The 72,089-nt window shown below is 34.8% G+C and overlaps 1 protein-coding gene across 1 annotated transcript; it reads right to left on the reverse strand.

The window, feature by feature from the left end:
• Positions 1-4,992: 4,992 nt before the first annotated feature.
• LOC104856297 (solute carrier organic anion transporter family member 1B3) lies at positions 4,993-60,499 on the reverse strand. The gene is made up of 15 exons (XM_010615656.3): positions 60,416-60,499; positions 59,043-59,180; positions 43,603-43,744; positions 41,122-41,254; positions 39,016-39,128; positions 37,690-37,836; positions 37,372-37,470; positions 34,482-34,721; positions 31,805-31,969; positions 27,208-27,403; positions 26,683-26,848; positions 24,192-24,376; positions 15,231-15,295; positions 12,579-12,696; positions 4,993-6,188 (listed from the first exon to the last, which is right to left on the reverse strand). The coding sequence occupies exons 2-15, from the start codon at positions 59,124-59,126 to the stop codon at positions 5,978-5,980; spliced, it is 2,064 nt and encodes a 687-aa protein (XP_010613958.1). The 5' UTR covers positions 59,127-59,180; positions 60,416-60,499; the 3' UTR covers positions 4,993-5,977.
• Positions 60,500-72,089: the final 11,590 nt, after the last annotated feature.

A 72,089-nucleotide genomic window follows, 5' to 3' on the forward strand; every position in this document is an offset into this window, starting at 1 on the left:
GACATTGGCACAGAATTTCAAATAACTTTACATAGAAAAAGATGTTGCAATGCATAAGATTCTAATAAGATTACTGACATTTAGAAATTTGAAGAAAGGAGCTAAAGGTGTAGGGAAGGTGTGATACGTAGGGGAAGAACAAAAAGGGAAAAGAAAAAAATGTGAGAGAATGAAAAGATGAAAATAAAGTGTTTGTAGATGGGGAGGGGAGGAGGGGGTGAAGGGAGGGCAGAGGTAAGGGGAAAAAATGAGAATCAAGACTTGCCATGTAAAGGTACATGATCCCAACAATGAATGTAACTGTACTGTATCCCTAAAATGTACCAATAAACTCAATAAAATTTAAAAAAAAAAGAAAAAGATGTTGCAATGTTCCTTCCAGAACTTTTATAATTTTAAATCTGTATCTATGACCATCTAGAAGCACTTCAGGAACAGTTCCTTGGTGTATAGCTTCTTAAAGTTAGCTATAACCTGGTGGGCCATAGGTTTCTATAGAGGAGTTGTATTAGGTGGGAGAAACTTGACAGGGAACCATGGGAATCCTGTGGCCAATTCTCCTTCTAAATCTTGTGGGTGAGCAGGCACATTGTCCATGATAAGGAGAACCTTCAGTGGTAAACCTTTGTTCTCCAGATATTTTTTAATTGTACAAGAGAAATCCTACTTGATCCACTCAATAAAAAGTACTCTTGTTACCCAGGCTCTTGTGTTAAATCTCCACATGACCCCTAGATTATTCTTCATGACTATGTCTTTTGAATATTCTAGGGGTCTCACAGTGATACCAAGAGAGGTTTTATCTTGAGGTCACCATTCACATTGGCACATAGCAGTAAATTGTGCCTATCCTTCATAATCTTGTGGCCTAACATTTTCTTCTCTTATTGAGTAACGTGCGTTCTCCTGGGCACTTTCTTCCAGAAAAGGCCAGTTTCGGCACAGTTGAAAACTTGATGAGAGCAAAAGCCATTTCTCTGTGTCATTCATTTGAATTGGTGTACGTAATTTTCAGCAACCCTTTTATCAGCACTGGCTGCTTCACCATGCCTAGTTACACTATGAGACCCAGTTCTTGATTTAAAATTGTGAAACCAACCCTTACTAGTATGAAATGTTTCACCATTATCACTCATTGATAGATTATCTTTTATGAGATCCGCATTTATAGCTCTAGCTTTTTCACAAATTGTAGACTCAGGCTGTATATATCCTGCCATCTGCCTTTCATTTATCCACACCAGTAATAGCCTTTCTATTTCATCTAACACTGTTGATCATGACTTACTAATTTGAGTAACACCTTTAGCACCACCAACTTCCTTGTACAAATATTTTCTCTGTAAGACTATCAAAACAGTGACTGATTTTGATGTATTGTACATATTAGAGAGATTGGTTCCATGAATTCCACTCTCATATTTCTCCACAATTTCCTTTTTATTTTCAACTGATTGTTTTTTTTTTCCTTATCGAGTTTATTGGTATATTTTAGGTATACAGTACAGTTACATTTATTATTGGGATCTTGTACCTTTACATGACAGGTCTTGGTTCTCATTTTTCCCCTTGTCCCTGCCCTCTCTGCACCCCCTCCTCCCCTCCTGATTTACAAACATTTTGTTTCCATTTTTTCATTTTCTCATATTTTTTCCTTTCCCTTATTACTTTTCCCCTACCCTTCTGATTTTGCCTGTGCCTTTAGCCCTTTTCTTCCTATTTCACATTATCAATTATCTCATTAGGATCTCATGTACTATTATTGTTTATTCACACCAGAGAAACTATTCGGTATTTACATGTGTGACTTGTTTATTTCACTTAGGAGCCTTCCCTTCACTTCTTAGTTTCTTGTCTAGTTTTGGGGAGCCATTTTGATAGCAGTGATGATAGTAATTACATAAAGCACTGACTGAAATCATGTCCACAAACATGCACATCTAGGCTCAGACTGATGCTTATGTATTCTTACATAAGCTTTTGTGGTATCATAAGTCTTTGTTTACAATTGCACAAGTGGCTGGCATTTGAGTCAAACCTCAAGATTTAGGTAATAAATTAAAATTAAACTTCCAGTCACAACCCAAGTTGTTCATAGGTGAGGCTGGTCATAATTCTATCTCTTTCAATGTCACTGGAGTCCAAGTCATAATTCACAGAAACTTCTAATGATGAAATTTGGTATAACGAGTGCTATGATGGAGCCCGGTTAGCAGTGTGAGGAATGAATGTGGAGTAGTGGTCAGGAGTGCTCTGTTTTTGCTAAAATCACATCACGTGTAGCATCATCTTAGCATCAGGTTGAGTGCTGGTTTCCATGTAGTAGCAAAGTCTTTTCAGAAGTAATAGAAGGACCACAAGAGTAAAATGACAATGACCCCTGCCAGATTTCTTATCATTATTGATCATTTTATTTTGGTAAATCTCCAAAAGTACACACATTAAATTTGAAACAGATTACCATGGTCCCTCTGAATGAAACATCAACAGTTTTATTTTATTATAACATTCACATGTCTAGCCCTCCACTTTACTTGTGAGCTCGCGAAACAGGAAAACTTTGTTTTCTAAATGTTTTTATCCCCTGTACTTAGCGAGGTCACAGACTGAGCAGAAAGATCCTCTTAATGTGGGCAGGTACCATCTAATTGTCTAGAGCCCTAAGTCCTGGGTCCTGGACAGAACAACAACAACAACAAAAGCAGAGGAAAGGAAGTTTTTCTCTATCTCTTTTGTCATGGAGCTGGGATACCCTTCTTTTCCTGCCCTGGAACATGACTCCTGGACTTTTAGCTGAGAACTTCCAGCCTTCTCAGACTTTAATCCTTTAAATGAGAGGCACACCATCTGCTTCTATGGGTTTGAGGACTTTGAGCAGAGATTCAGCTATGCCACTGGCCTCCCTGGGTCTCCAGCTGGCAGATGGCCTGCGATCTCTCAGCCTTCATGAGTACTTGAAATTATTCCCTAAATTAACACTCTCTTAGCCCCCCTTAATCAGTAATGTCTATTTATATCCAATGTGTAAAACAATTCAATTTCTATTTTCCTGCAGTTTATGACTACTGAGAGTCTTTAGTTATATAATAATCATAAATAAATATCTAATTATCATTTGACCATATTATCATTTGGTAAGTGCTATGCTGCTATGGATATTTACTTTCAACAAGCAATGATATTAGAAAATTTTAGGGAAGGGTGATCTGAACACTGAAAAATAGATAAATGGAGAAAACAAAGACTATTTTAGCAAAAAGAAAGAGCATGGTAAAAGGTTTATTGCACAAAAACAGAGGTGGGGAGATAGGGTGCAAATGGAGACTGGTCTACATGTTTATCATATTCATAGGAGGAAGTCATTCTTCCATTGTGTCTTTGACTAATGCTTTTACTCTTATTGCATTTCTTTCTCATCAGTTTCAACCTTTTTAAAGGTTAATGCTTCAGGTTTCCTTCTAAGACCTTCTTTCACAAATTCCCTCTATCATTTTCTTCCACATTGTTAGTACTGAGAATTTAAATTTAATGCCATCAATGATTTGCTATTTTCAGTTATTGTCTCTTTTAACCTTATTCAATGTACATTTTAAATGTATGCTTATCTTAATTCCTTGAAAATTTGCCTTGCCATATTCATCTCTTTATTGAATTTATTGTCAATTTTCTCCTGAAACTTTTATTTCTGTTTCATAAATGTTACTGGATTAATGATTAGCATTTTTATGGATTCTGAGATTCTTCAGTCAGTCAAGTAAATTGAGGTTTATTTTATAATAACGTTCCTCTTTCACTGAATATTTGTAAGTTATTTTAATTTATAATATTACATATTTAGTTTTAAATGTCCATCTCCCCCTTTAAAGAGTATGCTAAAAAAGGAGTGTCATTTGTGTCTTTACTTCTTCTCATCCAATTCTGTTGGACAAATAACTGGCATTTAATGATAATTCAATAACATTTAAGATATTGTTTATTTTCTTAATAAGATTTTTAAAAACAGTCCCACAATATTTCTATTTATTTTTAATGAGCCATATTATAACATATCTTCCAAGTAGCATAATTTTTTATTTGACACCCAATAACCTAGTATGTATGGGTTTTGTCCCAAATTTCTGCTAGATTAATAAATTTTTTCTCAAATCTACAGCCTGAAAATAGGTTAATAAGTATGACTTCAGGGACAATTTTTAGCTTCAAGCCAGCATTCATGAAATTGTTCTACTCACACATATATCGTCTCTTAACCTGTACTTTGTTTTCAACCATTACAAACAGAAATTTTTATATGCTGTGTGCAGACAGCATTATCGATGTTTTAAATCTAAGTGGTTGGACACTATGGAAATCAATATGGAGATACCTCAAAGAGCTTGTACTAGAGGTTCTATTTGACCCAGCCATCCCTCTGCTGGGTATCTTTCCAAAAGAACTAAAAGAATCATATCACAGAGAAGTATGCATACCCATGTTTATAGCGGCACAGTTTGTAATAGCTAAAATTTGGAAACAGCCAATTTGCCCATCCGTTGGAGACTGGATAAAGAAGATGTGGTTTTTCTATAAAATGGAATACTACTCAGCCATAAAGAATGAGAAAATAGATTCATTCATAGGAAAATGGATACATATTGAAGATATACTCCTAAGTGAAATAAATAAGGCACACATGTGTAAATACCAAATAGTTTCTCTGGTGTGAATAATCTGCAATAATACAGAAGATCCTAATAAGATTACTGACATTAAGATAAAAAGGGAAAAGAAAAAAATGTGAGATAATGAAAAGATGGAAATAAAGTGATTGTAGATGGGGAGGGGAGGAGGGGGTGAAGGGAGGGCAGGAACAAGGGGGAAAAAATGAGAATCAAGACTTGTCATGTAGAGGTACAAGATCCCAACAATGAATGTAACTGTACTGTATCCCTAAAATGTACCAATAAACTCAATTAAAGCTGAAAAAAAATCTAAGTGGTTGGAGTCAAATATTATTGTATATTTTTTAACTTCACAGGTGATCCTAATACAAACAAAGCATAAAATATTTTCAAACAATGAGAATGGAAAAATGTACAACCTCTAGGTTTCATTATGAGTCAGTGTCACTAGAGAATACACCATTCAAATATTTGTTCTCATTCACTCTACTTCTTGTTCTCCTGATAGAAATATAAAAATATGGGGTTTTTCACACCATATTTTTTTCAAACAAAAAATGACTGAAGAAATTTTTAAAAACACATGTCTGCCAGAGAGAAGACAGGTAAAATTAATACATATCTATTAAATAATATTTGCTTTTTGCAGTTAAAGTCAGCTAGTCTTAATCCATTTCTATGTCTGCAATAGAAATTTACATTCTTTAATATGTTTTCTGATAATCAGAGCTTGTAAATTTTTTAGTATCTCAATTTCTTCAGCAATATTTCACTTGAAGATGTGCCTTGTTCATTAGACACAATTTCAAATTTTCAATTAATGATGTCTGTGAAATGTGTGACTTATATGAATAAAATGTATCAAGATTTCATGAACCCTCCATCAGGCTAGACTTCAGGCTAGAATAACATTATCCACTCTCTTTTCTAAGATACCAGCCTTTTTTTTTTTTTTTGGCCTTATTTAGGCTACAAATTGCTCTCCTTTTTTTTTTTTAATCTCTACCTACTTTCTAGTTACTGATTTTATTAAGAGTTACAATTATCTTTTTTTCTTTTAAACATTAACCAGGCCTCTCATTTTAGATTTTCATGAATCATATATTGCAATGTTAACCACAGGTGCATAGCAGTACCCAAACGATAACTATTCCTATTTCTTTTTCTTTATTGTTTTATTCATAATAACCCTTTTCAGTTTCTATCAGTGTACATTATGGGAATACTCAGTGAAATGACCAGGAATTGAAAAATAGCATTTTACTGCATCAATATACTATTTTCTGGAAACAGGGAAAGAAGGATCTTTTCTTCCCTTAAATATGTGTTTCTTTGACAGTTGCAGAAGGTTCAAAATATTTGTTGTTATTTGAGGATTCTAAGTTTGCTTCATTCATGACTTTTCCTCCATTTTCCAATGTCTTGCTTTCTTTTACTTCATATTTTTTCTTCAGAAAATGAAGGAATGAAAAATGAAAAATAAATGATACAAATCTTAAGGATGAAGTCAAACTCAAAAATGACTTTCTATAAAAAAGAGAAAGAGTAGATTAGCATTTCAAATTGTGTGCAATAACTTACTATTTCTGTAGTATGCAAATCTCATTGAGAAATTTTTTAATTATATATAAAAACATGAAGACAACAATTCCAGTAATTCTTTTCATCAAGATACAGGAGTTTTGCATAACTTTTAAAGGATCACAAAGACACTGATACTCAACTCCAGCTGAGGAAGATAGACAAATCCAAGACTGTCAAATAATTTTGTCCCACCTAAGGGAGTAGGGAAGTACTAAGAGTCATGATTAATGCTCAGCAAACAAAGTTAGAGGCAAAATAAAAAACTGAGACTCACAGGACTATAGAATGCTAATACTCTTCCTACAATTTATACCACATTCCTAAGGAATTAGTCTTTTTCTGGGATGGATTTAAGCATCAGCTTCTGGTCCACCACACAATTATAAAAGTAAGAGATTCATACTTGACAATGCACTATGTTGCTAGCATTTTCTTTTTGATACTGTGTTTAGTGATTTCACTTCCACCATGTCTACAAAAAGCTCATTTGTGTATACTCCATGTATTTCTTGCTTGCACGGTTTCTTAGTGAAGTGTAATATTCCAGTAAGGTAATTTTTGTTCTGAGTTCTTTCAGGAGCCTGTCTTAATTTTGATTTTCTATGGTTTGTACTTAGGGTTATGATTGCTGCAGTTCTTCTGTCTATATACCTGAGATTCCACATTTCATTACAAAATATGATTGGCATTAGCTGATTCTGCTCAACTGAAGGGTAACATAAGTGTACTAATCATGTTAAAGGCAAATTCTTCTAAGATGTCATGTTTAGTGGGTTAGGTAAGGTGCATTAAATGCAAATTAAACTTATAGTTTGTTCAATTTACAATGAGATTTTTTAGATATGACACCATTTTAAGTTGAGAAGCAGCTGTAGCTTAGAAACAAGGCTATATTTATAAGGATATATATATATATATATGAATACATATTTATAAGAATATATAGGGGATATATAAGGATATATATATATATTTACATATACAGAGAAGGCTGCAGAGATGAAATAACAAAGTAAAAGAAAAAGAAAAATTTATTTTTCTTATTCTTTGTTGATCTAACAGATAAATATATGTTCAATATAATTGCAATATATTTGATTATATATAATATATATGTCTATACAGTGCTTATAAATGCTTATATGTAAGGCAAATGAATGAGAGCAGTGAGAAAATAGATGGAAAAGAAGAATTAGGTAATTTTTATATTATCAATAAATTATGTAGTATTATTTGAAGGTAAACTAAGATTAGATATAAATGTGTATTGCAAACTTTAAGACAAGCAATAAAAATTTTTTGAAGATTCATAACTTATACTCTAAGAAAGAGAGGTGCAATTATAAAAAATTCTTAAGTGAAACCACAACATACAGAAAAAGACACAAATAGGAACTAAAAATAAAGTTCTGTTATGTAACTATTCCAACTTCACATATGGAATATAAACATTATATATTGCAAACACATACTAACAAAGTTTCCAATTCAGAAAACTGGAATTGTAAAAGCAAATTAAAACTTAAATAAACAGAATGAAATACATAATAAAAATTAGAACAGATAACAATAAAATTGAAAGCAAGACATCCATGCAAAAAAAACTAACAAAAAAAAGCTCCTTCTAAAAACAGATTAATAAAATCTATAAGATTCTGACCAGGATAAGAAGAAAAAAATAAGTGGGAAAGATGGGGAAAGGAAATAAAGGACAAGAAAAAATATGAGAAAAGGAAAAAATGCAAACAAAGTCTTTGTAAATAGGGGATGGTGGAGCGGCTGAATGGAGGGCAGGGGTATTGGGAAAAAATGAGAACCAAGACCTGTCATGTAAAGGTACAAGATCCTAATGCTGAGCTGGGCATGGTGGCTCAAGCCTGTAATCCCAGCACTCAGGAAGCTGAGGCAGGAGGATTGCTGTGAGTTCAAGACCAGCCAGGGCTACACAGTGAGTTCCAGGTCAGTCTCAACTACATAGTGAGACCCTGTCTCAAAAAACAAAAAACAAAAAAACAAAACAAAACAAGATCCTAATGATGAATGTAACTGTACTGTATACCTAAAAAGTACCAATAAACACAATGGGAAAAAAAAGAAGAAAAAAAGACACAAATTACTAATATCAAAATTGAAAAAGGATACAATGCTATAGTGTCTAGGGGCATTAAAAAATAATAATGTACTATGGAAAGAATTATGCTTACAATTTTAATAACCTAGATAAAAATGAATGGATTTTTTTAAGGACACAATCTACCCAAACTCCCCAGAGAAGAAATAGGCACTCTTAATAGGACTATATATAACAAAATTGAATCGATAACAATGAATAACCCTTTAAAGCACAAGGTCCAGATGAAATCACAGGTGATTTATACCAAAAGTTATACAAATTTTCTACAATCTGTCTTCCTGTTTCATTCTATTAGGCCAAAATTATCTTCATCCTCAAACTAGACCAGGATATTACAAGGTAAAACAAAGAACAGATTATTAACTCTCATGAATATAGATGCCAAAATTTTCAACAAAGCAGCAAATCAATTTGAGCAATTTACTTAAAATATACACCATGAAAAAGTGTGATGTATTCAGACATGACAGGCTTCTTTGACACTCTAAAATCCATAATTGCAAGGATCTTCCACCCTAGTATCAAACTAGTTTCAGTTCATGGCCTGTTAGGAACCAGGTTGCACAGCACAAGCTTAGTGAGGTGAGCAAGTGAAGCTTCATTTGCATTTACAGACATTCCCTACTACACCTGAGCTCCTGTCACATCAGCAGTACAGGCATTAGATCCTCGTATGACTACAAACCCTACCTGCAAATTGCAAATTTGAGTGATAAACCTGTGCTTTCTCCTAAAGAGAATCTAATGCCTGATGATGTGAGGTGAAGCTGAAGCCATGATGCTAGCTCTGGAGAGAGGTTGCAAATATACGTTAAAATGAGCAGAAGGTTCGACTACACAGAGACATTATGAATCTACTGCTTGCAGACTCATATCAAAATCCTATGAGTCAGTGGAAGTGACAGTTACACTCCAACAGGTGATGAGCTTTATATTAGCAAATCAGTGGATGTACTTCAATTGTACAGCTGCACCTGTGGAAGGCTTTAAATCAGAATCCAAAACTTTTAGTCCATGCATGACCCACACCTTATTTATCACTTCCATGTGCACATCATTCCCACACTCTGCACTTATCTCTGTAATAGTTTTGGTAAATCCACAAGCTATGCCTAGCCAAAATGTGTGAAAAGCAAATGTCACTGAAGAGGGAACAAGGGGGAAAGACTCTGTGAGGCAATAACAGAAGACCTCAAAACTTACCAGATAAAGAAGTCTGATATTAAAGAAAATATCAAGTCCTATGTAAATTCAATTCATTGTAACAGGTAATTCACATTCTCCAAGCCCGTTTTTATGTAATATGTGGTTACTGGCTATCCAAGCAAGCCAGGAAACTTTCAAACTTGCTTTGCCACATGAAGATCAAGAACTCTGAATGTTTTTTTTAAAAAATTCTTTGGAGTTTAATATAAAAAATGTGAATATGGAAAACAGAAGCTTCTTGGAGGTCACTACTTCATCAAAAGTGTTTGTACTGAGAGAATCATTGTAGTGCCTAACCACATTTTTAATGCTAAAGAATCCTTTTGTATTAGTGAAGAGTTAATCCTGCCTACTTCTCAAGATATTTGTCATGAACTTTTAGAAGAGGGCAGAATTTGAAAGGTGGCACAGGTTGCTGTTCCAGCCAACACGATGACTAGATAAATTCATGAAACTGAGGTTCCATTATTAGAGAAGATTAATGAGACAATGTGGGATGCAACACGAGTAGATGAGTCTACCAATGTTGACAAGGCAACCATACATACTTTTTGTAATAAACATCTTGAAGCTAATGTACACTACTTTGAGCACCTCCTGTAACTGTAGAGGCCAAAGGTAACTTATTAATCTCATAACATCTCAATAAATTTAGTATTGAAATGTTTATACAAATTTTTGTTTTTTCTGAAATATATATACATTTTTATGGACTCATATACTCATATATACTTTATGTTTGTATATACATTATATAAATACAAATTTCATACATATATATTTTATGTTATGTCATATTTTATATATATACGTTTTTATATATTTTATACATATTTTAAATATAAAAGGCATACATACATAAAGCTATATCTACATTTATATCTATATCTGCATCTATAGAGAGAGAAGAGAGGATTTCATATATGTATAAAGCCAGGTGTGGTGGCGCACTCCTGTAATCCTAGCACTCGGGAGGCTGAGGCAAGAGGATTGCCGTGAGTTCAAGACCAGCCTGAGCTACATAGTGAGTTCCAGGTCAATCTCAACTCAACTACATAGTGAGACCCTCTCTCAAAAAAAACCAAAAAAAAATAGTATTTTCATATGAGGAGAACTTTAGGAAACAAAAGAATTGAATCCAAGCTCTTTTTCTTTCAGCTAGGTGAATTTAGACGTTAGTTATTATTCTCTAATCTAATTTGCATATTCAAGAAAAAAGGATTTTAAAAAATCACCACACTACAACACTCAGGTACTTGAGTTCCAACACTATCCTTAACACAAAACCTAATCCTAACCCTAAGCCAAACACTAACACTAATCATAATTCCCACATGCCAATAGTAAGGTACTTTAACATCAACACTGAATCTAAAACTACTCCTATACCAACCCTAGCCCTAACCATAATACCCATACTCCAATATCAGGCACTTAAAATTCAACTTTATGCCTAACACTATGAAAAATTTTAACTCAAATCCTGACACTAGAACTAATACCCACACCGAAATTCTCAAGTGATTAAATTCAAACTACCTAAACTAAACCTAAACATAATCTTAAATTTAACACATACCATAATTCCCACAATCCAATACTCAGGTAAATCGTTTCTAACAATATTCCTAACCCTTAACCTAATGCAAATACTAACCCTAACCCTGACATTAACAATAACACTAAACATAATACCAACACACCAATACTCAGGTACTTGAATTACAATATTATCCCTAACCATAAGCCAAACATTAACAATAATACCCACACTCCAATACTCAAGTACTTGAATTTCAACACTATCCCTAACTCTAACCCAATCCCTAACCATGATACCCAAACACTGAAACTCAGATACTTGAATTCTAGGACTGTCATTAACCCTACACCTAAGCATAAACCTGACACTAATGCTAACATCAATGACAATACCCATACTCCAACATTCAGAGACTTAAAATACAACACTATTATTAAACCTAACCCTAATCTGTACACTCACACCAACATGAACCATAATAACCACACTCTAATACTCGGTACTTGAATTCTAACACTGTCCCTAACACGAACCCTAACCCTAATATGTATTTCAATTTCAGCAGTATACCTAAACATTAACTTAACCATAACCATAACATAAACCTAACCCTAACCTTAACAATAATGCCAATTCTCCAATACTCAGCTACTTTTATTCCAAAACTTTTCTTAACCCTAACTATAACCATAATACCCACACTCCAAAGTCCGGTACTTGAATTCAAATACTGTACTTAACCGTAACTTAACCTTAATCCCAACTCTAACCCTAAAAATACCCACACTCCAATATGCAGGTACATGAATTTCAAAACTATTCCTAAACCTAACACTAACCCTTACCATAAGACTAACTCAAGCCATAATACCAACACTCCAAAGCTCAGACACTGAAATTCCAGCATTATACCTAACCATAGCCCTAATAATAACACTAACCATAATAAATATCACCATAGGAATACCCGCTCTGCAATAAGCCGATACATGAATTCCAAAACAATCCCTAGCCTAACACTAACATTAGCCCTAACAATAATACCCACAGTCCAGTACTGTTACACGAATTCTAAAACTATACCTAAGCCTAATCATAACCCTAACAGTAATACCCAGATTCCAATCCTCAGTTTCTTGAATTCCAACACTATTCCTGACACTATCCCGAGCCCTCACCCTATAATAAACACTAACCTTAATACCCACACTCCAATACTCAGGCACTTGAATTCCAACACTTGAATTCCTAACCCTAACACTAACAATAGTTATTAGAAGTATCAAGATGAATTTCCTCACTGTCTAATATATTACTGATTACCAACTAAGGATTCATTAAGTGGTGACTTTCATTATTAATATATTACTATATTCAAAATGATATACTTTTGGAATTAACATACTCAAAGGAAAAAATCAACGAATGAAATACATATATGGCAACTCACCCAAATAATATTGAATTATACATCCTACAGGCACCTTTTGATCCACAAGTGGGGGCAGACCACCTTATACATGTTGTATCAATCATGGCCCCAAAATATATTGGAGATAGTATTCCTCCTGGAACATGGAATGAAAAGCCATCAATCCACAGAATATTTCAAGTGAAACAGGGTAGCATGCTAAATTGATCCATTTTACAGTGAGAAAAGGTGAAAAGTTTGGAAGACTCATCATGTTGGCCTAATTATATGCAAAAATCAAGAATATAGGGACCTACAAAGACCCACATCATACACAGTAACACCTCAGCTCATGAACTCTTCTGTCTATGAACAATTCATTTTGGAAACAGAAGTGTTCTGCAAAATTTTGCTTCTGCATTGGGAAAGGAACATGACTGAGGCCACCTTACCTACACAAACATGAACACAGCCATCTTCCCCAGAATCTTGGAACAAATTATGTTCATGAACCTATGTACCACTTAGTAATCTTACACAATTTTTTTTTTGAGACAGGGTCTCACTATGTAGTTCAGGCTAACCTTGAACTCACTATGTAGCCCAGGCTGGCCTTGAACTCACAGCAATCCTCCTGCCTCAGCCTCTCGAGTGCTGGGATGACAGCCATGGGCCATTACACCCAGCTCACACACATCTTTTATCTACACTAAACTTCCCAGTGCATATAAGGAAGAAGGAGCATTATATGTATATAAGCTCATTTCTTTTTAATCTTCTTTTTTTTGGTACTGGGGATTGAACTCGGGTCCTTGCGCTTGCAAGGCAGGCCGCCGAACCACTGAGCTAATCTTTTCTTTTTCTGATGAACTATATAGCCTTTTACAATTCATAACTATATTTTATTCAAGACAATTTTTTGTGAATTACAAATTTGGTCTTCAGTTTGTATTTTGCCATGGAAGCATTTGTATTTCACTGAGCCTGGTATAGGACACATCAATCATAATTACAATGGCAAATTACATTTGAATGGCAAAATTTCTTTTAAAAAATGTTATGTTGTTGGGCTGAGGCTGTAGCTCCACAGCATGGCACTTCCCTGGGACATATGAGGTCCTGGGTTCAATTCTCCAGCAGAGCAAAAAAATAAAATAAATTAATAAAAATAAAATTCTAACTTGTTGGTAGAATTTCTTTAATTCTCATGGTCTTGTGTCAATATATGAGAAGGAGTACTAACCACTCAGATTCTATGGTAAGCTTCTGTGTTACTAGGAGGGAGGCAGCTCCACAGGGTTGGGGGGTAGGAAAATGCTGTCAGGTACAGAGGCTGCCTGATATAGATGCACAGAAGAAAATATTGCAGAAAGAATTGGTGTGGAAACTCATGGCACCTCCATCATCTCCTCCCTGTCATTCCCTACAGTTCTTTCCACCTTTGAGGATCTGTGACATTTTCTTCAAATGTACTTCCTGTCAAGGTTTCCACTGTAATTTGACTGAAATCTTATGTTTCTTTCCTTGGCTTCCAGAGGACCCAGGGATTTGCTCCTCCTACTTCCTTAAGTTTTCCCGCCAGTGGTTGCCTCTGACCCCTGATGCGTCCTCTGCCCAATACCCAGATGAAGGGTGAGCATAAAATAGTTCGAAATCTTACAAAATATTATGCACAAGGGATAGGTTAGAAGCAGTTAAAATAACAGTAGGCATCTGGGAATGAAAATGGCAAGTGGCAACTAGGTAAAGAAGATGATTTCCTAAATCTCTGACAAATCACCTCATCTGAATAGTTAAAAATAAGCCCTTATCCTCTAGAGCTTATGGTCCTACTCTTTGCTAGTAAATTTCACAATATTCCAAGCTCTGTTTATTTTAAAATTTTCTCTTAATCAGATGCTTAATTCGAGTCCAGGTTGTCATCCCCTTTTCAGTTTGAACTTCTGCTAACAGTCAGCTATCCAGCCTTACAAGACTTAATAGTGGGAAGGGTAGGGGAAGGTAATAAGAGAAAATAAAAAATATGAGAAAATGAAAAAATGGAAATAAAGTGTTTGTAAATGGGGAAGGCAGGAGTATGGGGAAAAAATGAGAACCAAGACCTCTCATGTAAAGGTACAAGATCCCAATGATGAATGCAACTGTACTGTATACCTAAAATGTATCAATAAACTCAATGAGAGAAAATAGATAAATAAAAAAATAAAAGGATTCTGAAAAAGAAAAGACTTAACAGTAAAAAGCTGTGCGAGCAATCTCAGTTTTTTATTACTTTGCACAATCTCAGCTGGATCAAATTCTCAGGACTCCCAAGCTGCTTACCTACATAGTGACTCCTTTTAGAAAAAAGGCCCTCCACTCTGCCTACCTGAAGGAAATATTCCTCAGTAGAAAATTCTTAGGGACTGCATATCTTTGTCTTAAAGCATGCAATACAAATATACATATAATATAAAGCATGTAACACAAATATGATGATTCTTTTGTCTTAATAGGTTGATCTTAGAATTACCAATCAAATTCTCTTTAAGGTCATACAGTCTTCCTGTCTTCTGTTTATTATCTTACCATTAAAAAAATGCTTCTCTTTTACACTTTTTTTAAACTTTCATATGATCAGGAATTAAAAACATTCAGTTTTTGTGCTTTGACATGAATATTTATCTTCTGAACTTAATATATTTCTCATACCTAGTGTTCGTATAATCAGTGAATGGAAACCCATTGCAAGAGATTTCAATTCAGGTTGAACAATTCTGAAATAAGACAAAAACAGATAAACATTAAACATCTTTAAAATACCAAACATACTTCAATATTAAAATATTCTTGTGTCATTTTTATTTGTGTTGACTGAAAACCCTCACATCATATAGTTATTATCTTCAGTTTTAAAAAGTACACACTCCAGTGATAATAATTATTACATTATGTGTTTGTTGTTTTATGCTTTCGAGATAAATTCATAAGAATTTTCACATTTCATCCTTAGGAAAATCCCATGAGAACATGACTATAACAGACTTTGTGATGCCTATGAAAACACTGTCCATACAGTGTCTGTTCAGTGGACACAGTGCTTTACCTAGGCGTAGGTCTCAGCACACCTTTTTACCACCCTTATTTCTGTCACTCACGTAACAGAAAGCTTTTCTATCCTATTTAATGAATTACATAACACAGCCAGAATAGTAGAAAATGTTGTCTGTATTCTACTATCTAGGGTCACTATTATTTTAACTATGCAAGCACATTTCAATACACAGTTAGAAAAATCACTCACTGTTACATTTAGAAAATTATTCCCACAATTCTATCTTGCTGTTTTCAGGAAGCTGATGGCACCACTAGCCCTGTGATAAGCTAATACATATCCAGCAAAATAAAATTATCTGACAGTAATGGAAATGGTGGCCTCACTTTAGGAGAGAGATTGCAACTCAAAATAAAATTCATTTTTACTGAAATATTGAACTGGGTGATACAGTTCTGTTTTTCTTTTCCTCTTACTATTTTCTTAGCATTCAACAAACATTTACTAAGTGCCTCCTGGAAGATGTCATACTAGCTTTTGTTTTTGAAAATAAGAGAAAAAGATGATTCATATTATGTGACTTGAAAAAAGATATAAAACCTCTCTTAGCCTTATTTCCTTCACCTGCTAAGGGGACATAACAATTCTCATCTCATATGTTGTGAGAGTCCAATGCTATGAGCAAACACATTATACCTCAACTTTATTCACAGGAATTTGTTCAGTAATTCTTTCAGGAGAACTAGGAGTTGTTGAGGCTCACAAAAGTATTGGAGAAAGCTAGGGGTTGTGGCATACTCTTGTAGTCCCAACTCTTTGGGAGGCTGAGGCAGGAGGATCACTTAAGCTCTTGAGTTTAAGACAAGACTGGACAATAATGAAAGCTTGTCTCAAAAAACAAACAACAACAACAACAAAACAGAGAAAGAATGAAAAAGGATTTGAGAGCTTACAAAACTGCATAGTGCAAAACTAAATTAAACACAGTAATAAAAATTAAACATAGGACTTCTGGGAAGAAGGTGGAGGGGTGAGCAGCATCAAATAAGGCTCTCTGAAGATTTGAATCCAGCTGTGGGAACATAGCAACATGGAAAAGATAGGAAAGAGAAAAGTGGGTCCCTGGGACAAAGGATCTGATGTGAGAATTGAAGCCCAGGTAAAGAACAAAGAGAGATATGGCAATTGGTGCTTTCATCCTGAATCCCAGCTCACACTGTGGAAGAGGCACTTCGAATCTACTGAGGAATCCATGGAGGAAAGAATCAGTGGAAAGAAGCAGTAGACACTGTGGGCTAAAGCGGCTTGTGAGTGATTTCGGTTCACATGTCCCCAGGAGAAGGTGAGTTACTCATCACCATTTTGTAAATGGACAAGCTGAGCATAGTACTCAGAGCAACTGTGAGTTGCCTCTAACTGGGAGCTACCAGTGTCGTGGTGAGGCACACCATGGAAGACACTGAGGGTCAGGGAGGTAAGTTCAAGCTGGCAAGAGGCACCTAAAATGTTGTGTGCTGAACAAGTCAGGTCCCAGTCTCACAGCCAGAAACCAAGGTTAGCCTTAAATTCAGTGGACTTGAAAGTAAAGGCTTGCTGGGATTATCTATCCCTCCACACGCTGTAATTATACTATACACTTTTCTGGGGTCAACCAATATGGATCTGGGCTCTGTCTGCCCCTTTATCTACCAATGACAACAGACACATGCCCTGAAGTAGGCATTTTTCATTGCCTTTCTTTGCTTTTATTTTTCTTGTTTCTTCTTGTTTTTATGTGTGTGAATATTATTTCTAGTTTATTATTGTTGCTTTGCTCTGTTCTTTTTTCTGTTTCTTCCTTCTTTCCTTCCCTCCTGTCTTTTTCATCAGTTTCCCAAAGCTTTTGTAACCTTTCTTCATCTTTTATGCTTGCTTCTAATCTCTTTATCTGATTCTATTTCTCTATTTTTTCCTCTTATTCCTTTCAAAATTTCTCTTTTAATGGTAAAATCACTTTTAAGGGGTATTTACTGTATACAACTTTCTGATTTGTTTTAAATTTTGTTATATAACAACAAATCTTGTCCACGTGGTTAAAAGTTTCAAATTAATAGTTACCATACTTTATCATTTTCTAGGCTGTGCTTGATGATACTGTTATATTGATTGTACTACTTTTCCAGAGGTGCCATAGTTGTTCTAATCAATTTTTCTTTCTTTTATGCCAAGATCCAGATTGCCTGATGGTCATAAACAATATTGTAGGCAAGTACCAAAGAACCAGAGGCTAGGCCAAATAGAATGCAAGTTCTTTTTTTTTTTTTCATTAATTTTATTGGTACATTTTAAGTATACAATATAATAACATTCATTATTGGGAATTTGTACATTTACATAATATATCTTGATTCTTATTTTTCCTCATTCCCCTGCCCTCCCTTCAACACCTCCACCCCTCTCTATTTACAAAATCTTTGTTTCCATTTTTTCATTTTCTCATGTTAATTCCATTCCCTTCTTTCCTTTCCCTTTTCCCTCCCACTTCCCCTTTATACATTTTCTTCCTATTTCACATTATCTATTACATGTTTTGATCCTTATTTACACTTTCAGTTCCTCATACCAAAGGCACTATTTGGTATTTACACATGTGTGTCCTATTTGTTTCACTTGAGTATGGCCTAAATGTGCACCCATTTAGCTATAAATGTCTAGTTTCTCATTCTTTCTTTTCCCCCATTGTTTATTGGTACATTTAAAGAAAACAATACAGTTACATTTAATATTGGGATCTTGTACCTCACATGATATGTCTTGGTTCTTATTTTTTTTCCAATACCCCTGCCCTCCTTTCAACCCCTTCACCCTTCTAGTTTCTCATTCTTTATAGTGGAGTAGTACTCCATTTTATGTTTTTAAAATTCCTTTATCCAGTCTCCAGTTGATGGGCAATTGGGCTGTTTCCAAGTTTTAGCTATTATAAACTGTGCAGCTACGAACATGGGTGATGTGATTCTTTAAATTCTTTTGGGAAGATACCCAGCAGGGGAATAGCAGGGTCAGATAGAACCTCTAATCCTAATTTTTTAGTTATCTCCACACTGATTTTCCTAGTGGTTGCATCAGTCTACACTCCCACCAACAGTGCAGAAGAGCCAGAAAAATTTTATTTCCAATAAGTTGAAGAGGTGGGATCTTGCAGCTGACTCAAAAGCCAAGAGCCAGATACATCTAGAATACTTTGTTGAAAAGTAACCATTTCTTAAGGAGTTCTCAGTGCAAACAATAAATCTATGTAACACAAGCAATTTACAACTATCAATGCAAAAAATAAGTTTAAAAAATGTAAAATGAGAAGACATGGAAGCAAAATGCAATCCCAGACTTCCAGCTTGCCTAAAGAAAACCCAAGGGGCAGTGAGGTGGAACAATTAAAAAACCATCCATCTGAACTCTCTGAAATGGTTCCAGTGAAAGTAACAAAGCAGGTGAAGGAGGCTCTCGAAAAAAATCTAATTAGAAATAATTTTGCAGATTTTTAAAGAGATGATGACCAGAGTAAAGTACTTTGTTAGTGAATGTAGAGTAGATACAGATTAAAAAAAAAAAAGAATAGCGTAGGAAAATTATGAAAATCATGAAAGTTCAATATAAGAAGGAAATGAAATACAGGACACAGATTCAAATAGATTTCCAAGAGATTAAAATTTAAAGTATATGCAGCAGAATGAATCAGTGTGAGGACAGATCTAGAAGACAAGTCTGTGGTTAGCAATCATGAAAGAATTTTTAAAAATAGCAAGGGACAGCAAAATATCAGTCCAACAGCTGCTATATGATGCAAAGAAAAATAACAAGTTTGATCAAAGTCAATGAAGATCAATGGAGCTAGAACAAATGACATAAAAAACTTATTCACAGAAGTAGTGGCAGAAAATTCCCAAGCATGGGAAAAGAATTTGATATGCACATAAGTGAGAACTTGAATTAACTATGATCAAATAAAATCTACACCAAGGCACATAATAGTCAAGATTCCAGCAATTTAGCACAACAGCAGAATATAAAAGCTGGTAGAGAAAAAGAAAAAAATTACCTATAAAGGAAAGCACATCAGCAGACTTTTCAACTTAAACTCTTAAGCCAAAAAGAGCTTAGAATAAAACATTTCAAGCCACAAAAGAAAATAATCTCCTACCCAAATTGATGTACCCCACCAAACTCTCTTTGAAAACTGATGCAGAAATAAGATTTCCACAACAAAGAACATCTGAAGAAATCCATGACTACCAAACTAGAATTCCAAAATGTTCTGAGGCATAATGAAGACTACAATGCCATGAACCCCAACGGCATGAATTTATCAGGCTAGCCATCCAATTAGATGGAGGTCAAAGAAAGGAAACCAATAATGGAAAAATTATAAGGATAAGTCAATACATATCACTTATAACCATCAAAGCAAATGGTCTCAATACAACAATCAAAAGAAACAGATTGCCAGAATGGAGTAGGAAGCAAGATAGAAGAATATGCTTCCTACAAGAAACACATTTAACTCAAAAAGAAATTCATAGACTGAAAGTCAAAGGATGGAAAAAAAAATACTCCATGTGACAGGGACCTGGAATACCTTACTGTCACAGAGAGATCAACTAGAAAAATAATCAACAAAATATCAGAATTGAATCAAACCTTTGAACAAATGGACTTAGTAGGTGTCTGTAGAGTGTTTCACCCCACAACATCAGAGTACACATTCTTCTCAGATGTATATCTCCAAAATACACCAAACACTAGCTTATGGAACCTGCTTAAGTAAATGCAAAGGAGTTGAAATTATCTCATGCATATTATCACACTGCAGTGAAATTGGAAATCAATAGCAAAAGAAACTAAAACTCCTATGTAAAATCATAGAAATTAAATAACACCCTCTTCAAAATAAGAAGAAAATGGCTAAAGGGGAAGTGGGAAGGGGAGGGGAAAAGAGATAAGGGAAAAGAGAAAATGTGAAAAAAGAAAAAATGGAAACAACATCTTTGTAAATAAGGAAGAGTAAAGGGTGTGAAGGGAGGGCAGGGGTATGGGGAGAAAACAAGAACCAAGATATAACATATAAAGGTAGAGGATCCCAATAATCAATGTAACTGTATTGTTTGCTTTAAACGTACAAATAAACTTAATGAAATAAATAAATAACACCCTCCTCAGCAAGCAATGGGTCACAGAAGAAACCTCAGTAGAATGGGAACTAACACAAAGAATCAACAACTGGGATCTCTTATTAAACAGCTTCTACATAGCAAGAGAAACCACCAGCAGCGTGAAGAGACAACAACAAAGTGGGAAAAAAAATTTACCAGCTGTTTCTCAGACAAATTGTCTACTATCTAGAATATATAAAGAACTTTAAAAATCAGACCTTCCAAATTTAAAGATCCAATCCAAAAATGGGTATCTGAAATGAGCAGACATTTCTCAAACAAAGAAGTAGAAATACCAAATAAACATGAAAAAATGCTCAACATTACTGGTCATTCAAGAGATGCAGATGAAAACAATGCTGAGATTCCACCTCATCCCAGAAAGAATGGCTGCTATCATGAAATCAACCAAGAATAAATGCTGGTGGGGCTGTGGAGAAAAAAGGAACCCTTCTCTACTGTTGGTGGGAGTGCAGATTGGTGCAACCACTGTGGAAATCAGTAGAGATACCTCAAAGAACTAGGATTAGAGGTTCCATTTGACCCAACTATTCCCCTATTGGGTATCTTCCCAAAAGAATTAAAAGAATCACAACACAGTGATGTGAGAAATTAGAGACATTTGTCGCTAAGTGGATGCACATTGAGGCTATACTTCTAAGTGAAATAAATAGGACACACGTGTAAATAATGAATAGTTTCTCTGGTATGAGAAACTGAAAGTATAAATAAGGATCAAAAGATAGTAATAGATAATGTGGAATAGGAAGAAAAGGTGCAAAGGGGAAGGGGAAGTGGAAGAGGCAGGGGAAAGGAAAGAAGGAAATGGAATTAACATGAGAAAATGGACACATAGTCTTCATAAATAGGCTGGGGTGGAGGGGTTGAAGGGAGGGTGGGGAAATGGGGAAAAAATAAGAGCCAAGATATACCTTGCAAAGGTACAAACTCCCAATGATGAATGTCATTATATTGTATACCTCAAATGTACCAATAAAATTAATTTTTTAAATCACCTTTTTCAGTCTTGCCCCTTCTTGTGGACAATAACTAGAGCCCCCTCTTTTCTCTGATTCTATCCTTGCCATACCGCAATTGATGGTTGACATTTCAGCTAGAGTAATAGAAGAATAGAAGAATTAGGTAAGTTAGCAGTACAACCTTAGTGCTCAGTCTCTCTCTGGGCCTCCCAAGATACTCAGAATGAACTCCAAAGTCTTGACTATGTCCCACATGATCTGAACTATGCTAGCTCTCTCGCTGTGCTTCTCGGTTTTTTCTTCCTCAAACCTTTCCTGACCTCATACAAATGCAGTATTCTCTGTCTTAGGGTCTTCTGCTGTAAGCTTGCCTGGATTGCTTTTTCCTGTCACTATGTTAGTATGGTTTGGACTCTCCCAATTCATCTCGTAATCCAGATCTCTTAATCTTAATCTCTTATCATGCTTTTCAATGTACAGTATCTGAACTAGTATTGCTCACCTGCCTCTTTACCTTTTCTTTCGTACTGTGATTTATTTTTCTTTCTAATGTGTAACATTTACCTTATTTATTATGCTTATTTGCTTACTACTGTTTTTCTCCTATATGCAACAACCACACAAAGACACACACATACACACACCAAAAAAGTGGAAGCTAAATCAAGCTTTTGGTGACAGACATTTCATAACCACATAGATCTATGCCTGACACATGAAATAAATGGATATCGAATGAGTACATATCACCATTCCCGTTCAACCTCACTTTAGCAATAGCCATGTGACGAGAACACTGAAGAATCATTAATGGACTCAAGTGTATATTTTTATTCTATACTCAGTTTCATGAAAGTTTTTTCAATGAAATATTGGTAAGAGGTTAATGTTTTTCAAAATGTGTAATGTTGGTTTAACCACATTTCAAACAAAATCATAGATAACTATCATTAATCATAAAACAGTATCTTCTAAAACTCTAGTGACAGCTTAAATTAAGAAATAGATTCAAGCTTGTATGACTGAGGTGATATTCTGTAAGTTAATGAATCTGTAATTTGGCTATAAGCAAAGTTTCTCTATTAGAGGAGGAAATTTATATTAATGTGTTATATAGCTCTATCTGTGAAATAATTTAGTATAAGTAATTTAGGAAGATTAGGAGTCAGAGTAGAATTAAAATATCTGTAGTCTCCCCAGTACCAAAACAAAACAAAACAAAATTCCTGTAGTCTCACTTTACAAGTCTATACTCATTTTAACAACATTTATGAACTTTTGTTCCCTTTCCTGTTGGCTGATGGTAAAATTATAGTCAACTATGTAGGCTTTAAAGACATAATTCGATATTTACCAGGTTGCCATACTTATATGCATATATAATTCAAGATTTACATCTACTGTTTTCAGTGGAGCTAATCTGTTCCACGTCCCTCTCAGTGTGTTCCAACCAACACTTATTTTCATTCCTCAAAAATTCTAGTCCCTACCTGCCTGAGGACATGGGCACCTGGACCTCCCTAAATAGCCCTTCACTTGGCTACTTGATCTTTTCATTTCTGAATCACACGTCACACTTTTTTAGTTTCTCCCTCACATTGTCTCTCTCCCACCCCAAAGTAGTATTCTGTTTGTTTCATTTAATAACAATCTTTTTTCCTGATTATTATAAAGAACATTCTCCATGTGTATTTTCAAGCTTATTTGTCTCTTGCCAATATTTTCTGTTATATTCAGCCTAACATGAGTCACAACAGGCACCTTATTTACTTTATACACCACAGAATATTCTTCATTAAGTATAGTATCTTTTTAAAATATTTAACTATTAAGGAAAAATTTTGTTTTCTTCACATTTTTTTCCTTTGTCTACACCAGTATTATGAGAGACTAGGTGAAACCACATTCTGTAAGTAGGTGAAAAGCTTAGGATTAATATTATTGACTGAGGATTAAATTAGGTCTGATGGGGCCGGGGATTTAGCTCAGTGGTTCGGTGGCCTGCCTTGCAAGCACAAGGACCCAAGTTCAATCCCCAGTACCAAAAAAAAAAAAAAAAAGAAAAAATAGGTCTGATGCACAAGTGTTTTCTTTCAATGCAGCTAGTAAATGATTCTCCTTGACAGGCTTATGAGGATGGAAGACAACTCATAATAAAGTATTGTTCTGGAGTCACAGTGACTCTCTGACAATTGGGGCAACTGTCAATCTATGTCTTAGGATTCTTTGAAAAAGGAGAAAGCATGGAATCAAGATTCCACAGTTGAAGAATGAAAGACAAAATATTATCATTTATTCCATCTAAGTATCACAATAATTTTAAGAAGAAATATTATTAATTAAAATGTACAGACATGAATTTGGATCCCAAATATTATATGAAAAACATATACATCATTAAATATGCTCACACTCTAATATAACATGAAAATATTTTTAAAGTCATACTTACCTCACAATAAGGATGATATGTGAAACACTTCCCATTGCTCCAAAAACAGCAAGCAAAAATTGTACACTTACATAAATATAATAGTTCGTTTTACAAATCTCATGTATTGGGCATTCACCTAAATGGGCTGTAAAATTTGTGCTGGGAAATCCAGATGCTTCTATACAACTACAGTTATAAAACACCTAAAAAAAACAGTTTTTGAAATTTTACACAATGAATTTGCAAACCTTGGTGGAACTATAAATATATTTCGTTATATTTAAGTAAATCTCATCTATTTAAACTAAAAAATTACAGTTTTTTAAAAAAGTCTAAAAATATCTTGCTGAATAGCTGAAAGGCAAAATAGTTTCCTGGATCCCTTTGCAGATAAGAAAACATAATTCACTTTTAATATTAAAATCATTTCTAATTTTAAATTAAGAAAGAATTGAATGTTAGTGTGTAAAACTGTGTATTACTTTTAGTTCATACAAGTTCTTTTCTATGCTTCTCTTCTACTCTCTTTTCATTTGTCTAATATACTTGAGTTTTCTTTTTAACAGTCTCAAGTAAGTGTTAAGCATTGGAAAAAGGCCTTGGAGAGGGATTACTCAGAGAAGGCCTTAACATAATTATTTGCAAGGGGCAGAATCTGCAACTAGAGCTGCCCATCACAATGGGATGCTGCTATGGGAAAATAAAGCCAGGTAAGGGTGCTGTAATTCTATTCTGGAAAGCAAAAATAATATCCAAGGACATATTTACAGGTAATAAAATAGATGATATTAGTATTATTAGAGAAATTCAACATAACAGACTTGCAAAACCAACAAAGCACAAGAAGAGAAAATTTAAGCACATTTGATATAGAGGTTTAATCAGGCAAGTGCCTTTAGTAAATTTTGTTCTGACTGTAGTCTACACTAATGTTTCATGGAAGTTCACCTTGAATCTATTAATGCTAAAGCCCAGGCACTGGAGGGGGGATTAAGGAAAATTCCATACTTATATGCTTTTTCAAATCTTCACTTTCTTACTTTTTTTCAACTAGGAATAGTGTGGCAGAATCGTTTACTGAACAAGCATATCAACCAACAAAACCAAACTTCAGTACAAAAAACCTTCTATGCGAATAGGCAGTTTATTACTAAGAATTTCTTAGAAGGTCTTTGCAGTAGCCCCAAATTATTCAGAAAATGATGTGCCTGCAGTAGACAGAACTCTGTGGATGATTCTGATATCATGTCTCTTCCAGGCCTCCACCAGTGGCTGGAGTGAGAACATGAATTAAACGACAGTTTCAGTAAAGTCAGTACAGCCATGAATGTTAGGGATGAACTTTTAAGGACACCTTTAGGCCATATTTGTGGAGGTATATTAAAGGTCTGGCCTGCTTTCACAGAATGTAGAATTATTTGTTCTTCAAAGTTGATCATGCCTTTTCAAAGTACCATTTTTAGGCTCAGAGGAAAGGAAGTGATGAAAACTGTTGTAAAATCAAACACAGAAGGCTGTGCAGAGACCAATGCTCATAGCTGGTTGCATTTTTAATGTTGGTAACAGGATAGAGTCCAGGATATGGTTACCCAAACTTGGGAGGTTCTAAGTAGACTGATGGTATGGGCAACACCATAAAGGGAGAACCCACAGTTCACATTGAAATCAATATTTTGATGGAGAAGAAAACGGCATTTTATGGTATATGTTGGCAATGTGTGAGGAAAATACTAAATTATCCTAGCACAAGTGCCAGCTTTGAGAAAATAAATATCAGAAGACAAGAATTAGGCAAAGTAGCCAGGAAGACACACTGATTACTCTTGGAAAGACAAAAGGGTGGTGTGGACAGAGTTAAACTCATCAGAATCTATATTCAAAATTATATGGAGATTGTTTTGTATATACCTTTGTATATAGGTGTATTCATGCCTAGTTATGACAGTCAACTGACTCAGGACTTTCCCCTGACTTCTGAAAGGCAAAGTAATTCCACCTCAGTGTAAATCATATACTTCAGTAAAATGAGATGCTCTACAGAGACTTTAAGTACATTCATATTTCAAAAGGTCATATACTTACAATCTCAAGGAAACAATAATGAGGTAATCTCAAATTAAAATTTGAGCAACAGAGAAACCTGATTGAGTTCCACAGCAGGATTTTTTGTTGCTGTTGTTTTTTTGAAACAGGGCCTCACTATGTAGTTGAGACTGACCTGGAACTCACTATGTAGCCCAGGCTGGTCTCAAACTCAGCGATCCTCCTGCCTCAGTCTCCCGAGTGCTGGGATTACAGGTGTGCGCCACCACGCCCGGTGCACAGCAGGATTTTAAATTAAGACTTGTGTACACAACGTCACAGCCGTCACAATGACAGAAAATATTGCAATCTTTTCCTTCTATCATTTTGCTGGGGACATTAATTATAGGAAGATTTGACAAGTGATTGTTAAATGTCACCTATGGCCTTGATTACGGAGAAGAGCAAAAGTAAAACTAATACTTACGGCAGACTTTTTATTGCCACTGCTAGATTTGCATCCTGCCAGACAAGGTGACAAGTAAGTTACTCCATTGTCCCCACAGACTGGTTCCCATTGACTCTCATCACAATTGCAGTCTGAGTTGCAATAAGACAGGGGTACATTTGCATGAGATGACACTGGACTAAGTCTGGAAATGTATGAGAGAGGAATATAAAAATAAAGAAGAGGAAGAAGCAGAGGAATAGAAGATAGAGGAGTGAAGAATAGGAAGGAGAAAGAAGTAACCACTTCCATAAGTGATAGTTATTATTGTTACAGGCAACTCTACCCTTGATCTTAGCACCAAGAAGTGATTTTTACAGGTGTCTCTAAAGAAATAAAAATCAATGTTTAAGGTCTGAAGAAATGTTCATTTGGCAAATTTATAAATAGAAATTCTTTCAATTAAAAGAAAGTTTAGTTAGACTTATTTTCTTCCCTTATTTCCCAAGTCTTTTCTTTAGCTAGTTAACACATTGTGAAATTGATACAGTTTTACATACAAACCCATCATAAGTCAAAGTTAATCCAGCAACTGATTTGCTTTCACAGAGTAGAATAAAATATAGTAAGTGCAACAAAAAGGTAATGGATGAAGTAAGTAATCCAAACTTGGCAATTCCAACGATGGTTAATTTCAGTTTTTTAAAGAGATAGCCTCCTAAAAACATTCCACCTGCCATACTAGGTAGAATTATGACTCCTAGAAATAAAAAGAGAAAATTTGCAATTATATATTGTAAGTTTATGACTATAGCTTTTCTGATATGATTATATATGTATAAAAACAATATATTTCATATAACACAGTATATATCAACATCATCCACTCATATTTCTTTGTAAGCAGAATGGTAGAAGTTCAAAATGGAGAAGAGAAACAGTGTCATAAAGACAAAAATAATTTCTTCCTCCCAAAAATTATTTAGTTATTTTTAATTACAAAGGCAATAATCAGATAATATTTTTGTCTAAACATAATTTCTATAAGGGACATTTTTTATCCTGGAAAACAATAGCAAAAATATACAATCTTTATGCTTAGGGTATTTGTTCCCATCATCTAAAATCCTTTACGTATTCAAGATGAAGAGTGCCAGCATTGGGTATCTTTCCAAAAGAATTAAAAGAATCATACCACAGTGATAGATGTGTACCCATGTTTACAGTGGCACAGTTTGTAAAAGCTAAAAATTGGAAACAGCCCAATTGCCCATTAGTTGGAGACTGGATAAAGAAGATGTGGTTTTTCTATAAAATGGAGTACTACTCAGCCATAAAGAATAAGAAACTAGAGTCATTCATAGGAAAACGGATGTATATTGAGGCCATACGCTTAAGTGAAATAAATAAGATACACGTGTAAATACCAAATAGTTTCTCTGGTGTGAAAAACTAAAAGTGTAAATAAGATTCAAATTGTGTAACTGACAATGTAAAATAGGAAGAAAGGGGCTAAAGGTGTAGGGGAAGTGGGAAGGGTAGGGGAAAGGAAATAAGGGAAAAGAAAAAATATGAGAAAAGGAAAAAATGGAAACAAAGTCTTTGTAAATAGGGGAGGTTGAAGCGGGTGAAGGGAGGACAGAGGTACAGGGAAAAAATGAGAACCAGGATCTGTCATGCAAAGGTACAAGATCCCAATGATAAATGTAACTGTACCATAAGCTTAAAAAGTACCAATAAACTCAATGAAAAAAAAAAAGAGTCCCAGCATTCAAATACCCACTCCAGTTTGCCCCATGGGTGGGTAAGTGTTCTCATATAGTTGAATAATTAAATTAATATCTATTCCATGTTCATATATATATAGATGACTGAATAGGTTTGTATACTGCATTTAAAATGTTTGATTCCTCATAACTTTTTTATTTTATTTACCTATATAGTTATTATAGAAACTCCTGTAACACAAAAATTCTGGTTGGGTTATAAGAAGTCAAAACTTAACCTCGACAATTAAACTTTATCTTAAATTCAAACAGAATCACAGAATCCTGGTGCAGAAATTTAGGAAAATCATTTACAACTTACTATGATCTAGTTATGTAACACTTGATAAATATTTAATTCATTAAAAATGTAGTCAGCTCCTTTCTTCCCATTTCTCAATGTCAGTAATCTTATTAGGATCTTCTGTATTATTGCAGATTATTCACACCAGAGAAACTATTCAGTATTTACACATGTGTGCCTTATTTATTTCACTTACGAGTATATCTTCAATATGTATCCATTTTCCTATGAATGAATCTATTTTCTCATTCTTTATGGCTGAGTAATATTCCATTTTATAGAAAAATCACATCTTCTTTATCCAGTTTCCAACTGATGGGCAAATAAGGAGCTAAAGGTGTAGGGAAGGTGGGATGGGTAGGGGAAAGGTAAAAAGGGAAAAGAAAAAATGTGAGATAATGAAAAGATGGAAATAAAGTGGTTGTAGATGGGAAGGGGAGGAGAGGGTGAAGGGAGGGCAGGCACAAGGGGAAAATATGAGAACCAAGACTTATCATGTAGAGGTACAAGATCCCAACAATGAATGTAACTGTACTGTATCCCTAAAATGTACCAATAAACTCAATTAAAGCTGAAAAAAATCTAACTAGGCATTTTCAAACTGCCTATTCCAAAATGGAGCTGGTAAATAGGATTATATTGGTGTGGGTTTGAAACAGAGTTCAAGAACTCCACTACAATGGTTCCTCAATAAACTAAAAAATAGAAGAAAAACAATGTAGTCAGTATCTACAGTATTTCCACAATAATGGAGTTATGGCAAGAATATAAAAATGTTTTCTTTAACTAGAAGGTTTCAATGTGCCACTGTAAACAGATATTGCACCATAAAATTCAAAATATTGTATTTGTTTTTAATTCTGCATATTTTGATGGTGTTTTTAAAACTGTTTCATCTTTTGTGGTGGCTTGTGTTTAGTTGTCTTCTCAAAAACTCATGAAGTCATGGGTGGGCTTTTTTGGAGATAGCTGGATGTAGAGTTCATGGGATTGATTCATGATGCAGTGCTAGGCTCAAGGGCACTAGGATTAAGGGTGTGAGCACTACCCACCCTGAGTAATCTGGACAGGATAAAAGGAGAAGAAAGATGCTGTTAAGATCCCTTGTTGCTTTTTCTGTCTTCCAATTTCACTGTTGCCCCTCTGCCATGTGCCACCCTGCCTTGCAGCCAGCCAGATTATGGAATGAAACCTCTACAAACTGTGAGTCAAATAAACCTCTCCTCCCTTAACCTGTAGGTGTAGAGTATTTTGTCTCAGCAGTGAGAGAAAAGTAGCTAAGACATTTTTGGAAACATCAATGCCCTATTTTTTTATTTCAAAGTCCATGAATTATAAAATTATATTGACCACGTTTTGAAACAACTTTAGTATCTCAACACTAAATTACTAAACCTAATCATACAGATACACTATAAATGTCCCATTAAACATGCAACTTTTCCTTTAGGAACTCCTATAGCATAAATTGCAACTTCAAGGCCAGAATAATGATGGACAAATTCAGTAAAGTTTAAGAAAGCATATGGGAATTATTTACTGAAATATAAAATCATATTCACAGATATAAATTGTCATTTATATATCTTCTGTATTATTGCAGATTATTCACACCAGAGAAACTATTCAGTATTTACACATGTGTGCCTTATTTATTTCACTTACGAGTATATCTTCAATATGTATCCATTTTCCTATGAATGAATCTATTTTCTCATTCTTTATGGCTGAGTAATATTCCATTTTATAGAAAAATCACATCTTCTTTATCCAGTTTCCAACTGATGGGCAAATAAGGAGCTAAAGGTGTAGGGAAGGTGGGATGGGTAGGGGAAAGGTAAAAAGGGAAAAGAAAAAATGTGAGATAATGAAAAGATGGAAATAAAGTGGTTGTAGATGGGAAGGGGAGGAGAGGGTGAAGGGAGGGCAGGCACAAGGGGAAAATATGAGAACCAAGACTTATCATGTAGAGGTACAAGATCCCAACAATGAATGTAACTGTACTGTATCCCTAAAATGTACCAATAAACTCAATTAAAGCTGAAAAAAATCTAACTAGGCATTTTCAAACTGCCTATTCCAAAATGGAGCTGGTAAATAGGATTATATTGGTGTGGGTTTGAAACAGAGTTCAAGAACTCCACTACAATGGTTCCTCAATAAACTAAAAAATAGAAGAAAAACAATGTAGTCAGTATCTACAGTATTTCCACAATAATGGAGTTATGGCAAGAATATAAAAATGTTTTCTTTAACTAGAAGGTTTCAATGTGCCACTGTAAACAGATATTGCACCATAAAATTCAAAATATTGTATTTGTTTTTAATTCTGCATATTTTGATGGTGTTTTTAAAACTGTTTCATCTTTTGTGGTGGCTTGTGTTTAGTTGTCTTCTCAAAAACTCATGAAGTCATGGGTGGGCTTTTTTGGAGATAGCTGGATGTAGAGTTCATGGGATTGATTCATGATGCAGTGCTAGGCTCAAGGGCACTAGGATTAAGGGTGTGAGCACTACCCACCCTGAGTAATCTGGACAGGATAAAAGGAGAAGAAAGATGCTGTTAAGATCCCTTGTTGCTTTTTCTGTCTTCCAATTTCACTGTTGCCCCTCTGCCATGTGCCACCCTGCCTTGCAGCCAGCCAGATTATGGAATGAAACCTCTACAAACTGTGAGTCAAATAAACCTCTCCTCCCTTAACCTGTAGGTGTAGAGTATTTTGTCTCAGCAGTGAGAGAAAAGTAGCTAAGACATTTTTGGAAACATCAATGCCCTATTTTTTTATTTCAAAGTCCATGAATTATAAAATTATATTGACCACGTTTTGAAACAACTTTAGTATCTCAACACTAAATTACTAAACCTAATCATACAGATACACTATAAATGTCCCATTAAACATGCAACTTTTCCTTTAGGAACTCCTATAGCATAAATTGCAACTTCAAGGCCAGAATAATGATGGACAAATTCAGTAAAGTTTAAGAAAGCATATGGGAATTATTTACTGAAATATAAAATCATATTCACAGATATAAATTGTCATTTATATCTCACTTATCAAGGAAACAGGTAAAACATATGTCTTACCCAAACGAAAGGTAGCCTGAGAGGCTGTCTGACCAAATTGTTGTTCGATGAACTTGAAAAGGTAAGTAAATGAACCAATATAACTGCTGCTAGCAATCAATGTATAAAGCGCATACAAAACATATAGGTGATTGATAAGGAGGCATTTCACGGACTTTAAAAAACCTGAAGATGATAAACATAAAAATACTATTAGTATAAAGCAACTTAAATACATATTAATATAATAACCATTAATGTTGTAGAAAATCTGAAATTACATAAATACATATCAAATTTAGAGTACCTTAAAATCCTACTGCTAAATTTTTAAAACATATTCTTTCATTATTTTTATTCATATATTGATATTTATTTGTTCAGTTCATTGTACCTTATTTAAGTTCTATGTAAGTACTGTTTTGTAATGTGCCTTGTGCTTGTAATGTTTGGTTATTCTTGGCATTTTACCATAAGCTGCATATATATTAATTTATGTATTTGTTCATTCAGCAAAGATTTGGCATTCATACCAGGCAATATGATAACTGTCTAAGGAATAAGTTAATCCATTATGCAATGTGTTTTCTAATTATCAGGATCTAATTATGTTAATAATTATTAAATAGAAATTTAAATTATAAGCACAATCCAATATTCACAGAAATAAGAATACTGAGGTTTAAAAATCTTAAAGTCCAATATTAACAAAGAAATAGTGTCATCTGCATATAATAAAAAGAAAGGAGCATTATTGATTAAATGAGAAATGGTTAAAAAGGGCAATGGTTAAAAATAGGGCAATAGTTAAAAAGAGAAAGAAAAAGTAAGGACATTTACAACAGGAGCAAATCTTTAAGATTATTGGGCCAAAATATTAAAGTTATCTCCATAGGATTCGCCAATCAGAAAGGCCCATCACTAATTTGTGAGGCATTCTAAATAAGTATGACATTTGATTAACAGAATAAAGCATAGAAATTTATGGCATCATGGAATTTTTGAGGTGAATGAGAATGTCCACATAATCATGATTCATGATGTAGCCCTAATACATAGATTGGTAAGTAATTTAAGCAATTTCTCTCTTTTGGACAGTTCTTATTGTTTACATACTGTTTTTGTGATGAACTGAAATCTTTCTTTGCTTCTCTTGAACCATTTAGTTTTCCTTGAGAGCATGTAAAATAAATTCAGTATATTTCCTTCTATGTGTTCCTAGTTATGTCATCCATTCCTAATAGGCATAAAACTAAGGTCGTCTTTATTTTTTATGTCACTATCCTACAAACACATTGATAATCTATCTTATATTTATAATTGTCTTATTTTTGCTTCTTCAATTTCTTATTTTTTTTAAGAGTCAAACCTAATTCTTAAAGTTTTAGGCAATCCCCTAGTGTTTATGGATTTGATATGGCAAAGTAGAAACCACATATATAAAACTGAAAATTACCTATTATATTAATGTGTATGGTAAATTTCAAAAACTACTAACTCCATAGTGTCCCGGTAAATATGTAACAAATGATTCTTGGGGAAACAAGTCCCTCTTTGTAGTATTTCCCAATTTCTACAATAATACATAGTGTTAAATTTTTCTGCCATGGCTAATTTCAAGCTCCTAATACAGTTGGAAGTGTAATGATTTCCTTTGTGAACCGATACAGACAGTCTCTAACACAACATTATTCTAGGCTTAAAGTTATAGAGAGAAGAAGAAAGGGAATAAATCGAAGACCTGCTAAGATGGCAAACTTGGGCAGTAACTGAGAATATGTGTAATACCATGAGATGTCAACTTCAGAAGGATGCCCAGGGTTTAGGCAGGGGATTGCTCTGGCATTTAACATTTTACCCATTTTCCAAAATCTCAGAACTGCTGATGACATCTCATTACTTCAACCGTTTTTGTCTGGCTGTGGAGGATCATTGCTTCTCAGCAGTTCTTCACTACTCCCTAGGCCTTATATTTGAAAGAGCAGGCACTAGCAATGATTGATTCACATTAATGATGCCAAGTATTTCAGCGACTACTGTGCTTCTGTTTCAGTTTTGAATATTTTGGGAAACAGTATTTTTCAGGACAGTTACCGAGAAAAAATAATTTTATTCTAATTACCTAGAGTTTGAGAAAACTCTCCTGAGTTTGCCCTAATTCCTAAGTCTATGAGAGTAGTTAAGTTTAACTTGACCACACAGTCCTTAAGGTAATTTGCTGCCATTGTCTCCGTATTTATATTTCTCACCAGCAAGCAGCTTTTTGGGAAAAAAAAATTCTTGGAAATTCTTAGTAAATTCTTGGAAAACAGAGTAATTTTCTGTCACTGAGGCACAATAAAATACCTCATATAATCTGTCCCTTAAGTGAATTAATGAACTATTACAGCTCATTTGACTCTCACTAATGTTCTACATAACATAATTTTGAAATGAATGTACTCTGATTTCTACATGACAGGTTTTCTAGCCTTTGGTTGTTTTTTCCAAGATAAAGGCCATAAACCTAATTCTATTCAGTTTGTTAGATGCTCAGGAAGTACATACTAACATTAATAGGAATTTCAGGAATATAATCAGCTAAATTTAGTTCACAGAAAGTTAACTCCAAAGTACTTAATGTGATATTATTTTGAAATACTCTTCCTTCCCATTGGCACTAACATTTCAATGTAGACTATGAATGTAAAATTCGTACCAGTCAGAGTAACATCTTGACGTTTATTGGTCAAATTAGCTGTTTGGTTTTCTTCTTCATCTGCTTTGAGTCCACACGAAGTTGCTGAAATCTTCCTTTTTTGTTTCTGTGGTTTATTTGGATTTCGAGGCAGAAAAAAGAACGGTATGGAAGAAATGATGGACAGTAGTCCAGACATAAGGAATCCAAGCCACCAAGCACCAACCCAGCGAGCATCCTGAGGAGTTATTCTGATGCTGCCTAGAGTAAATAAGTAGAAAAGCCAGTCAAAAGTCAGTTTGAAATAGAGTAAGTGCTGGGCAACATTGATAATGACTTTTTTTTCCCAATAGAAGAGCAAAGTAAACTATATCGAATCAATTCTAAGGTGCTATTTTCTTCACTTCATATTTTGTCACTTCAAAAATTGGAAGAAGTCTAACATCTGATGGCATTTAACAATTGCTCTGTCCAGGAATCGGTCGTGATGATGTCATGGTAGCCTGAGTTTGTGTAAATAAACTCCACATCCTTTCTGAAGACATCACTGAAGAACTACAGCTTTGCATATTTACTCCAGAAAATGACTTTAAAATACTCATATATGACTTCTCATGGTCATCTGTAAATATCTATCAGCACCATCTGCTGAGGTAAAGAAAGTACCAGCAGTGAAACTTAAAGCAGTTTGCAGGAAAAGTCTTAGAGCCACTAGAAGGGCTTTGCCCCACCCTAGAAACCTGCAGTTACAGCTCTGTTGTCAGCACAAAGCATGAGACAGGTAAAAAAAAAAAAACACAATGAAAGTATGGGTTTAAAAGCAACTTAGAAAAGCTAGGCTCTAAATGTAATGTATATTTAACCATTTTATTTTTGCTACATTTTCCTTAAAGCACACAAGAAGATAATATGTTACTGCTATATATCATCATGTGTAGATGAGTACTTCCATAAGTATAAAGTAGTCTAAGTATTATGAGAGGACACACGAGGCAGTAGCACAGTGGCAGAATAGGAAGCCACATACTATCCTTCCACCAACAAATAAACTGGATAGCAACACACAGTCCGTGGTCAGCTCCCTTACTGCTGAGCTTGTGGTGAAGCTGAATTTCACAGCAAAAGGGCCTGGTGAAGCAAAGCTGCTCACCTTATGGTGGTAAGGAAGAAAAGGAAGAAAGCCAGAGACGTGCAGTCTGAGATTAAGATATTGTGCCCCAGGCCACTTGCTTATGACCTAGTGCCTTCAGCCAGGCTCTACCTCCTGGTCTTCCATCACCTTCCAACAATGCCATGGAATTAGGAACCCATGAATGGACTGATCCACTCACAGAGTCCGAGCCACTAGGATCCAATGGCTTTCCCAGATCTCCACCACTGAACTCATGAGCCTTTGGCCAGGACCTGTTAGATCCACGCAATCATACTCCATGAACTTTTCAGTGTGCTTTTCAGTTGTTATCTTGCAGACCACAGGAAGTGCTGCAAGAATAATTCTATCAACCAAGAATCCTATAGCCCTCAAACCTGTTTACAGACAATGGAGAGGCAATCATTTCCCAAACAAAATCTGAGGAGGTTTAATCCATAATTAAATTAAGGAAAAGATACTCATCAAGAGGTTGAATATATGGAATTAAGTATGTTTGTGGCTAAGACAATAAGCCTGGATTTGACTTGTGGAGTTTTAGGTGCTTATAACACATGTAAGAAAAAAATAAGAGAGTACTGAAAATATCAATTTAGGAAGCTGAAATAAAAATATCCATTACAAGTAAATTAGTAGAAATTGATTTTATTTCATGAGTGACAGAAGCTAGATATATTATAGTTGAGAGGTAAATGGGAGGTAAGAAAGGAAACCTTTAAGTTTTATTTTTTTTCAAAGTGTTTGGCTATGAGGAGAAAGGGAAAAACAGAAAATCAGCCAGGAAGCTGTTTGTGGATATTAAAAAAAATCACATAATCATTTTATTTATATATACAAATTTAAATCATATTTATTTTATGTTTATATATTAAAACAGAATAATGATTAATAGATAGATAGACAGACTGACAGACAGATAGGAAGGAGAGACATAAAATGTTTTTCCTAAGGACAAAGAGAGGCTGCAAATGGAGAATTGAAGACACTGGATGGATCAGGAAATGTGTTTTTGAAACTCAATCTTGGAAGAGGTGAGAAGGGAGACTCTAAGACACATTTGGATGTATTAACATCAGCTGAAGACAGATGCCTTTTCCACTGGGCTGGGAAAAAACATGAAAAGGGATGTGGTGCAGGTAGATCTGTTGGAAAGAGAGGTTAAATTAGAGTATCTACATGATGGGTACTGTTTCTGGGTTTACTAGGGGAAGTGCTCTGAGGTGGAGAAGGTGATGACGTTCACTTACGTGAACACTCCTACACTGGTTTACTCCACAACACATGTGGAATGTTTCCATATGCAAAGGCCTTTGCCAGGTCTAGAATCAGTGATCAAAAGCCAAAGTGCACAGTGCAGCCCTCAGTACAGTCCAGCTATCAGTCAGCCCTTCAACCTCATATCAGCTTTAGCAAAGCAAACTCTAAACTCTGCATTTCAAGGTCCAATCCGCCATCAACTGGATTTCTATATTTACTTGACTACATAGCCAGTTCTGTGGGAAAAACATTTTAAATTTGTTTGTTTTGGATCAAGTAATGTAAACAAGATTATTAAAATTTCTCATTTTATACTTAGTTGTAACAGTATGTAGAGCAGGAGCTGAATTTCATTTTTATTATGATTATGAATGCTTTTTCCAACTTGTAAATTTAAAAATTAGTAAGCAAAGGAATATTGAAAGAGTGAATTTGATTACATGGTACAATGGTGTTAGGTACCTGAAAGATTTGATCATGCTAACTTGTTCTGCTTGTACTTACTCATATCTACATATCCAATGTCCACAAACATTGAAGCAAACAGCGAACCCATTAGAAAGGCTAGTATTGGGCCAATCATTGTTACTGCATTCAAAGCACCTGAAATATTATAAAACAAATATATCAGATGTAAAATATTATAAAACAAATATATCAGATGTAAAGAATTCATGATTCTTATCCAACATGTTTTTGGAAGTAGTATTAGACATTTGTCCAAATCATTTTTTCCAGGCAAAAAGAATAGTAATCATGATAAAAGTAGCAGAGGGTAGATCAGGGGAAGACCTCATTCAATGTAACACTTCTGTGCATTACCTAAATAAACAGAGGATTGTCCTTCTTTAGCAAAGTCATCAAGGTAAGAAATTCCCAGGGGCGCTATAGGGGTCTCCCCTATTCCACGAAGCATGTTACCCATTAGCACATAGATCCACATGTAGGACTCGGATTGCTTCTCACAACCTAGGGAGACAAGAGAGTGCTTTATTTTAAACAGTAATTTCAGCATTCCTATCATGAATTCCTGTCATGAATTAGACCACTGATTCCTTCTGGCTTTTTTCTAATTTTAAGTGATTCATAGTCACTTAGTAGAATTTGATAATACAGAAAAGCACAAAGAACAAAAGAAAATAAGTAAAATTATCTGAGATTTCACTACACAGAAAAAATCTAATGTTTGTTACATATCTTCAACATATTGGTACACATAAAATTATACATAATATTCATTGTATATATTACAGTTCCTATTAAAATCTTTTACAACTTAACACTGTATTCTAACAAGTTCACCATGCCTTTTTCCTGCAGGTTGTCTTTTATACAAGAATTTTAATGAGTGCATAGTACTATATTAAAAAATTTTCTATTAATCAAACATATATATATATATTTTTTTTTGTACCCAGGATCAAACTCAGGACCTTTCGCTTTTAAGTCAGGCACAGTGCCACTGGTCTAAATCCCTGGCTTAATCTTATATTTTTAAAAAGCAAAATATTTCTAATTTTAAATTCTGTTGAAAAAGGATGACTTTATAATAAGTATAAATCTGAGTGTACAGTTTTTTACAATCTTAATTATTACCAGAAGATTAGTCAGTAATAATAATTAGATTAGGGGAAATATTTTTGTCCTTTAATATATATTGAAAATTAATCTCCAGAAAGTTACAAATGTGCTCCCTTCCAACAATACTAAAAATTTAAAATATTTTTCCTTCTATTCTTTTTCCCTTGTTTCTCTTAATCATAATAAGTAGAAAACACTTTAGTATTATAGTTTATAATTATAGTTTATGATTTCTGTTATAATAAATTGAAATATTTAAGTGGTATAGTAGTATACATTTTTCTCAAAAGACATGTTTCTATATGTAGTTAGACAAATTCCTGCTCTTTAATTTCAAGTGCACGTTTTGTTGCCAATTCCCTACTTAAATCTCATTTTTTTATTTACTTATGAAAATTCTTTATGTGCAGTATATATTTACACTATGATGTTGTCTGTACATAAAGGTCAAATGTTTTCCTATTTTCTTTCATCAGTTTTTGTTAATAAATACCACATAAATCATTTTATGAATGTAATTAAAGTTTTAAATTTTAGAATATTTTTACAATTTCTATCAATTCTTACCTTTTCTCATTACTTCAAGTGGTGTTTCAGTGAATGATGAAGTCTGATCACTTAAACAAGTCAAAAATGAATTATCTGATGTATTATCATGGGTTTCTGAAGAATACCTGTAACTGAAAACATCACTAGATTTAAACTCTTCCTTATTTTCTTATAACAAATTTTTATTGTCCCAGAAAACCTGAGGAATATTTTTTTCTTTCTTTGAACTTTCCCCCTCTGCAGCTCACTTGGCTCCTCTAAACCAGTTATGTAGCCTGTGTTTCAGGAGAGAAGCTGGACGCACAGGAAATGGGAGTATCTACTAGGAAAGCCCCCAGGCAGGGTGAATTGCTGCCCTGTTCTCCTTCTAGGACTTGTTATATGCTGGTCAAGATACAAAATAGCTTCTTGGTTCTTGTTCCTCTGAATTATTTGCCTAGGTGACCACAATCTAAGCTCTATCATAATTTATGATAATGTTTCTTTGAAAACTTTACAGCAGTGTTCTTCAATCTATAATGTGTGCCAGTTTATTTACATTTGCATCATCCACCTGATTTGCTTTTGTTGGTGGAATATTCAGTATTCAACTTTGCAAAACTTAGAAAAAAATCTAATAGACTTCAACTTGATGAGGGAGAATTTAATAAGATTAGCAAAAATGGAGTTAGACTAGGGACAAAAAGCCAAAAACGCTGAAGTTCCCTATCTCTCAAACAGCACCAGAACTGCACACCAGGCATCGTGAAGCACTTCAAAAAACTTGAAATAAATACATAATTTTTGTAGTTAGGGGATGTCAAATTATCTAAGATAAATATACATGATAAAAGATGTATGTTTAATGTTCAAGGCTCTGAATTGTCATGAAATAAAAAATGATCAGTTTTGTTGAAGGTAGAGAGTAGGGTAGACTCAAATTTCATGTGAGAATGACATTTGAGATGAATCCTAGTGATGGATGTTTCAAAGGCATAACATGAAGGAAAAGTATTCAAGCCTGCAAAATCAGTAATACAAAAGCATGGCATGACAGTATTACTGAAGCCTTCAAATCTGGTCTCCAGTCATGCAGAGCAGTGAAGATGAAAGTAGGTTTAAAAATTAGAAGTAGTAGTATCACAGAGAAAAACTCTTAATAAAAGTCAAATTTAGAAATAGTCACTATAGAAATATTAAAGTTAATATGAGTAAAAGGTGTGATTGTTGGTATGGTGGTAAACACTTGTCTGGGGCAGAAATGGCTGCTTCTCGATATTCAGAATTGTCTACTTCAATAGGAATTGAAGTTGATTTTTAGGTGCAAACATAGCAGACCAAAATGTCTTTTCTCTGTGTGTAAAATGGAATGAACATGTGGGCACTGTGAAGTCGGTGCAAGAGTTATGCTTCTGAAATAGCTCCTAGGCTTCACCCTGTGTGTGTTCTTTGCTGCTGCTGCTTTTTCTTCTCTTCCTAGCTCCTGTCGCCTGGACCAACACTGGCATGAGGGTTGTGAGGCCAAGACCATGTGCGGCCGAACAAGATGATAAAAAGCAATATCATGCCAACCTGCAACTGCTTTTCACATCAACTTTGAGGTAAAAAATAAGCTTCAGTCTTACAAGAGCAGTTGCTACTTTAAGTTCTTTCTCATGAGCAGCTGATTCTTATCCCAGATACTCTGGGACATTCGGAAGAACAGCCTCAGTGGACCGGGTGTGGGAAAACCGTTGTGGTGAGGTCTTACTGAACATAATGTCTTTTTTTTTTTACCAGGGATCAAACTCAGGCCCACCGGCTTGCGAGGCACGTAGTGGAACCACTAAGCCAAATCCCCAGCCCTATAACTTAAGTCTTACATACAAAGACACGGGGCTACATTTATCATACCAAAAAAGCCATAAAGATTTTATTCCTTATCAGACTACGTACTTTTTTCGTGCTATGCAAATCTCAACCTATGAAACCCATGATGAATAAAACAGTCGGTTAATCGTTACATACAAAATACACACATTCCTATAAATATTTTGAGTACTCTTCTTTAAATAAAGAACTGCCAATTAAAATAATAAGAGTAAAATTCTACTACTAATTCACATGACAATGACCATCAACAGTGCACAGCAGTGCAACGCTTACTATCCCATGAAGAAATGTGGTAAAGCAGTCAGAATACTTCCAGCGCCCATAATGGCACAACCTATTCCAATTATCTTCGGTCTGTGTAGCTTGGATCCAAAGTAACTTACAAACAAGATCACAAACAAGTTTCCTAGAAAGAGAAAAAAAATTATATTGGCATGGTCCATTCCACCAAGTATTGACTGAGCCTAGTTTTGTGGCCAAAAACATCAAAGACCCAAGTGGAAGCAAAGAGAGCACAAATGTAGTACCTTTCATCAAAGATTAGATCATTCAATTGAGGTAAAATTCAACCTTTAATAAACCAGTCATTGCAAAGGTGTAGAGAACCACCAATAAGTAAAGCATATTTTTAATAAATAGTATAAACACCATGTATGTTATTGGGTTTTTTAATAGAGTAGGTTTTAGATACTAAAGAAGCCACTTGAAACATTGGCAATATTTGTGAAGCAGAATTTTAGTGAAAAATTGGAATTGACTAGATTATTTTTAAAAGGGGAGAAAAATCTTCTTGACCTGAGGGAAATGTATCCATTAATGCACTTAATCATGCATTTCCAGCATTCTTTAAACTATTATTATGTACTTGCCATGGTGTCCAGAGCCAGAAATATAAAAATGAATAAATAAATAAATAAACAAATAAATGTATTATAGTGCCAATCCTTAAGAATTTTTACATACTAGTGATAAAAGTTGCCAGTTGGACAGAAGCACTATTGGACCAAAAATGAAGAGTAATTAGAAAATGTAGGGAATTCAGGAATGTTTCCAGGAGGCCACTTGACATTTACTGGTAAATTATTTAGATTAAAAAAGAGAAACAGAAAATTAAAAAAAAAAGGAAATAGAATATTCTAAGTGGAGGGTGTCACCGACAATTCTGTTCCATCAGGAGTTACATGTATAACAATGAAAAGATAGAAACCAAGTAATTACTGAACACCTGATAGGAAAAAAGAACTTTGAAGGAAAAACACAAAAATAATCCAACAGATAATTGGTCATGGTTAAATAAGAATCAATCTTTTAAAAAAGAGAAACTGAACTATCTAGTTATTATCTTTAGAAGTATAACAGCATGTTGCATCCATAAAATTAGAACTAGAAAACTAAAAATAAAGTAATAATTAAGATGAGTTTAAAAATTATAGAAAATATTACAAGTTAGAACTTCATATGAGAAAATGGTAGACAGCAGCTGAGGTGATTGCTGGAACATTTAAAATGGTAGAAATTTAGAAAGAAGAAAATGTTTAATAATTAATAAAATTTAGTATTTATTTTATAGCTGTTTCCAAAGTAAATAAATGAAATAGAGATGACAAAAAAGAAACAAAATAAATTTCCTCAGCTAAGCCAAGATGTAAGCCTTCAGTGAATCATTTTTCCATATCTAGCAGGAATAAAATAAAAATGACCCTCACAGACATGGGGGCAAAGTTTCTGAGATTCAAGTACATAAAGGAAATGTTTATCAGTATAGGAGAAAATAATTTTCTAACATTCAATATTGAATGTTATAAAACAGCACATGAAAGTTGTAAATATTCTAATAAAAATATTTTTTATTCCATGCCCAAATTATTGCTTCGATGTGTGATGAAAAAATAAACATATTTCTAACAAGCAGGGAGTTTGACATTATGCCATGCATTCGATTTTTTCTGGAAAAAAAATTACGACTTGAAAATATACTCCAGTAAAACTAAAGACGAGACTTGAAGTCACAATATTCAAAATTCAGAAGTACACAAAGAAATCATAATGCTATACAAATAATTGGTATTAAACAGTAACAAAGTTTGACAAAAATATTAAAAATAAATGCCTCAATAAAAGACACATAGAATAAACTAAATTTTAATGCTAAAACTCTAATTTTAAAATTCTAAATGATTTTGTTAAACCCACTTGTGGAAGAGTGAAGGAAACAAAGTAATAAGATTTATGACTATAGAAGATACTAAAATTAAAATGAAAAGAGCAAAGCAATATTTTCAGTATTGTAAAAAAAAAAGTCCTAACCTCAAACATTTAAGAACAGTAGGAATTGAATGTAGTTTTGTTCCAAAGCTCTTTCTCCCTCCCCAAATAGTAGAATCAACCTTCATTTTCACTTGGGCATTTTGAGAGGCAAGGCAAAGCTTCACAAGCTGTTAATATGAAAGCAATGCATTGGTGTGAGATCAAAATTTTTCAACATCTTAACTGCTTGCATTTGGCACTGGGTAATTTTTGTTGTTGGGTGTTGCTCTGTGCCTTGTAGGATTCTTAGCAGAATCCATGGCTTCTATTTCTAGGTGCCAGTTGCACACACAGCCCCAGAAGTGATACAACCAAAAATATCTGCAGATATTGGAAAATTGGCCTTGAAGGACCTATTTGCCCTTGTTGAGAACCAAAAGTATAGAGCATATATGAATAGGATTTTGCCTCTGCAAGTCTGATTATTAAAATAGAAATAAAAGTTACCAATTTCAAAGCCTCCATCAATTAAACCAGCAACAGAAGAGGATATGTCAAATCTCCTTTCTATTTGAGTGATGGAAGTTTTCATAATCACTCCACCCAGTGCTCTGCAAATGTAGCTAAATGACAGAGCTACAAAGAACATCTAAGAAAAAGCACAAGGAAAGGAGAAAATTGTTAAGCAGAAGACCAGATTACGGATATATGCACATTTTAGAAATTTTCCTTTTTACTTTGAAATATTGTTTTTAATATAAGAGCATACCTATCTTTCCCTTTTAATGTTACCATTACTGTATAGTTAAAACGTCACTTTCTTTTTTTCTTTTATAAAATAATAAAACAAAATTTCATGAAAATAACAATAGTTAATACACTGTGTATTATTGTCGTCAAGGTACCAAACATCAACAAAAAGGATCTGTCTTACAAAGAAGAAGAAAACAGATATTAGCACAAAACTTTCTTTTCAATGGACTAACAAACTAATAATATAAATGAAACAAATTAACATATATATTAAAGCATTGTTGAAATAATAGAATAGGTAATTTGTAGAATCATCTGAATTTCTCCCCACTTCCTACTTATCTTTTATTTCATTCTTGAATATATATATATATATATATATATATATAATTTGAGTTTCTCATATAGAAGAAACCTGTATGATGAGATATTTCACCTTGTGTCTCTGACTTAATTCACTTAACATTATGTTCTCAAATTGGATTCATTTTTAGAAATTCCTCAAGTTGTTCTTGCTTTGTGTCAAGTAGTACTCCATCATGCATAAATACATTTTCCTTACCCATTCATCCATTGATGGACATACACATTGCTTCCAAAATTTAGCTATTATACATTGTGCTGCTATAAATATGGGTATGCATGTATCCCTGTAATATGATAGTTTTACCTCTTTCTGGAAGATACATAGCAGGGGGATAGCTGGATGAAATTTCTATTTCTATTTTTAGCGATTTCTTGTTATAATATCAGATTAGTAAGCATATCAATGCAGTTAAGACTGGGGTTTTTTGGGGGGATTTTTGGTGTGTGTGTTTTTTTTTTTTTTTGGTACCGGGGATTGAACTTGGGGTCCTTGCACTTGCAAGGCAGGCCACCGAACCGCTAAGCTAAATCCCCGGCCCTAGGATTGTTGTTTTTAATTACTGTCATTAACTGACTTATAATAAGCAAAACAATATTCTCAGTTGTCCATGACGGACACCAGATGGACACCAGAGCCCAAATAAAGGTGACAGCAGAACATTCTCAAAGGCAGCATTTCCAGGAAGCCAGATGAAAAATGGGTTCAAAGTGGCCAGGGTTTATTTTACAAAGAACACACATGACTGATAGCCTATAAAGGCAAGGGTTATAGGTGTCTTAATTTTTACTTTAACAAAATTTATTGCTCGATGCTTTCTCTTTCTGCCCATGCATCCACATCCAAAAGCAAATTCCTTTTGCTGTATTATTAAAGCTGAACCATATCATAAAAAGCAGGTTTGTGTATTTCCAGTGCCACATGTTGAAATTCTAATACTGTGGGTGACAGTGTCTGGAGCTCAGACCTTTGGGAAGTTATTAGATGATGGCAGGGTTAGTTCTGCCATAGTAACAGAACTGTCACATGAGCACACAGCATAGAGATAGCCACTGCACTTTGGGAAGAAGGCTCTCACCAGAGCTCAACAATGCTGTTGCCTTGTCCTCAGACTTTAAGGCTTCAGAAATGTGAGAAATACACTTCTGCTGTTAGGTCACTTGCTCTGCGGTGCTCTCTTGTCTGAACAAGATAGACACCTTCTCACTACCTCCTGTGCTACCAGCAGCCTGCACATTATGTCTACCCCGCTTATTATAACAGCTCCCGATGCTCCTTTCAACTTACGCTCCTGTACACCTACATTGTTCTTGATTTGGTAGCTAGAGAAATACTTTAAAAAAGAAAGTTAAGTCATGCTGCTCCTCCATACCATTTAATCTAATTCATAGTATCTAGTCTTTTCTAGGGATTTTAAACAGTGCTTAAATGATCCGTCCTGTCTCCTAAGTCTCTTCCTTAACAGGGAAATTTCTTCTTTATAGTCACCTACAGCTCACTGAATTCCTTTCATCCTTGATGTTTTGCTCAAAATTTTACTTTCACAATAAGATATTCCTGTCCAATCTATTTAAAAGTCCACCAATTCTCATTCACACTATTCTTTATTTTTTTTGTGTCCATTGTGTCTTGCTTGCACTAGCATGTAAATATATCAGGGCAGTGGGTGTTCCATTTTGCTCATTATTAGGGCCAGGGATTTAGCTCAGTGGTGCCTTGCCTTCCTGGCAAGAACAGGGTCTTGAGTTCAATTGCTGGTATTTCCCTCAAAAAAAAATTTTTTTTTGTTCACTATTTTATCTACAATGCTTAGAACAATTCCTGGTGCAAAGTACTGGAACCTACTGTGTCTTATATTTGGCCATGCTTGGGAGTTATGGACTTAAAGCCCAACAAAACTCTTCCACCACTGGCAAGATATGTTTTTGGGTGCATAAGAAACTGTCAACTTCTATACGCTCTCAATGAAGAAAAAATTTGAAAAGAGCTGTTATGTCATACAACTTATGAGATAACTAAAATTTTTACGTGAAATATAGGAAGTCACCTAAAAATGAAACACAAAAAGTGAAAAGGTGTCAAAACTAGTTTTCTTGAGTTAATGGTGGGGAGAACAAGACGCACGGGAGAAAGATATTAACTGATGAAAGGAAGTTGAAAAAATAATTTGAAAGATTTTCTTTAAGGAGAATAATTTCTGACATCTTGTAGTAATATATATATATATATACATATATATATAATCTTTATAACTTATAACAGTTAATGAAAATTGTTTAGGACGTAATCATTTAAACAAATAATTTTATTAGCCCCAGAAATTGAAAAACAAAAACAAAAAACATGGTGGGAGAGAGAGTGACATCAACACTGGCAGAACGGGAAGCCCTAGATCTTGTGTGCCTACAAGATACAGAGTTAAATGGATTAAACTCATATATAATCTTTATAACTTATAACAGTTAATGAAAATTGTTTAGGACGTAATCATTTAAACAAATAATTTTATTAGCCCCAGAAATTGAAAAACAAAAACAAAAAACATGGTGGGAGAGAGAGTGACATCAACACTGGCAGAACGGGAAGCCCTAGATCTTGTGTGCCTACAAGATACAGAGTTAAATGGATTAAACTCCCCTGCGAGAACATCAGAAACAAGTTATATCAGAAACAAGCTTCATGCACGCCAGGCTGGTACAAATGCAAACACATGGAAACCTTCAAGGAGAATTCACGATTCACCCCACTCACCAAAACACCTCTCACTTCATTCTGCACAGTGAAGTTGGAAGAAAGAATCCAAATCCTCTACATTGAGTGGTTTCACTTTTAAGGGAGCTGCTCATGAGCTTGTTTAACTCGTGCTTGTATTCGTAAACGGATAGAAACAGGTACCAGTTTGAGGTAGTGTGGGATCTCAGAATAATGACGAGTAAATGTGCATCATTTTGCAGTAACAAAAATAGACAATAGGTGGTGCTTCAATAACACAATTTGCTACATCACTAACGAGCCAGAGGTCTGCAGACAGGTATGGGAGGAGGGAGCTGCATAGAAAACAACAAGCCTTTTCAAACAAAGAGGTTCTATATGAGCCCCCAAAGGGCAGAAAGGAATGGATTTTAAAAACTTTAGATGAATCTGGAGTCTCTTGTGAGAATAAATGAAGAAAATTCTCTGTACAGAAAAACATTGCAAAGTCTGGGAGAGTTGGTTGATGCTTCAAATGCAGAAATCCCAACAAAAACAAAATACAAAGCATCCAATAAGCAGGGAATCTGGACACGCTGAGAAAAACAAATGAAATCTACTGGACCAAAAAAAAAAAGTAAGCATTTCCAGAAAAAGAATTAAAATGTTTTGCAAGATATGCTTAATAAATCAAAAGAGAGCATAGATAACTGAATGAAATTAGAGACATCCTATGTAAACAAAATGAAAATATCCATAAAGATACTGAAACTATGCATGACCAAATTCCTAACAGAAAAGCAGTAACTGAATTAAGGTATTTACCAAAAGAGACTCAACCAACACCTGACTTGATCAGGCAAAAGAATCAGTGCATTTTAAAAAGGACTTTCAAAATTACTGAGGCAGAGGATCCAAAAAGAAAAACTATAAAGAACAATGAAGAGCACACAGGAATCATGGACCACTATCAAGTAGATCACCATTGATCTACTGCGTGAATAGCAGAGAAGAGGGAAGTACAAAGAACCTAAGTGAACAAATAATGACCGCAAATTTCCTAAATCCTAGGAAGGAAATAGACATAAAATTCAAGAAGCTCAAAAGCATTCTCACTATAATAAACCTAAGGAGACCTAGTCTGTGACACAATTTAATCAAATCAAAATTCAGAGCAAAGAGACAAATAATTTTGAAAGTAGAAAAGCTACTCAAAAGTAAAATGATGCTATTATAAGACGAGAAACAGGTTTCTCAGCAGAAACCTTGGAGGCTAGAATGGACTGAGATGATAGACTCAACGGGGTAAAAGAAAATAATTGCTAATCCAGAGCACTATATTCAACAAAACTGACATTCAAAAATGATGGAGCTATCAGGAGTTTCCTCATATTACCATTATCTGTTGAGCTCACCACAAGACCCACCCTATAAGAAATGAGGAAGGGAGAAGATAGGTTTATAAATTGCAGCAAAAGGATGATAACCAGAAACACACAAAAGTTTGAAAATATAAAAATCCCCTGGCAAAGATAAATATGTAGACAAATATAGAATCTTGCATTATTGTAATATAACCATGTATAAATTTTGTATAGATTTTTTAAAAGCATAGAAATTATACATCTCCATTAACGGATATGCAAAAATAAGTAATTTGCACCATCAATAATAGAGTGGGAAGGAACATAAGTAGTAGAGTTGTGGCACGTAATTGAATTTGTTATCAATTTAAGAGACTGTTATAACTAGGATACTGTATGTAACTATGACAACAATAAAGAAAACAGAATGTACATAAACAGAAACATGAATGAAATAAAACCATGTTCCAACAAAAATTAAGAAAATCCAAAAAAGATAGGAAGGAAAGAAAAGTGAGACAAAATGCTCCAACAGAAAAAAATTATTTTTAAATGACAATAGTAAGTCCAATCCTATATCTATTTACTTTAAATATACTATTATTCAGCCATGTTGGTAGAGAAGAACATACCCGAGTATGACAAAAGCTATTTCTGAGAAACCATTAGCCAGCATCATATTAAATGGGAAAAAACTCAAAGCATCCACCTAAAATCAAGAACAAGACACTATCAGCTCTTCTATTCAACACAGTACTTGAAAAAAATTAACCAGAGAAATTATGCAAGGTAATGAAATAAAAGGGATACACATAGAAAAAGAAAAACTCAAAATATAATTATTATTCACAAATGACATGATACTCTAGATAGAAGACCCAAAGAACTCCACCAAAAAAAATCTTAGCATTAATAACAAACCAGCAAAGTAGCAGGATATAAGACAACACACAAAAATCATTAGCACTTGTGTATACCAATAAGTAACGAGATGAAAAATATATTAAAACAATACCATTTACAACAGCTTCAAGAAAAATGAGAGCATTGCTAGCAGATCCCAAGGAGCAGGGTGTGGACCAGAGCAGGTGACACTGCAGGCATATCCCAGCCAGGGCTCTGCCCAAACCCAAGAGAATCGGGCACACCAGCAAAAGCCAAAGGCCCACCAAGAAAAGAACTGCACAGGCACACAAGCTTCAGCCAGAGGCATTGGTAAGTGTGCGCATATCCCAGGGAGCAGAGGTGTGGACCAGAGTGGGTGCCACTGCAGGCAGATCCTAGCCAGGGCCCTGCCCTGACCCCAGTGGCATGGGCACACAGGCCAAAGACAAAGGCCCACCTGGAAAAGAGCAGCACAGGTGCAACAAGCAAGAGCCAGAGGCTCACCCCAAAACCATTGGTAAGAGCATGAGACCCTAGCTAGATGCTTGCTCAGACAACAGGAACTGGGGTGCATAGCCCTCAGCCAAAGTCCCTCCCAGAAAAGAGCTGCATAGGAGCCCTAGCTAGAGATACACCTAGATACCATCCCAAGTGTGCACAGGCCCCAGCTAGAAGCCCACGCAGACAACAGGTCACATCAGGGATCCAGAAGGCCACTATTCTGAACCCAGGAATTGGTGTACTGGAGAGTAGCAGAGAAAAGGCCACTCAGTGGCTTGCTGAGAATTGAAGGCCACTGGGGGAGCAAAAAGTTGCCTCAACAGAGGCACAAAAGGCTGCATCTGTTGAAATGAAAAAACACGTAAACAAGTTTCAAAACCAGACTTCCAGATCACCTAAGGCAACCCCAATGAAATGAGATGGAACAATCTGATACTCAACCAACTGGACTCCCTGAACTGGCAATGAAAGAAGATCTGAAAAAAATAAAATCAGAAATAATTTCTCAGATAACAACAGAGATTGTACCTATAGTGCAAGACATGATTAATAAATCTAGAGCAGACACAGATTTAAAAAAAAAATAGAGGACCTGAGAAACATGACAGAATCCCAACATAGGAAACAAATGGAATCCATAAAACAGATGCAAACAGATTTCCAGGAGATTAAAAACTCCATTGATGAGCCGGAGTTTGGCTTAGTGGTGTCACTGCCTGCCTTGCAAGCACAAGGGCCCAAGTCTGATCCCCAGTACCAAAAACATCACCATTGAAAGTTTACACAGCGGAATGAGCCAATGTGAGGACAGAATTTCAGATATAGAAGATAGGATTGCAGAAAAGAAAAAATTCTTAAAAATAGTAAGGGACCATGAGATAATCCAGCAGCTCGTAGATGATGCAAAGAAGAATAACATAAGACTGATTGGAGTCAATGAACAGGAGAGAGTGCCAAGGACATAAAAATACTGTCCACAGCAGTAATGGCAGAAAACTTCCCAAATAGGAGAAAAGAACTTGACATACAGATAAGTGAGGCATATAGGACTCCAACTAGCCATGATAAAAAAAAAAATCTAAACATAGGCATATAATACTTAAGATTCCAGAAACACAACAAAGGAACAAATTTCTACAAACAGAAATAAGAAACAAATCACATACAAAGGAAAGCCCATCAGAATCACAGCAGGCTTCTCAACAAAAACACTTGAGGCAAGAAGGGCTTGGAGTGACATATTTCAAGCTCTAAAGGAAAACAGCCTCCAACCCCGACAGATGTACCCTGCAAAACTATCTTTGAAAATTGATGGAGAAAAAAGATAGTTCCATAACAAAAAGCACATGAGGAACTTCATGAATACCAAACCAGCACTCTAATTTTTTTAACATTCTAGGAAAAGACAATGAGGATCACAACCCCAGGAAGCCCAGCAGAATGAATTCATCAGGCATGATAAGAAATTAAATGCAAAAGGAGAGAATCCAACAAAAAGAAAAAGTTATGACAAGGATAAGTCAATACATATCAGTTATAACCATCAATGTTAATGGTCTCAATTCACCAATCAAAAGAAATAGACCAGCAAGCAGAAGGGGTCAGAAAGCAAGATACAGCAATATGTTACATACAAGAAACACACTTAATTCAAAAATGAACTCATAGACTGAAAGTTGGTGGAAAACAATATTCAATGCAACAGGAAGCTGATAAAAAACAGGAGTAGTTATCCTACTTGCAGATCAAGTGGATTTAAAATGAACACAAGTTAAGAGAGACAAAAAGGACATGACACATTTGTAAAAGGAACAATACATGAGGAAGAGATGACAATCATAAATATATATGGACCAAACACTAGTGCCCAACTATATAAAACATACTAATGAATGTGAAAAAATCAAATAAGCACTAATACAATAGTAGTGGGGGACCTGAATACCCCACTGTGACAAATAGATAGACCCACTAGACAGAAAATAACAAAATAGTAGAACCACAAACTCCCTTATAGAATGTGTTTAAGTAAGTGCAAAGAAGTTGAAGTTATCCCCTGTATATTATCAGACCACAGTGAGATGAAACTGGAGATCAACAGTAAAAGAAACTGAAAGAATTTCATAAACACATGGAAATTGAACAACACACTTCTGAATAACCAATGGATTACAGAGGAAATTAAAGACAAAATGAGACAATTCTTACAATTAAATGAAAATGACAGTAAAACATATCAGAATCTACAGGACACAATGAAAGCAGTCTTATGATGGAAATTCATAGCAGTGAATACCCATATTAGGAAAACAGAGTGAGCTCAATTAAACAAGCTGATGCTGTACCTCAAGCCTCTAGTAAAAGAAAAGCAGGAGAAACCCAAGGGAAGAAATTATAATGATCAGAGCACAAATCAATGAAATGGAGACTAAAAAAGAAGGATATAAAAAAAAATCAATGAACAAGGAGTTGGTTCTTCAAAAGAATAAACAATATTGACAAACCCTTAGCCAACCTTATCCAAAAAAAGGAAAGAAAAGGCCCAAATTCATGCAATTAGGAATGAAAAAGGTGAAATTACAATGGACCCAGCAGAAGCCCAGAGGATCATCAATACCTACTTGGAGAACCTATATACCAATAAGATGGAAAATACAGAAGAAATGGAAAGATTCCTAGATACGTATGAATTACTAAACTTGAATGAAGATGACCTAAATATTCTAAACAGCCCAATATCAATCAGCAAAATTAAAAACATAATTAAAATCTTACCAACCAAGAAAAGCCCAGGTCCTGATGGTTTCATTGCTGAATACCATAAGATATTTAGAGAGGAACTATTGCCACTACTGTTTAAACTCTTCAATGAATTTGCAAGGGAAGTAACACTCTGAAATTAATTCCTAGATGTAAGCATCACGTGGATCCCCAAAGCAGACAAAGGCCCAATCAAATAAGAGAACTATAGGCAATCTCACTGATGAACATATAGGCAAAAATCCTTAATGAGATACGAGAAAAAAGAATGCAGAAGACTATCAAGAAGATCATACACCCTGGCCCAGTGGGATTCATCCCAGAGTTCAGGGATGGTTCAACATACACAAATCAATACATGTAATGCACTATATTAATAGAGCCAAGGACAAAAACCATATGATTATCTCAATAGATGCAGAAAAAACATTCGACAAAATCTAACACACATTTATGGTAAAACCCTCCAAAAAATTGGAATAGACAATCTCTGCCTCAATCTGATAAAAGCCATCTATGAAAAACCAACAACCAATACCATACGAAATGGTCAAAAACTGAAATCCTTCACACTAAAGTCAGGAATAAGACAAGGATGTCCACTCTCAACACTCCTCTTCAATATAATTCTGCAAGCATTAGCCACAGCAATTAGACAAGACAAAGAAATAAAAGGAATAAAGATAGGAAATGAAGAAGGCAAATTGTCAGTATTTGCAGAAGACATGATACTCTATATAGAAGACCCTAAGAACACCACCAAAAATCTTCTAGAATTAATAATCAAATTTAGTAGCATAGCTGGATATAAGGTCAACACACAAATATCAATAGCTTTCCTCTACACAAAAATGACTCACTGAAAGAGGCACTGGAGAAACAACTCTCTTCACAATACTGTCCAAAAAATAAAATCAAATACCTAGGAATCATCCTAATGAAAGATATCAAAGAACTCTACTTTGAAAACTATAGCACTCTGAAAAAAGAGATTGAAAAGGATATCAGAAAATGGGAAGACGTCCCTTGCTTCTGGGTAGGATGAACCAACATAGTAAAAATGGCCATACTTCCAAAACTGCTATACAGATTCAGTGCAATCCCAATTGAAATTTCACCAGCGTACTTCATGGACCCTGAGAAAACAATTCAAAAACTCATTTGGAACAAGAAGAAACCTAGAATAGTAAAAGCAACTCTGGGCAACAAATACATAACAGGGGTATCACAGTCTCCATCTTGAAATTATACTACAAAGCTACTGTGATAAAAACAGCATGGTATTGGCAAAGAAATGGGCCTGAGGATCAGTGGAACACATTAGAAGATGCAAAAACAACTCCAGACACACTCAGCCACCTCATCTTTGACAAAGGAGCCAAACACCCTCACTGAAGTAAAGATAGCCTCTTTATTATTTTTTTTATTGAGTTCATTGGTACATTTTAGGTATGCAGTACAATTACATTCATTATTGGGATCTTGTACCTTTATATGACAGGTCTTGGTTCTCATTTTTTTCCCTTGTCCCTGCCCTCTGTTCACCCCCTCCTCCCCTGCCCATTTACAAACACTTTATTTCCATTTTTTTCATTTTCTCCTATTTTTTTCTTTTCCCTTATTACCAAGATGTCTGACACATAAACACTGCTCATCATTTCATTTATTTAGATATGTTTTCAGCAATATTTTGTGGTTTTAAGTGTACATATTTCGTCTCATTTAAACTTATTCCTAGATATTTCTTTTTTTAGAACTGTCATTCAGAAGATCATTTAGATCTTCCAGTTACTTGTTTGAATGTTCATTGGTGGTGTGTAGTAATGCTACTGATGTGATTTTGTGCAATATTGCTCAGTTCACTTATTAGGTCTAGTAGATTGATTATTTGAGATCTTTGTATATAGGATCATTTTATCTGAAAATAGTTTATATGACTAGTCAGTTATGTCTGGTAAGTTTTCCATAGTTCCTTTGAAAGGTTAACAAATAAAAGATATTCATATAATTTTAAAATTATCTTTCTATTAACACTTTCTAATGCTTATAATTATTATATTTTGTTGAAACTAGATATAGTATGTATATTTTAATGGCATTTCTAACACTACTAATGAACATCGGACAACTTAATTAAACAGGAAGAAATCATTTAAATACTAAAAAATTGCCTACTATTTGGAACTAAATCTAACAAAATATGTGTAAGATCTTTATAAGGAAAATTTTAAAACTTATTTGAGAGATGAAATAAAGAATTATATCATATTCATGGACAGTGGGCTTAATATTTAAAAGCTTTGTAACAGCCCTAAAGCAATCTACAAATATTTCAGTCAAAAATCTCTAGGAGGTATTTCATAAAACTTAACAGGTTTTTTTTTAAATAATCCTGTACAAAATTTTTTTTAATGACCAAAAATATTGCAGTCATGTCTGAGTAAGAGTAAAAATATATCACCTAGTCTAAAAATTGTAACACATAATATGAAGCTCCAGACAGTTTCTAGTCCTAATATAGGGATAAATTAATAAATAAATCCAAAACAGACCCAGAGATGACTCATATGTATACAGTACTTTAAATAGCATGGAAGGGTCATAGGAAAATGGGAAAGAGAAACCAACCAATAAACAGAGCTGGGGATAATAGTTACATATATGAGAAAGAGTAGAAATAAATTTTCTACTATGCATCTTACATAAAATTTAGTGTTAGGTAGGGTAAGGTTTTACTGCAGACATGAAGCTTACTCATATTAGAATAACAAGGTAATTCACAAATAAAACTGACAATAGGGAAAGTGGGAAGGGTAGGAGAAAGGTAATAAGGGAAAGAAAAAAATAGGAGAAAATGAAAAAATGGAAATAAAATGTTTGTAAATGGGGAGGGGAGGAGAGGGTGACGCGAGGGCAGGGACAAGGAGAAAAAATGAGAACCAAGACCTGTCATGTAAAAGTACAAGATCCCAATGATGAATGTAACTGTACTGTATACCTAGAATGTACCAATAAATTCAATGAGAAAACAAACAAAAAAACAAATAAAACTGAAAAGTTCCCAGTTATAAAATCACTTGATGAGCTCAAATGTATCAAGTTAAGAATACCTGATCTTCAAAAACTTCACTAGGAAAATTAAAAATTAGTTAAAGGCTACAATCTTCTAAAGTATAATAAAATATAATAATAAATTAACACTCAAATATTATGTTTATATAAATAACTCAAGAAAAGTAGTGATAGGTAAATGATCCGACATAGAAATACATAAAATATATGAATGGGATTTTACAAAAGAGAATGTAGGGCTAATAACATGTAAAGCAATGTTAATCTCAGTAGTTGTCAAAGAATGCAAACCAAGACCAAAATTAGATACTGTTTTGTTCTCATATAAATTTCAAAACATAAGGATTCTGATGATACCGAGTGTGACAGAGAATGCATACCAACTGTTCACTTATGGATTGCCAGTTGGTATTCAATTAGTACAGTTCCTTTAATAAAATAATTTAACATCATCTTGTAAAGCTGAACATTAACAAATTCCATGTTCTACCTCTTCTAAGTATTATCAAGAAACATGACTGGGAATATTTATACCAACATTATTTATAATAGAAAACCCCTGAGGATAATTTTAAAATGTGGTGATAGTAAAGAAACAAATCAAGGTATATTAATGTCATGGAAGTTTTATATAACACTCAAAATACCCAAATTACCACTATATGAAATAATATGGATTATTTTACATCATAATACTGAGTTAAAATTCTATAAACACCAAAATAATTGTTTATATGTCTAAGACAATTAATATACTATTCAAAGGAATGTGTATAGATATATTCAAATCATATTACAGAACCATAAGGTTGTTAACCAGGGACCATCAAATAGAGAGATGAACCTGTCTTATTCTGGTGAAACCAAAGTAATAACAAGGGTTCTTAAAATGTGGACGAGTCAGTGTGAGAAGGACTTAACCAACATCACTATATTTGAATGTAAAAGGAGCCAGTGAAGACCAGGCAGTTAGCTCAGTGGCTGGATGCCTGCCTTGCAAGCTCAATGTCCTGAGTTTGATCCTGGTACCTAAAAAAATTAAAAATAAATTTTAAAAAGGAATCAATGAGCCAACTGGGGCAGCCTCTAGAATCTGGAGGAAGGAAAGAAGGTTTTCCCAAGAACTTCCACGATGGAGCCTAGTCTTACCACCACCCTGAGTCTAGCTTCCTGGTACTATTTTGCTGAAGTGAAAGGTTATTTATTTTGTTATAAGACATTAAACACTCATATCTACATACACACACATACACACACACACATAACTACAGACATGTGTGTCTGGGCGTCATTGTCACACAGTGATAGATGATACGAAAAAAAGTGAGTTAAAGAGTAATAGACGGGTCTATTTACATGGGTTAGTCAGAGCAGACAAAATGTTTATAGAAATCTGAACGAGACCAAGGCACATGATTTATACAAGAACACTTCAGAAAACAAATGGCAAATACAAAGTTCTCATAGATGCATGTGAACTTCACATGTTGAAAGTCCAGAAAAAGGGCAATGTGACTGCAGGAAAGCCAGCTAGAAGGAAAACTAGAAGGGTTTATCTTTGGGTTGTTTATGCAGAAAAGGAGTGGGGCCATCAGCAGAAAGGGAGAATATTTGCTTTTGTCTTATTGTGTATGTTTTGGGTTGATAGCACATTACTTTTGTTCTGTCAAAGAATTTGTATAACAATAGAGAGGTACAAGCAATCTTAAGAGGAGCGATGACAGTGTTACAAGTGAACTACATGCGGAAGGTTCACTGGATCCCAACTGGTTAAATATTAAAATTGAGAGAAAGGTGCCAGAAAGAATCAAAGCATGTCATTCAAATAGGTTCACTCTTCCTTTTCCCTTTTGTATTCCTCTAACTGCTGAGTCTGTACACAAAAGTCAGTAACGTGTGGATTTGTATGTGCACCTGCAAAACAACGGTAAGAATCCCACAGTTGCTTCACACTGAATAATTTCATCTGAAGTTGAACTTCTAAAAGTACGCAGTGAATAAGATCACTAAATAGTTATTTTACAAGTTCTTATTTATCATAATGTTAAAGATGCTAGCGTTCTAAAAATCCATAGCTACTTTAGTAGCACAGAATAGAGTTGAAAGCATGAGATTTGGGATCAGACTTTCTCAGCTCAGACCTGACTCACTACCTAGGAGCTTTGAACCCTGTGGGAAATCATTTACACTGTTCAAACCTGTTTTTTTCATCCATCAAAAGGAAACAATGAAATCTGGTTGACAGAGTTATAGAGAATAAATCTACTGACAGAAATGTAACATCAGAGCGATGCATGGCATAATTGTAAGTACTTAATAAGTCCCAGCTGCTATTATTATTGATTCTCTTCTCTTCTTTATTGGGCTGCAGGTAAAGTGTTTCACAGACACTGTTAATTCCCAGTTCCCAGCCTTTTACTCCAAATATGCTATCAGAGGTATCTATGAAAATCATACTTGCTTCAGCAAATTTGTTGTAATATTTCTATACACTTTAATGTGAAATCACTGTAACATTCAGTATATAACCTTAGAAAATAGGATAGAATTCAGTTCAATGAACCAATGTCTTTTACTGTGACTGTCATTCAGCTTAAAATTATTCAAATGTTTCTTCAGAACAGACCTTATCAGGAATCTCTGAAAACAGATTTTGAGATCCCTGGACAAATTTAAAAGGAAATTTATACATAACATAACTGCAGTTATCATTTCTGTGGTCTTTATTCAGCTGGGCAAAACTCCAATTTCAAATGAGTGAAAAACCTGAAATATTACTAAAAAACGGCTCTTATTCATTTTTTCGATTTCTTTGAGATTTTCTCTTTAGGGTTGAAAGAGTGCATCCTGGGTTTAAGGGTTTTCAAATTACAAGGTAGAGTACTTCAGGCGAATTTTTCTTCTTTCCTAAGTCTTGGTTTCTTCTGCTCGGTGCTCACCAAGTACTTTCCAATTTACGAAAGTGCCAATATCACATAAGTTTTATGACAAAAGGAAAGTGCAAATTAGTTTTGCCAATTTGCAGATGAAAAATTAAAGAGATGATAAGTCATTGATTAAGTCTCTAGGCCAGATCTTTTGATAATTGTATTTTAATTACCAGTATGTACTTTCTATATATATTGCTTAAATTTTCAGAATAAAAAATGTTCCTCTCTAGAAAATTAATAAACAGGTCAAGATTGACAAGATATTAACCTTCTAAGCTTACTGGTTTACCTAAAAGTATTTTTAAGTTAAACATTACATTTTAAGTTAAATCTCCTCTTATTCAGATGTATCTCTTGGTCAAGAAGCAAAGTGAAGATATTAAAACATTTCTAATATTTCCATAGTAATGAAAAGTTGGACATCAAAAATATCATCAAAGAGAGATATCAATCATATTTAAAGATTTAAATAAATATATAGATCATTTTGTTAATAGCTCAATGAATGTTTCAATTAAAAAATTCTAATTTGAAAAATCATGTTTTTTTAAACAATTGGTTGCCCTTTCTAGATATAAAAATTTCCACTTCCCTTGTTTTAGTTTGGATCCATGACACTCATCCCACCTTAAATGCATCACAGCATCTAGTTTTCCTTTTCCCTGAAGAATCTGTATTTGTTGTTTCATTCACATGTTCAAATTGGTCCATGTTTAAACCACAGATATGTTCAATTGTTGCTGATGGTTGATTTGAAATGACCACCTACACAGGGTTAAGAAGGATAATTTATTTCATTGTAATAATATGTAATTTAAAAATAATAAAACCCATAAGGTCAACATGAACCAATCAGTCAATCACTAACATATATTGAGTTTACTGTATTTCTGCTATTGGACTGAATAAATGCTGGGCACAAAACAGGAAAAGAAAAACCACACAAATTCTAGCTTTAAGGAGTTTATAATTTAGGCAGATAAACTTGTGGAGAGAAATTTGAAATGACAAGTAGATAATATAGAATTAGGTTACATGAACAAAAAATTTAAATACAAAAATTAAACTTTTATATTGCTTTTGCCTCATTTTTAAATGTAATAATATCAGTATAGGTTGACTACATACAACACTTTCTACTTTGCCATTGCATTTTAAGTATAATTTGGAGGTATTTAATCTAGTTTTCTCTGAACATATTTTTAGAGTTCAAATGACACACAGAAATGCATATTTGGTACACAGCATGCAAAACAAGGCCCTAGGTATTGGGATGTACCCTGGCAATTCTTCCCTGAAGAAAAGAGACCAATCTGTCCCTGGGAAGTATGGGGGATTCAGAATCTCAGCAACCTCTACTTCATGGGTCCAGCTTTCACTATTTCAGGGGTCACAGAAAAGCAGTGCTCCTAAGTGACCCATTGTTAGCCTTGGCCTATGGAGCTGTATTGATCTGATTTGTTTTCACTTAATTGGAGTAAAATTTTTCCGAAAAATAGTTCTCTTTCCCCTTAAACTCAGTCAAACTTGGGGTGAAAAAAGGAAAGTAGAGGTACTTTGGGACACATTCTAATTTTTTACATTTACCAACTAACTTCCACCCTCCACCATCAAGTCAAGATGAAACAAAAGAAATATGGAGCCTACTCTAATAATTCTATGCATGAAGCTGGTGAAAATAACTGTCTAGTAGTACATTTCAAGAAGGTAACTACAGGTATACTTTCTAAGACTAGTCTAGAAAACAACAGAAAAATGATTTAAAGCTTTATTTTTATAGTATATCAATATTATTTCTTATTTTACATTAAATAAACCCAAGGCACGTCTGTCTGCAGAACAAATACTTAATATATCCTGAAGGCTTAGAAAATAGGTGTAAAGACACAAAGCATAAAATTTGTAATATGGATCATGACCACTAAACATATTTTCTTGACAGCCTGAGAAATTCTTATATAGAAGAAATGTTGAAATTAGAGAATCTAAAAGATTCTTACCTGAACTAAGAATCCTACAGCAACCTCAATAAGTTTAACCTTTATCCTTATGAAAGTCCCTTGTTAAATAGTTGCTTTTTTAAAAAAATGGGATCAACGATGATTAACCATCTAGTTAGGTCAAAGTTCTAGACAAGCAAAATTGACTTATTTCTGATTCAGAACATACTCAAGTAGGCAAAAGATTATAATAAAATTACTCAGAGTTTATACATTTTTATGTAAATGCTATCTTTGAAAGCTTTATTTCCAAGGATGATTTGCATCTGTTTATTCAATTAAGTTGGTGATTTTTCTTTAGATATAAAATGATAATGTATTTTCCAAAGTATTTAAAATTCTTACAAATAGAAAAGGAATTCAAGGAAATATTTAAATTTTGCCCATAGGTATATTAACATTTCAAAGAGAAGACAAAACAGACACTTTCTTCTTGGTAACTGGCTAGGGTTTCAGTATAATGTGGAAGATACTGCATATCCCACATGGACTAATAAGTGCACATCAGTTACAAGCTAGGTCTCCTAAATGACTGCACACACTTTGCACAATAGCTTTCTTTTATCAAACCTGAAGGAAGAACAACTAGAATTTCCTTTAGTCACATAGCAAATAAGTTTTAGAAATGTAAGAGTTTTGGCCTAGTTTCAAGTTGTTCTATTTTTAAATAGAAACTAAGTTTAGTCCAATAATTAAAACATTTTAAACTATTTAGTATACTTCTTACATGGAACTTTGTTTTGCAAGTATAATGATCAATGTCTGGGTGTGTGTGTGTATGTACTTTCGCACTGATGCAGGACAAATACAGCACAGTTGTGACAAGTGTATATTCATTTTCTGTATTTAGATGAGTTCTACTCATTGTTAGTTCTTGAAAGTGTATGGATTATTGAAGAATCAAATGCTTTGGAGTAAAAGATAGATTAAGAATTGCAGAGGGCTGGGAATTATACACATGGAGCTAGGAAAATTGGGGCAAAATGATCTTTTCAGAATCAGAATGTCCCGGGGACATCTTTATCAAAATAGTGAACTAACCACACACTCTGAAGATTCTGATTCAGTAGACACACTTTATAATAAGCACCTCAATAATTTTTATGTATCACATGATTTTGAGAACTTCATAGTAGAAACACAAAACATTTTCCACCAATTTTATGGGCTTTCATTCAGTGTGGGAAGACTATGTGGGTGTCTCATGCTAGGTATCTCTGCAAGTATTCATTCCATCTAGGGCACATCTACTTGTTTTAGATACATAAGTTTACAGCAAAAAGCTAAAACAGTATAAACTGACTGAGAGCTTTTATAATCCCTCAAGTTGTTAGTAGTGATTATAAATTCTAAGTTTTCAAAATCAAAGAGCATATCCCTCATATTGCTTTCTGTTTAAATAATTAAACTGCTCTTTCTGTGTGACTTGTGGAAAATTAAGAGTGGTCCAAGAAAAGACATTGCAACAGGTATTGAAGACCAGTGTTATGCTAATATTTGCGGATAAACTGAATTGCAAAATTTGCTTTAAAGTCTATTAACATTTACTTCAGATACAGCTATCACAGTTCTGATGAAATACCAGCTTTTGAAGTCTTGTTAGCTTTGATGCCAATTAATCTCTGCTATCTGATAGCAGTATGAACTTGGTGATTTAACCCTATGGAACTTCAGCATCCACATTTATAAAGTTAGACCTCAATATGTAAGGGAAGGAAGTACATGGCTTATTTAAACTGCCTTACATAGTACCTGGCACATTATATATTCAATACATAATTATATTTATTGTATGACACTTGTGTATTATAATACACAGTTAACGCATTTTAAATGGGTAAAAATAAGACTTCTGATCATGTGCTCAGCAGTTTTTCTGCACAGTGCTCTGTTCTGGAGTTCTCAAGTGGGTACCACTGGCATGTCTAAGGTGCTGACCTTCAGGGTCATAGAAACCCTGCCACTGACTGCCCACCATGCCTCACTTAGCCAGGGTGGAGAGGAGCTCCAGAAAGCTACATGCTCCTGGAAAGAATCTCTATATTCTATATCTCCCTCTTCAGGGCTTCCATCACTACGGCTAAGCTTACTTTGGTAATTATCTGTGCTAGTCACACCAAAAGGTAGTGAATTCCTGGTCATTAATAATGGATCTGGGTACTTTCAGTTTTGTCTCTCCTTTCTAATATGTAAAATTCACTTTATCTTTACCCTTGCTCCAGATTTTTGGCTTCCTCTTCTTGCTCTGACTTAACCAGACTGTATACCCTGCATGAACTGCCTGTTTTGCAGCTGTGATAAATGTAAGCTGCCTTACCCTTCTTTACTGCACTAAGACTGGAAGTTTGTTTGTTTTTTTTTCATTTTGCCTCACTTGCTTCTTCCTTTTTCATTTTCACAGTCTTTCCTCTGAGAATCCCATGTTGAATCTCATAATGACATTCATTCCATCACTTATCCATCTTTTCCTGCAATGATCTAGCAACTCATCGGCCCATCTCAATTACTTACTGATAATTTTAACTATTGGTTTGAAGCCAATCTCTCAAAACAGTACTCCTACAATATTACTTCCCAGTTTTTATTTTTTCTTAGTACATACTGCTGTACATAACTATGACATCTCTTATAGGGAGATGGTATGTGTACAAAACAAAAATTAGTAATTTTCCTTCTCTTTTCCTCTCTATTGATCTTGTTCTCATTTGAGAAAGATCTGTCTCCCTACTTCCTATTATCTTTTATTTTGCTCTTTACTTGTATTTTTAGTTTCTCATAAAAGAGAAATTGTGTGTGTCTGATTTATTTCACCTAACATTGTGGTCTCAAGAGGCATCCATTTTCCTAAAATACTACTTGTTTATCCTCGTTGATAGTACAATAATACTCTACTGTGTGTAAATACCACATTTTCTTTATCCACTATCTATTGATGAACAGATAGTACACTTCTACACTTTAGCTATTATGAATTTTACTTCTATAAACATGGGTGTGCATTCATCCCTGTAATATCTTGTTTTTAACACATTTGGGAAGATACCTACAAAGGAAATAGCTGGATTGAATGGAATTTCTAGTTTTAGTTTTTTGAGAACTCTCCATACTGCTTTCCATACTGGCTGTACTAGTTTATATCCCCACCTACAATGTTAGAAAGCTTGCTTAGCCCATTCCCATCCTGGACTCATGGCAGTTTCATCAGCATTGTTATTTGCTTTCTTGATAACTGTCATCCTTTCTCAGGTAAGATGAAATCTTGCTGTTGTTTTGATTTGAATTTCCATGATGGCCATTGATGTTGAACATTTCTTCAGGTATTTATTGCCCATTAACTTTTTCTGAGAAGTGTCCATTCATTTTATTGCCTATTTTGATTGGATATTTAATTTGGGGGTCTGATTTTTCTGGGTGTTTGTTTTTGTTTTTAACATATACTACATAAGAGCCCTCTGTGTGAAGCATACCTGGCAAACATTTTTTTCCATTTTTTGGGTTCTCTCCTCACTCTGTTGGATGTTTCCTTCGTAGTATAATACTGTTAATTCTGTATGATTCCATTTGTTGACTTGTGTAGACAAGCCTCAGTCCAAGGCCCCACGCTGGGGTGCCACTTGTTGCCAACCCCACCTCCGACCTTGCTCCAGGACCCAGATGCTCTACTTTGTTCTCTCTGATAGGGGTGGGGACAAGGATGAATGACAAAGACAAACTGAGTCAGCCTATCCTCAGGCAACCAGGGACTCATGCTCTGGAGACAGAGGAGTCCAAGCCTTTGGCTCACTTCACTTTTATCCAATCAAACATGGCACAATCAGTCAAAATAACACAACATTCATCTGTTTTCCACTGTCTATTAATACATTCTCTGGTAAACAACCTCAGCTGTCTTAAGTTTTCCCTAATATGCAATCATCCCTGAGTGCACCCTCTCTGTTTTGTGCTCACAGTGGAGGCCAATTAGGCTTTGATTCTTCTATAGTCTTCGACACTCTTGGTACTGTTTCTTGTGCAATTGGAGTTCTGTGTAGATAATTCTTGCCTAGGTCTATGACTTCAGGTTTACCTATTTTATCTTCCAGCAGATAAAGAGTTTTGGTTTTAGCATTTATTATCTTTGATCCATTTGATTTTGTTTAGTATATGGTGAGAGACATGAGTCTAGATTCAATCTTCTGCATATGGATAGCCTGTTTTCCCAACACCACATATTAAAGAGGCTACCTTTTCTTCAGTATGTATTTTTGGCCACTTTGTCAAAGATCAAGTACCATCATGTACCTGAGACTGTTTCTGCATGCTGTATTCTGTTCCACTGATCTATACATTTTTGGGGGGTGCCAGTACCATGTTGTTTTTATCACTATAGCTTTGTAATATAACTTCATATTCAGGACTATGAGGACTCCTTCTTTATTCTTGTTGCCCAGGAATTCTGTTGCCATTCTAAGTCTCTTTTGATTCCATATGAATTCTAGCATTGTTTTCTCTGTTTCAGTGAGGAAAGCTATTTATATTTTGAGTGGAATTTTTAAAAATCTGTATATCAGTTTTAGAAGTATGACTGCTTTTATTACATTGACTCTGCCTAACCAAGAACAGGATAGGGTTACATTTTCTGGTGTCCTCTTTCATATTCTTTTTAAGAATACCATAGTTTTTGTTGTAGAGGTCTTTCACTTCCTTGGTTAGGTTAATTCCAAAGTATATAATATATGGATTATTTCAGTGACTTTGAAAAAACTTCTAAAATATTGGCATCTCTGCTTTTTTAACATTCTCTTCTTCAACAGTGTTGTGCTGGACTCATTTCTGTGGACATATCCTATCATGTTTCCCTGAAAATAAGACCTAACTAGAAGATAATCAGCCTGGAAGAGTAGAGATCAAAAAGGCTAGCCCCAATTCCCCTGGCTTACCCGCTATTACAGAGTACTTACTGAGCAAGAAAAGTGAGGTATAATCTTCTTGAAGACACTGGCCATCACCACGTGTGGTTAATTGATTAAATGTCATCTTGAGTGGGAACCTCCTGCTAAATTGTGTCAACATCATTCCAGGTGTGGAAGACCCACTTTATTTATTTTTTTAGTTTATTGGTACATTTTAGGTATACTGTACAGTTACATTCATTACTGGGATATTGTACCTTTACATGACAGGTCTTGGTTCTCATTTTTTCCCCTTATCCCTGCCCTCCCTTCGACCCCTCCTCCCTCCCCATTTACAAACACTTTATTTCCATTTTTTCATTTTCTCATATTTTTTCTTTTCCCTTATTACCTTTCCCCTACCCTTCCCACTTTGCCTACACCTTTAGGCCTTTTCTTTCTATTTCACATTGTCAATAATCTCATTAGGGTCTTATGTGCTATTACAGTTTTTCACACCAGAGAAACTACTTGGTATTTACACATGTGTGACTTATTTATTTTACTTAGGAGTATAGCCTCAAAATGTATCCATTTTCCTATGAATGAATCTAATTTCTCATTCTTTATGGCTGAGTAGTATTCCATTTTATAGAAAAACTACATCTTCTTTATCCAGTCTCCAACTGATGGGCAAATGGACTGTTGTTTTAGCTATTACAAACTGTGCTGCTATAAACATAGGTGTGCATATGTCACTGTGATATGATTCTTTTAATTCTTTTGGAAAGATACCCAGCAGAGGGATGGCTGGGTCAAATGGAACCTCTAGTCCCAGCTCTTTGAGGTATCTCCATATGATTTCCATAGTGGTTGCACCAGCCAGCACTCCCACCAACAATGGAGAAGGGATCCTTTCTCCCCAAAACTGGGCCAACATTTGTTATTGGTTGATTTCTTGATAGTAGTCATTCTTTGTGGGGTGAGGTGGAATCTCAGTGTTGTTTTCATCTGACCAGTGATGTGGAACATTTTTTCATATATTTACTTGCTGCTTTTACTTCTTTGTCTGGGAAATGTCTGTTCATTTCAGATGCCCATTTTTTAATAGGGTCTTTATATTGGTGGGTGCTGATTGTTTTGAGTTCTTTATATATTCTAGATAATAGCCCATCTGAGGAGCAGCTGGTAAAATTTTTTCCCATATTGTAGGTTGTCTCTTAGTTCTGTTGATGGTTTCTTTTGCAGTACAGAAGCTTTTTAATAAGATGAGATCCCAGTTGTTGATTCTTTGAGCTAGTTCCCATGCTACTGAGGATGTGTTCATAAAGTCTTTTCCTATGCCAATGTCTTCAAGAGTTCTGCCTAACTTATCTTCCAGCAAGTTTAGTGTTTCTTTTTTAATATTTAGATCTTTAATCCACTTGGATTTTAGTTTAGTGCATGGTGAAAGATAAGGATCTAGTTTTAATCTTTGGCAGGTTGAAATACAATTTTTCCAACACCATTTATTAAAGAGGCTATCTTTCCTCCAGTGGGGATGGTCAGCTCCTTCAAAGATGAGGTAGCTGAGTACATCCGGTGTTGTTTTTGTGTCTTCCAGTCTGTTTCACTGATCCTCAGGTCTGTTTCTTTACCGGTGCCATGCTGCTTTTATCACAGTGGCTTTGTAGTATAGTTTCAAATTGGGAATTGTTATACCTGCTGCCATGGGAAGACCCACTTTAAAGAGGATTTTTGTCAGAATGGTATACAAAGGAGAATAAGAGGGAAGGATTTCAGCCAATTTTCCTTGTAAGTAAGAGTTTCATTGTAACTGATTTTCCTTGGAGGATCTTTGGCTGTTCTCTTCAGAAAATCTCTGGTCTTTGCCTTTGCCTGGGGCATTTTCTTCTGGCATTTGGTGCAGAATCTTCAGCAGACTCTTTACCTTCTAGTGCCAACCCTTCAGCCTCCTGACACAGACCTCTCAGTCTTTCATTAAGGATTCTTTAGCCTCAGGAGGACTTATGCAGGACTTTACTATGGGCTCCAGGCCTTCAGCTGGATCCTTCAGATATCTACTCTGCACATAGATCTTTTGCATTCTTCTACATTTGACTCTGTGGGTGGACACTGTAAATTTCTCTGTCCTACTTTAAATCTGATTCAGAGCATACACAATCCTTTCAGGAGCCTTGCCCCAGCCCTGCAAGCACTTGGAAGCACTGACTAATACAGTATTAGTGGTAATGACCAGCACTTATTTTCTGGCTAGGTGATATTTTAGGGGAAACATAGATGTTGTCAAACCAATGACTGAATACTTTCCACAGTATCAATTTCAAGGACTGGATCATCAGTAACCAGGACCCAGTAGTGCTTCCCTGACTGGAATTTATAAACTATGCATTGATTTTTTTCTTTTTTGCCAAATATTTCACCATTCTTTATCTCTCTTATCTTCTAATTTCTGTGCTTATCTGTCTTTATTGATTTTTATTGCCATAGTAAGTACTCCCTTCCATATACTTTCAAGTCATTTTGGCTTTTTTGTAACATTTTCATTTTTTAACAAACCATAACATTGATTAGATAAATCTCTGATTTCTCTGTCCATTTCCTAATAGAGCTGAATGGAGTTAAAGAAATACCTCCATGTTTACTGATTTTAAATTTATATTATAAAGTTCAAATGTGCCTTTTATTTTGCATCAGGGTCATATTGCATTAGGATCATATTGTATTTTTCTACCCTTTTATCACTTTGCCATGTAACTACTTGTACCTTCATCTTTTTCTTTAAAACTCTAACATATCTTCTCACCATCTTCAGCTGCTGACATGTTTCATGGAGAGACATGAAGAAGAAACCTTCCAAAAGTTCCTCCATCATATCTATGTACCAGTGCCACCAGTCCCACAAACTCTGCCTTGAAGAGCTGCCTGTTCATCATGTTACAATCTGAACAGTTGTATGTAATCTCTTTCTGAATTCTTTATGCATTATTTTCTTTCTTTGAACAGCACACTTACATAATCATGTTGGCCTTTGCTTTTTTCTCTCTCTTTGTTGTATAATTTTGATAAAATAGCTACCCATTAAATGTAATGATGAAGACATTGCTAAGACATAGACATCCTGGTTGGCGTTTTACTATCTTGTATTTTTCAATTACGAGGTCCATTAGACTTAATCTAAATTTGAACTGACTTTTTGAACCACTTTCCTTTGCATACATAACTAGCAAGTTCCATATTATTTGGTCCAAAAGGTGTACAGTCTATGGTAATATTTTTCCTCACTTTTTGATTATAAGATAGCTTGTTCAATTTTGGTCAACTTTGTCAACACCACCCATAGAATTATTATAATCATTGAACACTATTGGAATTTTTTATTTTCATTTTTCTTTCATATCCTGTACTATAAATAGTAAGGAGGCAATAAGAAGTCTTTTTTGTCATTCCATTTCATAACACAGACTTTTCATCTCCAATATGCTAACATTTCTCCCTGCTTCACTTTTTCTTTGTGCACATCTTTCGCCCTTCCTTCTTATTCAGTCTCAGTGTCTCAAATGTGTCCATCTTGTATTATAAAAGAATGTCATTGAATTCTGGAATTATAAAAATTATGTCTAATGAACTTACAATAAGACTTTTTATAGATTGTAGCACAAAATTATTTCTCAAAAATAACCACAAATTATTTGATTTCACTAATAAAAGAAAATAACCAGAACTTATTATTTGATTTCATTAGGGAAAAAAAAACATCAAAAGTGAATTCAGGTCTGGGGATTTAGCTCAGTGGCACCATACCTGCCTTGCAAGCACAAAGTCCTGTGTTTGATCCCTGTTATATAAAAAAAAGTAAATATAACCTTCAAATTTTTAAAAGGTATGCAAAAATAGTCTGTATAAAGCAAATAAAAAAACATACAAAAGTATCTCCTGCAAATAAGAATCAACTAACTGAAATGACACCTTCCTGAGCCATGCCCGAGATACTCAGTACGTAAACAGAAATGCTTTGCTAGTAAAGCTCAAGGTAAACTGTTAAGTGGTTGAGTCCAACAGATCACTTGAGTCCCACCCTATGTCCTCTACACTCAGCAGAGACTAAAGGTCTGATTACATTTCCCAACTACTAGTGTGAGCAAGTATATACCTCCACTTGGACAGCTGCAACAGTACAGGGTTACAGACAGTGGGTCCTGTGGTGCAGGGTGGTCACATCACAAACCCAAAGACGTAAAGCTAGATAGAGAAAATTATGATCTCCTGGATTTGAAAACTGAAAATGCTGGAAAGAAGGTACAGAAAGATGCTGTTAAGGTCCCTTGCTGCTTTCGCTGTCTTTTGCCATCATGAGATTGCCTCTCCACCATGTGTTACCCTGCCCTGGAGCCAGCCAATTATGGACTGAAACCTATATAGACTGTGAACTACATAAACATTTTCCCCTTTAACTTGGGATGTCACATATTTTGTCTCGGTGACAAGAAAAGTAACTAAGACAGCCTTCAAATCAATGAAAACAGGACCCCACACAATTTCTTCAGAGTTTGACAGCTATTTTGGCTTAGAACAATAGCAAATGCAAATACAAATCCTCAGAGATCTCTTTTTCTCTTTCAATTCTGTGTAGCCTGGTATTAATATACTACTAAGTAGCTGCTAGTCCAGTGATTGGAATGAATTAGTTACGTTATTTGATGGTCGCAGTATACAATAGGCTCTTTAGAAAAAAAATTACTACTACCTAGTTAAAAAGCTTTATTTTTTTATGAAGTATTCTGCATTTTAGAGACTCAAACTTCAGTGAAACTCATGTTTAAACTTTACATGCCATAAACTATACTGAGAGGTTTATTTGCGTGTTTTGGGGGGTGTGCTTTTCCTTCCCTCCAAGTTGTATAGGAATAGAGAAGCACTGTAGCACCTAACTGGGTTCAGTGGCTGCTGGTAAAATTGTGGGAAAATAATCAAAAGGCTGAGGTGGAAAGACTGAGGCCTGGGTTGAGCTCTCCTTGAGACACAAGGGAGGAGACAGCAAGCTATACCTCTTTGAGCTGCATGCTAGCAAACCAGTGCCAGCCAGTTTAGGGACAGAAACAATTACAGCTGAAGTCCGATTAAAGAAAATACACATTTGGGTGTAGTCTGCATATCACGACAATCTGATGAAATTTACATGAGCCCTGGTTCACATGTTCGCTTGTTTCTCTGTGCAAATCTAATGAAAGTGAAGAACACTACCAGTTTGAGGCTCTTCTGTCCATCTTAGGCAAGAGTCCCCTGGCAACCCTCTTCCAAATTATTTTTGCATTTTTGTCTTTAATCCTTGTTCACTCCCTCCAGTTAGATGTTCCTAGAAGACTGGTTACCTACAAGTCTTGTCAAAACAGGGACCTGACTGGGAGTAATCGAGCGTAGTGGCTAGTGCAGTTCATTAGTAAGGAAGATTTCTGAAATGGAGACAAGCCAGCTGGCAAGAAATAAAAGTAAGTCACATGGAAAACTTTCTCAATCAGGGTATTGGGGCAGAATTAGTCAACTGAAAAGCAATGCTATGTGTATTTGTAGAAAATGCTTTTGCATCAGTCTGGCACTCAAGACAGTATTCAGTTGCTTTCTTCTATGTTACAAGATGTTGTCAAATATAATCTTTGGTTCCCTCAGATTGGCACATCAGATGTGGAGAATTGGGATCAAGTAAGATATAAATTAAAGCATACTCATTTACAGGGCTCTGTTATATCCTCTGATGCTTTCTTCGCATGGGGTTTTGTCCATGCAATCCTTTGTCCTTTGATAAGGGGAAATATCCCACACCGAGCACACATTCAGGAGAGAATAAAAATGAAAATGAGGTCTAGGTCATCTCCTCCTCCTGCTCCTACATCTACAGTCATTTCTGAAGTAATGTATCCACGTCAAAATTGGTCAGAGAAGCTGCACTCAGAAAGGAGCCCTTTGGAATATGTGCATTTCTGATTACTATTTATCCCAATCCTAACAACCCAAATAGAATATTCATGAGCCTCATCCTTTGAAGTGTAAGTTGCTTAAAGTATTAAAATCTAGTGTTGTGAATAGTAGAGTTCAAGGACCATTCACATTGGGCTTATTGGAATCTATGTTGGGAACTTTGCACTTAGCACCTTTAGACATTAAATATGGCTAGGTTCTGCCTTTCTGCGGGACAATATTTGAATTTTAAGGTTAATTTTCAAGAGTTAGCAACAGAACAAGTGTGACAGAATCGAGCAGCAGAACATGCTGGGACTACTGCAAGTACACTTTTAGAAAAAGGCCCATACTCGGATCTAATTCAACAGGTAATCTTTCCAGATTAGGTTTATCAGCAAATGGCTCTCATGATGAAATGAGCTTGGGCAACTATTCCTGAGGAGAGTACTCCCACTCAGGTTTTTACACACTCATGGAAGCCTTATGCCTAGTTCTTAGCTCAGTTGCAAGAAGCTGATTGCTGACAGATCCACATGCCGAAGCAGCAGAGATTGTTGTATTACAGCTGGCTTTTGAAAATGGTAATAAGGATGCAAACACACATTAGGGGTTGTTTGGACTATTAAAAACCTTGAAAACTATTTGAAGGCCTGATGTGGACAGTTAAAGCTGTAAGTCTTCCATGCTTGCCTAAACTGTGCTTAGTTTCATCAAACGAAAATAGGCTTCTTCATAAATATATTGTTTTAATTGTGGTAAGACAGGTTATGCTCATAACCAGTATACTCAACCCCAGGCAAAGATAGGTTTAATTGGTATGCTTAAAACATTTCTTGTGATTTAGG

This window comes from Fukomys damarensis, unplaced genomic scaffold, assembly GCF_012274545.1.
Source record: "Fukomys damarensis isolate Sample0158 unplaced genomic scaffold, DMR_v1.0_HiC HiC_scaffold_19, whole genome shotgun sequence".
Taxonomy (NCBI): Eukaryota; Metazoa; Chordata; class Mammalia; order Rodentia; family Bathyergidae; genus Fukomys; species Fukomys damarensis.

What these genes read in the sequence shown, in the direction of transcription:
- LOC104856297 (XM_010615656.3), bottom strand. Translation starts at nt 59,126, where the DNA reads ATGGACCAATTTGAACATGTGAATGAAACAACAAATACAGATTCTTCA. An exon ending in GATGCTGTGATGCATTTAAG is followed by an intron (nt 43,745 to 59,042) that starts GTGGGATGAGTG and finishes GCTTTTTCTTAG; the next exon opens with ATGTTCTTTGTAGCTCTGTC. An exon ending in TGATGGAGGCTTTGAAATTG is followed by an intron (nt 41,255 to 43,602) that starts GTAACTTTTATT and finishes TTCTCTTTCTAG; the next exon opens with GAAACTTGTTTGTGATCTTG.